At 42.9% G+C, this 55,862-nt stretch overlaps 6 protein-coding genes across 6 annotated transcripts; 1 reads left to right on the forward strand and 5 right to left on the reverse strand.

Annotated features, from left to right (window-relative positions):
* Positions 1-4,563: 4,563 nt before the first annotated feature.
* Positions 4,564-5,678, forward strand: LOC115764191. The gene is made up of 2 exons (XM_030707078.1): positions 4,564-5,460; positions 5,667-5,678. Exons 1-2 carry the CDS (start codon positions 4,564-4,566, stop codon positions 5,676-5,678), a joined length of 909 nt encoding a protein of 302 aa, XP_030562938.1.
* Positions 5,679-5,680: 2 nt separating this feature from the next.
* LOC115764192 lies at positions 5,681-9,549 on the reverse strand. The gene is made up of 5 exons (XM_030707079.1): positions 9,069-9,549; positions 8,436-9,001; positions 7,273-7,546; positions 6,294-6,445; positions 5,681-5,944 (listed from the first exon to the last, which is right to left on the reverse strand). The coding sequence occupies exons 1-5, from the start codon at positions 9,547-9,549 to the stop codon at positions 5,681-5,683; spliced, it is 1,737 nt and encodes a 578-aa protein (XP_030562939.1).
* A 3,844-nt stretch (positions 9,550-13,393) lies between these two features.
* LOC115764111 lies at positions 13,394-14,807 on the reverse strand. Its single transcript, XM_030706971.1, has 3 exons — positions 14,673-14,807; positions 14,353-14,608; positions 13,394-13,759 (listed from the first exon to the last, which is right to left on the reverse strand). The coding sequence occupies exons 1-3, from the start codon at positions 14,805-14,807 to the stop codon at positions 13,455-13,457; spliced, it is 696 nt and encodes a 231-aa protein (XP_030562831.1). The 3' UTR covers positions 13,394-13,454.
* A 4,225-nt stretch (positions 14,808-19,032) lies between these two features.
* On the reverse strand, positions 19,033-20,058 carry LOC115764137. Its single transcript, XM_030707011.1, has 2 exons — positions 19,469-20,058; positions 19,033-19,398 (listed from the first exon to the last, which is right to left on the reverse strand). The coding sequence occupies exons 1-2, from the start codon at positions 19,967-19,969 to the stop codon at positions 19,033-19,035; spliced, it is 867 nt and encodes a 288-aa protein (XP_030562871.1). The 5' UTR covers positions 19,970-20,058.
* A 7,084-nt stretch (positions 20,059-27,142) lies between these two features.
* LOC115764112 lies at positions 27,143-28,009 on the reverse strand. The gene has a single exon (XM_030706974.1). The coding sequence runs from the start codon at positions 28,007-28,009 to the stop codon at positions 27,143-27,145; it is 867 nt and encodes a 288-aa protein (XP_030562834.1).
* A 15,617-nt stretch (positions 28,010-43,626) lies between these two features.
* On the reverse strand, positions 43,627-44,890 carry LOC115764154 (keratin, type II cytoskeletal I). Its single transcript, XM_030707030.1, has 2 exons — positions 44,669-44,890; positions 43,627-44,343 (listed from the first exon to the last, which is right to left on the reverse strand). Exons 1-2 carry the CDS (start codon positions 44,888-44,890, stop codon positions 43,627-43,629), a joined length of 939 nt encoding a protein of 312 aa, XP_030562890.1.
* Positions 44,891-55,862: the final 10,972 nt, after the last annotated feature.

Consider the following 55,862-nt stretch of genomic DNA (forward strand, 5'->3'; position numbering starts at 1 on the left):
ATTAAAATCCCTGCACAAATTGCGCCGCTAACATTTGACCTCAGAATGAGAAAGGGAGAGAGTGTGGAGAGACAGAGAGAGAGAGAGAGAGAGAGAGAGAGAGAGAGAGAGAAGGAGGGCAACAGAGTGAAGCTGGGAATCGCTGCGAATCGACTTTGGCAAATGTTTGCATTCAGCAGCTGGAAAAGTCATTATAGAAAAGCGTATCCAAGGCAAAGCACTCGCTGTGAAGTACTTGCACACACATACACACGCACACACACATGCACACAGAGTATTTGGCTTGGCACACAGACAAGTTCGCAGCGTCTTTGGCCCTTGCAACTGTTTAGCGCAAAGCCGATCAGCCATGCCCCTTCTGCCATATTGACATGCAACAAACTGTTGCAGCTCAACTCTGGACAAGACTTGCCAGATCTGCCAGAGGCAACGAACAGCGCAGCCTGCAACATCATGTGGCAGCAATGTTGGGGCCAAGGCAACGTCTGCGCCTCGCCAAAAGGTTGCAGCAGCTCTTCCTTTTGGCGGCCAGTTTCACTTTGCCGCAGATGCTTTCACTTTTTTGGTAGTTTTTCTGTTTTTTTTTTTTAAATTTTTCTTTTTTTTTTTTGGGTCCGTGTCACGTTCGCCTGCGCTTCCATTTATCATCTACGGGTGGCTGTGCGCCGGTCCGGTCCATTGAACCCAAGGCAAATATAGCATGAAACAGCCTTAGGGGTATTCTGTTTTTTCTTATATATTTTTTTTTTATTTTTGAGTGGCCAGCAACGGGTTAAGGCTCTTGTCATTTGTCAAGGTGACCAAATGGCGACCGCTGCGCGGCGAGGTCATTTTGCAGCTGGCCCAAAATCATATTTAAATGCCAACTTATTTGCGCAAATTCTTTGGGATTTGTGCAAACAATTGCGACAATGTGCCAGGACCTTTTGTCTGTCTCTCTCCCAGGCGCTGCAGAATGTAAATGAAAAATTGTTTGCATCGCTTGTTGCTGTAGCTGTTGTATGTTGTTGTCTGTTGTCTGTTGTCTGTTGCAGTGTCATGACCAGAGCCTGCGGGCCCAGATAGAAAGAGGGACAGAGAGAAAGCGAGAGTGAGTCTGAGTCTGAGTTGAAGAGCCTCGAATGTCAAGGCTTCAAATTCCAAATGCATTGTGTTTTTTTTATAAGCTAGTAGTGGGGATTATAAAATTGTCTTGAAATGTGTTATGTATAGTATATATATATATATATTCCTGATCCATATAAGCTACCGAGTCTATTAAGCCTATATCCTCTCAGTTTCAAAGCCATCCTCATCCCTTTGTTGCAGGAATCGACCGGATCGGAGCACTATATCATATAGCTGCCTTATATTCAACATATTTCAACTAAACTTATGGACATTAATTATAACTAGATTTGTTTATTACAACATCATGTGGAAAATATGGGAGAATCAAACTCGGTAAGTACTTTACTTGTCTTTTATCTAAACATATCTGCCAAGCCGTAAGCCTGCAAGGGTATTAAGTCTTTGGCGAACAAAGCTGTCCTTCTTTGTTTTCCTTTTGTTTGGCTTAAACAAAATTCAGTTTCCATAGCCGGCAGTCGGCTGGCAACGCTGATTGATGAGCGCAGCTTAGAGCCTGGTCAGCTTTTCACATTTGGCAGCATGTGGTTACAGACGTGGTCATATTGATTGGCATTTAACATTGAACTTTGCATGTCGTTACGGAGCGTTCGACGATGGCTGAGTGTGAGGGGAATAGGGGGGTCAAAACGGAAAGCAAATGATGTGCCATCGAAATTTCACCGCAAATACTTTTGGGGAAATTGGAAACGTGCACATCAGGTAATCAAGCGCAAGCTTTGTTTATAAATTACTCAAATGTGGCATAACGCGAAAAACAGGACTTATTCTGTTGTGCCTGCCACGGAAATAGCAGCAGCAGCAATGGCCGTGGCAATGGCAATGGCAATGGCAGTAAAGCCCCCCAGCTGCGCCTCGCAATTTATTTTCAAGAAGCTTAAACGCAAAGCCCGCGCTGAGGGTGCAAAACTAAGGTAGTTCCTATGAAAATTTAAATTTGTTGCGAGAATTTACAAGAAAAATAACACAAGGAAAATGATTTGTTATGTGCTGGCGACATGCAAATCTACACAAAATATTTACATTAAATTGACTTGAATTGAAATAAAATTGCGCTGGGATAATAAACAAAGCAACAACAAACAACGGCCACAAATGTGGTTGACAGCATGGCAAAAGCATATAATAAATTCAACAGCGTGGCAAGTTCGTCAGTCGACAGTCAGAGTCAGTCACGGAGTCCGGCTTTCCACGGCGCGGGGTTAAAGTGAAACGTAATTGGCCAGCAGCGCTTAATTTTTGATTAACCATCGCAGACGAGCTGCAAGCAGCGGGCCAGCACCTGACAACAGCAATTGCCAATGCCAACCTGTGCGCCCGCTTCGAGCAGCATTTGCCAGCGGGGGCGCCTCCGATGTCAACACAAAGTGAAAGTGAAAAGCATATATATGTATATGTGGAAGCAAAAAAAAACAACGAAGGCTTTTCCTTTTATGCAATTGTTTTTGGCGGTTCCCAGACTGCCAGGCCGCATAATGTACGACTCGTTCTAGTTTGGTTCGGCTTCAGAAAACAAAGGCCATATAAATCGATGCAGCCTCTGGTAAAAGTTTCGCGCCGATCTTGGCAAGTTCGTTGCTTGGCTCTTTTGTTTCTAAGCGCCACAATTGCCATTGATCGTGGGGCAGGCTAAGCGTTTTGTTTGCTTTGCTGTTAACACAAATGGCAATTACAGCAAATTGGCAATTGGTGCTGCGGTTGCTGCTGCCGCATTTATTTAGCTCTGCTTTTTGGTCTATTAGCAGTGGATGAGCTGCGGCTGCCACTGCGAAAGTTGCATTGCGATTGCGTGTGAGCTCTACGTGAATTATCATAAATTATCGCCAGCGGATTATGCGGCTTGGCTTCCCATAAACACACACACACACACACATGCTCACATCTGTGTGCTTATCTGTGCATGTCCAAAATGTAGAACAAGACAATGCACCTTGTCTCGTTGCCTAGCATCAACATTTTCTACTTTCACGCTACTCACCTGTAGCTTGCATCTGTGCAGCATATATGTTCATATATGTTTATCTATTCGAGATAATATACAGCTGACATCTCATTGTCAGACATTCTTCCTCTTGAAATAATAATTAATTTAATGAAAAGCACAAATTATACAGGAGTCAACCAGTTGCTTTTGTTACGCAGCTGCAAAATAACAGCTGACAAAAGCTGATTGTTATGGCATTTGCATTGGTAGCCTGAAAGTATGCTTTATATGTTTGTTATACTGAACAATGTGTTTAATTAAGAAAACTATTTTACAAATGGATTGAAATGCAGCACATGGAAGAAAATATGTAGGGAGAAAACTCTTTGTATTCATCGTGTCTGTATGAAGGCAATTGAAGCTAAGAGCTTGAGGCATATCCTGTTATATATGTGTACTCTTGTATAAATCCGAATCGCTTGAAGAGTTCAGATTTGCCTCTTTCCTGCCGCTTATATACACAAGCACGCAAAGAAATGGAAAGAGTATGAAAAGGGGGGACACATATTCTGTATGATATATATTCTTGGGCTAAGTATCTACACACTAAGCATGAAGTTTATGAATCAAAATTACGCTGGGTTTTGTTTCTATAATTAAAACAAATGTTTCCATCGAGTAATTTCTTTTATTATGACAAAAATTTGTATATACATTTGTTCAAAGGGAAATACTACTAAGGAAACCCGCGTAAATTAGAAATTCTCTCCTGTGCTTCCGCCAAAGTTGATCATAGAATAATTGCATTATGAATACCAACAAGTAATAATAATGCCAATTCGTTGCGAGTTCTATAGCTGCACTTTCATTAACTTTCTTATTGCCAGCGACAATTTTCCAGCAATTCTGGCTGGAAAATCAAAAATTTACACACAAATTGCGTTCATTTCGTTTTCTATGCACAGCATAGCTAATATCTGTGCCAAAATCTTTGCGTGTCCAAGCGAAAGACAAGAGCAGCCAAAAGCTGAGCATAAATGTAGAGGCAGGTGTCTGTGTATATTTGGCCAAGTCTTTAACAGACTGCAGCCGATGAAAGTGGGCGTCAGAGCGAATATATCATTAAGCGCAGCAGCAAAAAAATAAAACAGTTCGAAATAATTACAAAGACTTGCTAATTACGACAATGAGCAATGAAATTGGCTGGCTGCCTGGCCTGGCCTGGCAATTGCACTAAATCTGCAGCGAAGCTTTGCCGGAGCTTAGCTTAGGAACAGCATCCAACATGCATATTACGCTCTGAATAGCCAACAATTGGCGGCGAGGCGCCAACAAAAGCAAAACTGGATGCAACGGCTGCCTGGCTAATTGTGGCAACTTGAAGTGTATAAATTTGTGGAGCAGCCGGCCGCACAAGATCAGTTGGCCAAGTGAGTTGGCCAGAACCACAGCACACAGACAGTCACAAGAGGGCCCCCAAAAAGGATATACGACAACAAACAGCACACACAATGGATACGCGCTTGGGTCTACTCGCCGCCCTGCTGCTCACAGTGCTCTATGCGGAGCGGCCCACCTCGGCGCTGGAGCTGGCCCACAACAATGCCACGGGCGGTGGTGAGAATGGGCTGCTGCGCACAGTGCGCCACGTGTGGGCACAATGTGCCGAGAGCGAGGATATTTTTTGGTGCTGCAAGCTGCACGGCGCTCGGCTGCTGGGGCGGGCACTCAAGGTGCAGCAGCTCAGCATTGTGGATGGCGTTAATCTGGTGAGGCGTGCCGGCGGTGGCGAGGAGACGCGCACAGGACGTGCCAGCATTGCCGAGCATCAGCTAAACAATCGCGATCTGGACCACATGTCCAGCAAGAGCCTGGATGCTCTGCTGCTGGAGCGCTTTCTTAGCTTTCTGCACAGCCATCAGCTGCAGGTGAATTTGCCCCGGCTGCTGAGATATGGCGAACGCAACAGCCAGGACTGGCTGCAGTCGCTGCTGGGCTACTTTATGAATGGCAGTGACAGTGAAAGCGACAGCGAGGGTCGCAAGAAGAAGGACGACAAGAAGTATCTGGGACCCTTCATAGCCGCCGTGCTGCTGAAGACGGCCATACTAAAGATGGCCTACCATTCGATAGCCATTGTGGCTGGCAAGGCGCTGATTGTGGGCAAAATAGCGCTGATCATCAGCGCCATCATTGGGCTAAAGAAGCTGGTCGGCCACGATGGCGGCGAGAAGACCACATACGAGATTGTCAAGCATCCGCAGGTGCAGCAGAGCCACACCTACTCGTCGAGCCATCAGGGCGAGTACGACAGCGGCGGCCATGACGGCGGCTCCTATCATCGCAGCATCGATGACGAGATGATGATGCAGGACAAGGCGTATCACGGCTGGCTGCCCCAGCCTGGCGTCGCTGCAGCCGCAGGAGCTGGAGCAGGGGGAGGAGTTGGCGCCGGCGCCGCCGCCAAGCTGTCCCGATAAATCTCGCGTAGCATCTAACGCAAAACCAAAGACCGAAAATTGTTTCGCATAGCTTCAATTTTGTCTGCAATTGTATTTACACTTGTTGACTTTCAACCTAGTTTTAGTTTAGTTTACGATTATTTTTACCACAGAAATACACATAAACCTAGAGAAAACCAGGCCGTCTGTTGGGCTCTGGCTCCTTATTGACTGCCAAATGCCGGCGACTGGGATGCTCCATCTCGTAGGCATAGTAGGCCTGCTCGTGACCGGGATGCGACTCCTCTTTGATCGTCTCCAGATGCACGCCGCTGTAATCATGCGTCGGCATGCTCCGATGCCAGCCGCTCTCATGGCTGTGCCCCCCGCTGGCGACGATCACGTGCTCCGGACTACCACTGTGGCCACTGGAGCCCTTTTTTAGACTGCCCTGAAAAAGAGAGCGTAGCGCCAATGACTCGATCGGGCAGAGCTGCTTGTTTCACACTCAGAGATAATAATTGCCTACTAAAAATCAATACCAAGCCGGCCAGGGCCCATTTCTTAGATTAAGAACTATTTTTGTAGTGCCGAAATACAATATTCAAATACTGTACTTAATCTAAGAAATATTTTACTTCAACTGCGAAGGTCTTAAAAAAAAAAAAATTCAAGAACGAAATATTCTTGAAAATTTGAAAAGAGAAAGCTTCAATTCTATTCCGCTCACAATAGAATTTAACCGCAGTTTTTCTCTGAGTGTGGAAACTTGGTTCATATGTGTGTTTACATTGACTCACCAGCAGCGATATAGCCAGCGCTATTTTGGCCATTATGAAGGCTCCGCCTGCGATGAGTATGACCTTGCCGAGGAACATTTGTGCGAAGGTCGCGAGCATTATCATGCCGCCCATCATGGCCATGTTCTTATCTTTGTCCTTCTTCTTGCGACCTGTTTCGTTGATACAGTTTTTATATTTATTTTTTTTTTTTTCTATGTTATACCCTGAACTCATTGAAAATGGGTGGAGAGGATATATTGGTATTGTGCAAATGTTTGTAACAGAACGACTTAGTATGTTTATTTTTGATCAAGACTACAAGCTGAGTCGGTCTGGCTATGAATGACAGTCTGTCCGACTGTTTGTCTAACTATACGAATTGTTCCGGAAACTACAAAAGCTATATCCTAGAATTTCGAATAACAAATTCATGTAAAGCACATGTAGAATGAGATTATTATTTCTTCTCGATATCTTGTCCTGCTTGACTCTCCAAACGTGGTATGTTCGTGGTAGGTTCTCGCATAATAAACACAGATTGGGAATATTTCTTCTTTCCTTTTTTAAAATGCATATTTTGCGATAAAGCCTTGGGCTTCGGTATTTACACACATTTTTATGCCATATTCAAGTCCAGCTAATTTAATATAGATCGGACAATAGACACCGAAGTTAATGAAGAACACATTTCCCATACATTGTATGGAGCTAAGCAAGAAGCAGAACGCCGGCCGCGGCGTGCGTGTGTGTGCGTGTATTTTTGTGTGTGTATGCATAGAAGAAAGCTAGAGTGCTTGCAACGACAGCTCGAGGCTGGGTTCAGGGTATCTTCTAGTCGGGCGCTACCGACCACAGCACTCTTGCGTATTATCATTACCTTTCATTCTCTTTTTTTTCTTTCTCTTTTTTCGCCTATCTTTATCTTTGTTTTTATCTGTATCTTTGTCTAAGCCCGCAAATATCTTATCGATTTTATCATCTATGCGCGCAATCGTACCTTGATCCAAGCCCAGCTCGTTGCCGAACTCATCGATGGCATTCGATATGGTCAGCTGTCGCGGCAGCCGGACACGCAGCGCTCGTCCTGCGGCCAACTGAAGCAGCTTGCCAGCTAATCCTGGTGCTTCTGCTCTGCCTGTCTGCAGTTCCTGCTGAGGCTGGCTCTGCTGCTGTGGCTCTATGCTGAGGTATTCGCTCAGCTGCCAGCTGCTGTTGTCCTGGCAAGCTGCATCCAGCAGGCGTTCGGCCTGGGCGCCCAGGCATTGCCACGCCTCTGCGCCGCTCAGACACTGCTGCAGCAGCGTGGTCAGGCTGTGCGTTGTCCACAAGGATTCTGCTGTAGTTTGGTTCAGCTGCTGTGCCTGGCCCGTGCCGAGCAGAAGCCACAGCCAGAATAAGACGAGTTGCCGCATGCTTGTCGTTTAAGCCACAAATAACCGGGTTCAGAGCTTGTGGCTTATTATTTATATGCCTGCTGCAGAGCTTGTGACGTCATTTATTTACAAAGAATATACAACAATTAAATGGCTTGTCAAAGCGCGACACGGCCAGCGGCGCTCTTGATAGGAATCTAATAAGAAAAGTTTGTTTTGGAAAAGTCTTTCACGCAAAACGCGTACCCCAACTCGAACTCGAGCTCGAGCTCGAACTCTTGACAAGCTGCTCACTGAACTGCAAAATCGTTTGCCTTAACCGACTTTCGCTTTTGGAAAGCGCTTAAAAATAAAAATAAACATAAAAAAATGTTTGCCAAAAACTTTTATGTATTATGCTTTTCATGCTGCGGAAAGGTCATTTATTCTTGCTCAACATAAATAGATCCGCCCTTTTAGACTGTCCGTATATATGAAAGCGTAGATCTGGAGAATTCAAATCTTAAACTGCGCATGGAAAATACATGCAACCTCAAATATCGATAACTTCCCCTATATCCAGAAAATCGATAAAGCTGGAATGTTTTTAACGGCAGCTATATTATAATATTTATATACATTTATTTATTTATTTATGGTCTGTATTTTATTTGCCCGTCCGGGCCTAGCTAGCACACCCGACCAAAGTACCATTGTTTTATTTTGCATAAGTTAAGCTTAACTAATTGGAACTAGATTTAAGATGGAACATTTCGATCCCATCTCACAGCGATCGGACATCCACCACCTGCCAACCGTTCATGTGGCTGTTGGAGCTGCTCTGGAGATTGCGCACCAGCGCATCCGCTGAGCCAATGCTGTCCTCCAGTGGATTACCAGGTCTGCGTTGCTTCTCGTACTCATAAAAGCGATCCTCGGGGGTTGGCTTGGTACTGGCTGCGGCTGCGGCTGCTGTCTCCCGCGGCTGCTCGAAGCGCACTTTGCGATCGCTGCGCTTGTACGGCTGCGGCTCGTGCACATTGTATTGATGATGTAGCTCGTCGCCATGGCCGAACACTGTTGTCTTGCCTGGAAAATGGGCAATGGGCCGGGCAGCTCCAAAGCCGCCGGCATAGCCAAAGTTGGGGCCGCCGCCGAGGCCGCCTCCGAAGCCGCCGCCCAAGCCGCCACCCAGCGTGCCCAGGACGCCGCCTAGGCCCAAAAAGCTGCTCACATAAATGGCCAGTTTGGCCAGGAACAGCGACTTCTTGAGCAGCAGGCAAATGCCAGCAAAGAGCAGCGGCACCAACGCCACCAAATTGAACTTGAGGCCCAGCAAAAAGGGCACCAGATACTGCTTGGCCAGAAGGCGACCTAATAAGGCATAGAAGCTGTGTCAAGACAACTGGTCATATACTCATCCATTTGCTCGCTCGCTCACCCGTGCTGGCATCCTCGAAGCCAAACTGTCGCTCATCGTGTCCAGTGTCGAGCACAAACTCCGCCACGCTGTTCGCATCGGCTGTGGGTCCAATTTTGAACATCAGCCCGGGATAAATGGCGTCCATGTGCCACTCCAGGCTGCGCTGTCCCATCACGGCGCCCGCGTTCTCCAGTATGCCACGAAAATCGACTGGATCTGTGTCGAGCACATTCACCAGCGAGCGACTCGCCGCCGTCTCCCGCTTTACGGCCACAAAGTCAGCCGCAAAAGAAACATTCTCCCGCTCTTCGAAGCGCTGTATAAAATTCAAAGCGGAACGCCCCAAGCACTCGCTTAGCTGGGCACGCTTTGAGCCCCGCACACACTGCTTGAAATGCTGCAGCTCCTCCAGACTGTCCTGCCTTAGATCGCTGCCCGCAATCGTCTCCAGCTGCAGCAGGCTGATCAACAGCAGCAGCAGTGCCTCCATTTGTGCCATGCTCTCAAGTCTACGGGTGGGTGAACGCGATGCTACTGAGCCTGCTGCCCAGTTGACCCGTTCGCTTTATACTAGCAGCCCTTTCAGCTCGTTATACAATAGGCAGCTCAGTTTTTAGCCAAATATGATCAGCTTTGGTTCAACATTTTGCACATGTAACGCCGCCGTGGCCCAATAACGGAAATTGTTGTACATCAACGACGAGCTGACGTTTGCTGCTGCTCTTGTTGTTATTGTTATACCCTGTACACGCTTAAGGTACAAAAAGAAGGGTATTCTAGACTTAATCTAACGTATGAAGAAGGCGAAAGCATCTCGAACAGTATGACAAGCTGCCTCGATTAAGCTTTCTGTCTTTCTAAGCTTATCTTTTTTTTTCGATTTCTTTCTCTTTTTCCTTTATTATCGATAAATATTCAATGATCATTTAATGTTTTATCTCCGAATGTTTGCTGGAGATCTCAATAATCTGCGAAATGTGTATACATATTTAGAAGGACGTTAGAATATTTGCATATTCGTAACATCAGCTTCTTGCTGAATTGAGAGTATCTCCTAGTCAGTCCCATCCTGCTAGAGCTCCCTTACATGTTGTTGTAGTTGGCATCATGGTCATGGTCAGTGCACACGCGCTGCCCGGCAACCCACTGTGCCGACTTGTGGCCAATTTTTGACTTTTCGCACATCTTGGCCATTATGTAATGAGCCATTGTTGTTCCAGGAAAAATTATGAAAGAAGCGCCACAGCTTAGATCCGATAAAGGGGCTGTGGGGGGAGGGGCTCCATCAAATAAGCGACTGCAATTATGGCATTACCCGAAATGGGCGCCCATTTGAATAGTCAAAACAATAAAATTTGTATTTTTAAGCCTATTTAGACGCCCAACAAACAAGCCAAACAAATCAGCCAAACGTATTAAATTTAAGATATTTTGGTAGCGATAGGAATTGGGTCTTCTTTTTGTTGCTTCTGTGACCTTTATTTAATTAACAGGTATTGTCGTTAGGTCGTCAAATGGCAGACATAATTAACGCCTTTTCAGGCCTAGGCAAATACAGGGAATTAAGGGCGAAAGGCGGCTGGTACCAAAAATATTTACCAGCCACCTGGCCCAAGGGATACTATGATAATATGCCAAATGGAATAATTGATGCAAAATAATGGTATAAAGGTTAAAATTAAAATAAGCTTGAGAGCGAGAAGACAAAGTAAAGGCAACAAACAATATGTGACAAAAGGTCCAATTCAGAAAGAAAGGAAAAATGAAAATGAATATTTAAATTCCGAATTAAATAATTCTTTTATGTTCCAAATATGTTTGATTCATATTTTAACTAGAGCAAATTTTCTTAAGCAGAAAACATATCTGATTCCGTAGAAGAATTATATATTTTCTTGGTTGGCAACAACAATTAATCCAATATATATCCATTCGACTTTTAGTCTGTTAATATCTTCATATAAATACCCATAAATATATTCATATAACGGAATCAGATTTAATATATATTTGTTGTAGTTGTCAAAGCAATCAAGGATCTAAAATTAAACTAAAAATGTACGTGAATTATAATTAAATAGTAATCCTTAAATTTTAAATTAAAGCTGCTATAATTTTTTAATTTTAAACAATTTTGATTCTTTTTTTAGAGCTTTAATTTTTTGATTAAATTTAAAATTAAAGTACAAATATGAAATTTTCTTGGTTTAAGAATTTGTGCGCTTCTTCTAAGAACTGAGCTAAAAGCAGCTACGAACTGTAGCGAATTTACCTAAAAATGATATGCAAGCGATGGCAAGCTGTCAATACACTTACTTTTGCTGCTAAGCAAACATAAATCAATTCGTATTCCCATTCCTTGGACTAATTGTCCAGACCAACTCAAGATGCTGCAACCCAATTTCCAAATAAATGTACGTTTATTCCCAAGACGTTCAACCCTGGCCTAATGATGTATTTTTTCCTCTTTTTACCCTAGAGGTCAACAAACCGGACCGCACAATTGATCATTTAGCTTGAGCAGCAAAAATATTTCCACTCGAAAAAGTGTGGCATACTTTCAGGCTGAATCTGTTTAAACTTCGCAACAAGTTTGGTGCTGCCAGCCTGTCGTTTGAGGCAGTGCAACAAAACTCTGAATAACAAGAACAACAACAGCAACAAGAAGAAAATTAATAGTAGTAAGTCGTTAGACACACCCGTCTGAGCCGCTCAAACCGCTGAGTAGCAAAACTTTTGCATATTTTGCTAATGAATTCCGACGGCCCGGGACCACATGAACTTTAGGTAGCCACATCCGAACTGCCACGCCCTCTCACTACTAGCTCAGTTGAATCGCCTTTGAAGTAGGCCAATTTGTAGACTTCAATTTAAGGCTTAATTTTCTGCAATAGCTGGCAAAAGTTTTCAGTCGCCAGATAAAGCATTAAAAACGTCAGAGGAGGGCGCAATGTCTGGGCTTGCAGCTAGCTGGCCAAATAAGTGGCATTAGTTTTGCCAATTTCCCACAGCCTGCGACACACACAAAACGATAGAAATTGTATTAATAAACACTTTCACCAGCAACATTTGAGAGATTCAATGCAGCAGCAACATTTGCAGCAGGCGAAAATTGTTGACAAACAGTTAAGAAATCGTTTCTGGCCATTTGGCATTCGGCCGTAAGGCCATAAATTGTCAGTACGCTGTGCAGGGGCGTGCCCCATCTTCATATCATTGACATTGGCAAGTCTACTGGGGAAGGGGCACCGGGAGAGGTAGGGGAGGGCGTACGTGTTGCAATTGCACATGCAAAAAACAGGTCGTGTCCAAAAGCGGCGACTTTCATTTGATTTTGGAGCGACACCGGATACCAATGAAGACATTGGCGTGGGCAGCTCCACAGCAGGGGGGGGGGGGGGGGGGGTACATAGGGGGAGTGTGTCAGAGAGGTGGCATGTATATGCCAGGCCAGGAAGTCAGTTAGCCAGCTGGGCGCCGACTCCAACTCTGACTGTGACTTCGTGCACGCCTGAGTGCTCGTCTTGCAAGTGAAATTCTGGTGCTGCTGCTGCTGCTTCTTCTTGTTGTGCAGCGTCTGTGAATTTGTGTGTCGCACATGCAATTGATATCGCTGGCCTCGTTTGCCTTAGTTGGTAATTCATTTTATTAGTGAAAGAGTGAAAGCATTTCGCTTGAAAAAAGCAAAAACAACATACTGTATGCGGCGCACGTTGCGTATGCGCAATAAATATAAATAAATATATATAGATATGTGTGTGTGTATGAATTTATATACGCCTGTCAAATGCAAAACGAATTTCAGTTACAGATAAATGCGGCTTTATTGAGTTTCATTTCTGTGCGTGTATGTGTGTGCCTGTGCGTGTGTGTGAGGGTGGTTTGTGGGGGGGCGTGGTTGTTGTTGCTGGGCAGTGTACAGCGTGCTAAAGTATTTGGTTTTGGTTTATTCAACAATAAATATGAAATTGTAAATAGTTTAGCGTAAGCAAAAAAAATAAATAGTAAAGCTCTCACATAATACAAGGCGCAGTCAGTTTACAGAGTATAGTTAAGTTGAGTTTAGTTTCAGTTTCAGTTTCAGTTTCAGTTTTGGGTCCGCCCACAAGTGCCGCCCCCTTTTGCCGGAGACGACCGCAGTCGCTGCTTCTTCTGCTTGAGCTTATTAACTAGGATTTCATTGACAATTTTCTCTTAATTTTCTTTTGTTTTTCTCCCATTGATGGCGCCTGTTTTTTGCTTCAGTTAAGCTACAAATAAATTAAATAAATAATATAAATTAGGCGAGCTGTGCGCTCTCTCTTTCTCTCTCTGTGCTTTCATATCCCTTCTCTCTCTCTCTCTCTCTCTTTTTTCCTTTTGTGTATTGCACTAATTTGTTGTTGTTTTGTTGTATTTGGCAACTTATTGCTTATACGCCGCGTAGGCCAAGTTCTGTGCCTCATCGCCTTGCAGCGATCGGCCGTAGCTGTGCTCGTGCTCGTAGTGGGGATGCGCAACGACCTCGTAGTTCTCCTTCTTGGACTCGAGCAGCTTCTTCAGGCCAATGATGCCGGAGAGCAGCAGTGCGATCTTGCCAATGACCAGGGCCTTGAACGAGATCAGCGCCAGGAAGCCAATGGCCAGCGGCAGCAGAGCGGCCATCTTCAGCTTGAAGAGCATCAGCAGCGGCATCAGGTACTTCTTTTTCTCCTTCTTCTTGCCGCGTGCTAAAGTCGTGGGGGGAGATATTTGGTTTGATTAGTGTGTGCCAAACATGCAATACTTTCGCTACTTTGTCGACGGCTCATTAGCAATTGGAGCAGTGCACATAATTAATAATAAAGACAGCAGACAGTCGAGAGCAGACAATAAACGATAAACGTTGAACAGGATTGACCGCTTTCTATGGCCGCCGCTTAGAAATCGGAAATCACACAAAAAGAAAGTGCGCCGAACTGCGCTGAACTGACTAAAATGCAATTAATTGCCAACAGCGGCAACAAGTTTGCGAGCAAGTGGCATGCGACAAGCTGTCAATGCACCGCTAGACCAGAGACCAGAGACCGGAGATCGGAGACCAGAGGCCAGAGCAAAAGCCGGCTCATCCTGACCCCAATGCAGCAGCGGCAATGCAGCTAACAGTGAAAACAGGATTTCAAGCCTTTGCCCACATTGTTGTTGCCAGACGCTGCCACTGCCACAGCGATAATTGCACCACTAACCCAATTTGGCAGCATTGCAGAGAACCAGTAAGCAGAACCGCAGCCAGTTCTGCTGCATGGCCTCTGTTTTTATCGATGCCAACTCAACTGTTACTCACATTCCTCGAGGGCGCGCTGCATGTCCTGTATGGAGTCCTTGGGCACCTTGAACTGCAGCGTATGTGTGCCAAAGAAGCGTGCCACACGCTCCACCAGCAGGGAATCGACCTCACTTTCGCGTGCCTCCGCCTCCTCCGGCAGCGTCACATCGTTCAAGGCGCGACCCACCGGAATCTCATCGGTTTTGACCAGGGAAATGCCCTCGGTTAGACGCACATCGCCATTCTCCGTGTCGAAGTAGTGCAGGGCGCGTTCCTATACGAAATGGGATTTGTGTTAGCCAATCGCGCTGCGTACTCTATTTTTCTATTTGGTTTACCTTCATGCACAACAACATGGAACGCTCGCCGCAATCCTTGACCATCTTGAGGGCGCTCGTCAGCAAGCTGTCAGCCTCGGAGGCTGCCGCCGCCGTGGAGGCGAGCAGCGCGAACAGGCACACGAATTTCAACATATTTCTTTATTTTAAATTTATTTTTCTTGATTTCTCGAGTGGTTTGGGGGCGGGTCACCGACACGACAACACTTGACACTAGGCTTTAATTATTGCTGTATCCTTTGGGCCACCGACTGGGCGTGCCTTGTAGGGTAGCTTGAGCTGCTCGTGGCTGTGTAGAGTTTGATTGAGTGCACTGCGCTCGATTGGCTGGTTCGATCTGTCGGTCAGAAGGCAATCCGTAAACTGTGGCTAGAAGACGCACGCGGATCGAGTTTTATTCCCGACCAGCAGCGCAGTCGCCGACGACGACAACGACAACGACGGCGACAACACACGACGCGAATGGCCCGCTGGCCGCATCCCCAACACACACACAGACACACACACACACTCACACACACGCACACACTCAGCCGACCTGCTCCATCGACTCAAACAGTAGCCGAGCTTAGAATTTAAATAAACAACCTGGCGAAGACGAAGCCAGCGTCGACGCCGACGACCACAACGAAGCGCATCGGTTGCGGCTCTTGATGCAACCTGGCATTAACTTGGCCTGGCCCACAGTTCAGTGTGTGTGTGCGTGTGTGTGTGTGACGCTGACGCAGCTGTCGCGGTCGACGTCGCAGCTGGCAGCGCTGCGGCATTCGCTTTGGCTTGTTAGCGGCTGCTGCTGCTGCTGTTGTTGTTATTGTTGCTTGTCAACAGGTAAACACTTAAGCAGCACTTAACTATTTGCACACACACACGCGCGCACACACATACGTACATTTATTCAGTCCGTTTAGCGGGCAATAATTTGACAGCTCAAAATGTATATTGAGCCATTTGAAGGCGCCTGCCTGCCTGCATTCGGCACACTTTCGGGTGGGCTGAGAACCAACGCAACCTCAACCGCAACAGCAAGAGTAACAAGGCAGAAAGTGCGGTTGGCTGTGCCGCTCGACTGATCGAACCATTAGAAATTGCAGACACGTGACTTTGTGTGGCATTTAAAGCTGGCCGGCTACCTGGCTGGCTAATCAAACACCACAGCAGCACGGCGGCGGCGCCTACTTATGATCGTTGCGTTGAAAGCAGCCACAAGCAACACGAGCTTCACTCAAATTGGAGTAAAATAGAAAATTAACTAGTTTGCAGGCGGCATGGATAACAACAAAATTTCACTTTAATTTTGCTTTTTATTTATGTATTTGTTTTTCTCCATCTCACTTATGGCCTCATCATGTATCTCTGACCAGACACACACACACACAAACACACATATGTATCTATATATATCTGCAGTTTTGTATGCCAATCGCCGACATTTGCACAGCGTCTCAAGACTACAGTTTCCATATCAAACAAATATCTTTCGCATTATGTCGCTTTAATTTTATACTCTTCAATTTTAATACTCATTTTGCACATTTTGGCACGTCTTCACACATACCCAGTGTATTAAAGAGTTATGCAAATGCTTTAAACGGACAGAAGCTTACAAGTCCGATATTTTAAACATATTAAATGACATAGAGCGCATCAAAATATGCCAATTTTCTGCATTAAACAAATGATCCTTAATAATACTATAAAGCTATGATGTTATTAACATTAAATTAGGCATATAGGTTTTTATATGCCAATCCTAGCGAGACATTTCTTCCAACTTATAGAAAATGAAATGAACAAAACTAATAATTATTTGCGATAACATTAAACAAATTTAGCTTTATTTGAGATTTCTGGATTATGATCTTAAAGTTGTATACAATTTAGAAAGAAGAAGGTATGACCATGTTAAGAGTGTGTACCAAAAAATCATTAAAATATTTTTGTACATTTAATTTAATATTATAATTGTTTTGAAAATAAATAAAAATAATAGAAGTACAGGGTATGCCGCACTCGATTTAAGCGCTCAATGATAAATATTTCGTGCTGCTTTTTTAGCAGAAATTATTTTATTAAATTCGGCATACGAAACCAATATATCGGACTACAATTTGCAATACATAATACTTGCCAAATTAATTTGTGATCACTTAGATTATATATAGACCCTAAAGATAACATAAAAGTCTGAGAGTCAAGTGAAAAATGTTCCTTTAACTAGTTCACATTAATGGAAGTCAAGTTCGCTTGAAGAGCATTAAAATAGGTAAATATGGAAAAGTGCAACTACAGGGTATACGCCCACCGATCAGTCTATATACAAGCGCTTTCTCACTCGTTTATTTTCTTCTGTATTTATGTGTAATTTACGCATTAGTCAAGTACCTGAAAGAAAGCGATGAATGTTGAGATTTGCACGCTGCTTAAGCTCGATTCAAGATGCAAAGCAAGCCAAAAAATTGTTCGTAGCTGATTATCTGCTTAGCCTAAACACGATATAGTTGATGAGCCGAAAGGTGTTTACGCCGTAGTTGTAGCTGTTGCCGTCGTGCCAGATGCTGATGGGATATGCAAATGCCTAGCACGTATATATATATACTATATATACATATAGATGTGCCGGTGTGACGTGACTTGAATGCTCAACGGCTTTCGTGTGGGTGTCAGCTGAGAAGGTGTTGCCTTCACTCGAGTGTAGGGCATGTGTCAGTCGACTTGCAATGGGAAATTATTTTGGGCAATTATTTTGGCTGCATGCCAACGCAAAGAAAGTGAAACAGTTTTTATTACTTTTAATAGTTGCTCACGAGCATTGAACACAGATTTGGGCTTATGTAATGGGCCATTTGCTCTAAAGTTTCAGAGAAAAGCCATTTAAGAGTGCTTTTGTCTTAAGTGCGGCTTACCAAATGTCTTTGGCCAACTTGTTAAAATGCTTGAGATATTTGTCAATGTTTACACACAAATTGACTTGAAGAGGAAATAAGCTGCGCAGCTTCCTGTGCGTTTGGTTCCTGCCCTGCCCCTGTGCCTTCATTAGTCCAGAGTTTATAATTCTATTTACTTGTATACCCTGTAAGTGGCTTAAGGCGGGTATATTGCTTGCGTAAAAATGTATGTAACATCTCCGTACCGCCATTAAATATATATATTCTTGCTCAGCATCGTCCGTCTGCCACTCGGAAACTACAAAATCTTGAGTCTGATAATTGAATAAATATATTTTTGTACTGTCATTTTCTATCTATATGCAGAAATATATTTTCCATAGACAAAGACAAGCGAAAGAGCACAAAAAGTATGCTTTTTTGAATATGTTTAATACATTTATGTAAAAGGAACCTGGAAAGTTTGCAAAGGTAGCTGGCTGCAGGGTATCTGCTAGTCGGCCACACTTACATTATCTTCTCACAGCGTCCAAGTTGAAAACGACAGCTCCCTGAGACGCTTTCATTGGGCGCTTGGGTCCTCAGCTCAGCTCAGCTCGAGCCCAACCCTAATTCAGTGGCATCTACAAAATTGACACCTTTTTGAAAGTTTCACTTTCATTCCGAGCGTGGACGCCCGCCCACGCCCTCGGCCCGCATCTGACTGTCGCCGGCGAATTCCGGGTAGCTCTCGTTGCGTTGTGCTTGAGTAATTTTCAATTAATGAAAGTGTTGCCGGGCTTCAAACGATGACGTCAACAATTAAAGTAAAGGGCCGCCCGCGTAACTAACCCGCCGATTAGGCGTGGGAAATACATTTAAATAAAGTCAGCCCAGTCAGGTTCAATGTTCTACCTGGCATTTGCTGCTCATTAATATTTTGTGCAGTGGGCAAAAGTGAAAATGTCGCATACCACTGAAAAAGACAACAATTGAAACAAGTGAGCGACACTCGAGCATATTTGATCTATGAATATTGCATTCGACTTGGCCAGACTCTGCGCAGGGCTATATACAAAAATGTGCTCGTCGTTTTATTTTTCAGTAGAAAGCGAAGACGTATTTTTTGTGCTTTTGTTTTTTTTAGCACGCACGTAAGCACTTTTTGAAATTTTTTAAAATTGCTATCATAAATTCAGCAGACGTCGTTGTCGGGGCGTGGCAGCTGTCAGAGTTTGAAGAGGGGCGTGATTTAAGCAAAAATTGTGTACTACATTTAATTAACGCTTACTTAGGCCTAACACACACATTTAGTTCGTTAAATATAAATAGATATATAAATATATAGATAATCGAATTAAGCTAAACATTATTGATTATTCAGACAATTCATGCGGCAATCGTTTCTTTGGTTTGCTCCATCCCTCTCCCTCTCTCTCTCTCTCCCTCTCGCTCTGTCTCTCGTGCTCCCTCAAATGCAAATGCTGGCGACTGCTTTACAGGCTCTTGGCGCTGCCCGCTGACTCCTTGGCCGGCTTCCAGCCGCTGTACGCCATGTCAAAGTCCCGTCCCCAGCCGGAGTGGCCGCCGGAGGAGACGACCACCTCGTGCGAGGACTCCTTGCCGCCGCCGCCGCCGCTGAGCAGCTTCTTGATGCCAATTATGGAGGCCAGCACCAGCGCAAGCTTGGACACAATCAACGCCTTGCCCGCCAGCATGGCCAGTGCGCCGTATGCGATGGGCACAAAGGTGCCGCCCAGCAGCAGGGGTATCATTATGTAGGCGCCGTTGCCCTTCTTATCCTTCTTCTTGCGACCCTCCACGGAGTTGCTGTCCGCAGCGTGCATGTCGGGAAATTTTATCTGTTTAGGGAACAGTTTTCCAATTAATAGCATTTCCCTTTGGGCCAGTTACCTATTGAGTCACGCTCACCTGTAACGTGTGATCCTGCAGGAAGTTGCTCAAGCGCTTCATGATCATGCTGTTCAGGATCTGCTCTTTGGCATCAAGGCCACGCGGCAGCACCGCCTCAATGTCCTGCTCAGTGATGGGCGGCAGCTGTGCCCGTTTCTGGGCCGCATCCGTGCTGCCCACAAACTGAATGCCCTCGAAGAGCGGCAACGTTTTGGCCGTGCGGAATGCCTTCTCCAGACCGGTCAGCAGCTTGACCTTAAGGCACACGGACAGATTCTCGCCCGTACACTGTTGATAGATGCGATAGACCAGCGAAAGATCCTTCCACAGGCCCGTCGAGCTGCCTGACTGCGCCGGCGGCGACTGCTGCTGCGGCTGCTGCTGCTGCTGTGGCTGCTGCTGCTGCTGCTCCACGCCGAGGCCATTGATGTGATGATAGCTGGCGGTGCGCGCCCTGCTCGCCGGCAGCCAGCAGAAGATGATTAACAGCGCCGCCACGTGCCACACGTACTTGATCATGTCTGTGTTTAGCTGTGGGTGTGTCTGTGGGCTGTGTGTGTGCGTGGGCTGTGTGTAGGTTAAGTTCCTTGTTGGCTATCCTGGCTGCTGAGTGGCAGGAAAAACAGCTGCTGGGCGCTGCACTTAAGATGAACAACTGAATGCTGGAAAGCGCATTGTATGCATTTTATACCGCCTGCCCGTTTGCTTGACGGCCAATTGCGCTTGGGTGCATGTCAAGAGGCAGCTGAAATTGAAAAAGAAAAAAAGAAAAAATAGTTTAAAACAAGCAAACAGATTTTGTTTTAGTCTAAATATCACGCCAATTAGTCGGGCTGGCTGTGGCTGTGGCCAGAGGCTGTTGGCCATTGAAGCTGCGCTTTCGTGATTTCGCCGCGAAAGCAACCGAATAGCTGCAGCAACAACATCTGCACTGTTTGTGCAAGTGCTGCAATTTTCATTTGTAATTATAACACAACTTGCAGTTCGTTCTAAGCTATTGAGTTTTTGTGCGCATGTAAAACGGAGCGAGCTGGGGCGTGCGTGACTGCCACATGCCACATGCCGCAAGCCGCATGCCACAAGTCTTCAGCCAGCCACACTCCACTGGCATTGGCATTGGGCGCAGCTGCTCATCCCGCACTATTTTCGCAAGTTCTCTCTTGGCATTGCTTACTAGACCGAAACTGTGCAGTTTTTTTATATAAACATTTATTTATTAGTTTTTATCACAGATTCACTGTCGCCCCACAAATCTTAACTTTTCTTTTTATAAACACATGTGTGGCAGCAGAATTCGGCTTTGCAGTACAGCAGACACTCGCAAACAAGCTCCATGTGCTTTGGATAGAATTGAATATTAACCATTTATTCAAAGAAATATCAATAATTCTTATAACTCTTGGCAAAGGCACAGCTTACAAAACTAAGAAATTGCTTTAATAGCTTTTGCAAAAAAACGAATCTTTTAAAATTTTGATTAAACATGATAAATGTTAAGTTTGAAATTCAGTTAAAAATATAATACATAAAAGGCATACTTTAATTTGTCAATATTCAACTTTGTAAAAAAAGTGTTGCCTACTTTGGGGCGGGCTGAAAATGGCATGCGCCTGAAAAGTGCAATTGCTAAACGAAAGAGTTAAGACACAAACTTGCTTTAGCTCAACGAAAAAGTGCAAGTGAGAGCTTTTCTCTTTGTAAGTTGATGTTTGTATATCTGTGTTTATATTTTAAACAATTTTCAAATGTGTTGTAAAATATATGAGTATATATTTACGCAAATAACTTCGATATTAATTTATTTTCAATCTAGGCTATTGATCTTCTTTAAAACTTTAAAATTCTTAATTATATTTCCAATCGACGCATTTATATTATATTGCATGCTTGTTGCCTAATCTGATTCGCATTAATATGCGGAATCATTTTTTTAATGAAACCATGACTGACGTGGGTGGCATCTATCGTGAAAACATCAACTCCTATCTCCCTCATTAAAGGTATAAAAGCGTAATTAAAAAAAGGTTTCCCTAAAATTCATAAACATTGTTAAGATATAGATAATGATGTATATATAGTGTGGATGAAAATATCGTATATAACAAGCTTAAGGACAAAATATGGCCAAAATTACAACACATATGCAAATCGGTTTACTTTTGGCTATGTTATTGGACTTTTAAGGTGAAGAGTGGCATTTGGCAAGGCTTGAGCTTTAACAAAACAAAATGCCATGAATTTATATTGATGCAAAAGTCAAACTTTCAGTCGAACCATGTTAATCTCTCACCACGTTAATCGGTAAAGTTTTCATAAAGTTTAGTGAGCTTTAAGCAGCACATTTAATTATGTCCGTTTGTTGGAAGGAAATGAAGCGGCTGAGAAACGCGAGCGTATAAATGTCTATTGAAGCGGCACAACCGCTGGACAAGCGAATCCGTTTGTGGGAATTACGGCTCATCAATTATGCGCAATTGTTATTAACTAACTAAGAAGTGAGCTGTACGGCTTTAAGTAAGCAATAAATTAAATGGGCTCGCGTAGTTAGAGCCATAAATCAGCCGTTAAATCGTCTGGGCTGTGTTATTAAACTGTTTCAGTGTTTCAGCGTTTTGTGCATGCGACTCGCGTGCCCAATTAACTTTCAATTAATCATAACCAATAATCGTAACTGCTCACGGAGGCGCTTAACAAAACTTAACGCTTCCATGCACAGGCGCTCACAACAATGGCAACAACAGCAAAAGCAACAAAGGCAACAATAATAATACAAAAAATGACTGTAATCATAATGTGCTGCGTGTTTTTCGAGTGTGGGAAAACTTGTTGGAGTGGAAATTTCGACGACAAGAAGAAAATGCTTAATATTTTCATAATGCTAACAGGTGATTTTTGTATAATGGAAAGCGCCGAGCAAGGCCGGCCGATCAGGTTGTCTTTTGGCCTATGCAAGCGTTGCAGTTTGTTGTTATTGTTGTCGTTGTCGTTGTTGTTGTTGCTGGCCGTGTTCTGGTGACCCGCTTTCCGAGCTTCAGAGCCAAACTCGTTTTCATTTCGTTCAGCATTCTGCGCATGCAACATTTGCCGACGCCCTTGCAGGCATCCACTTCGGCTCGAGGTCCGTTGACAGTGAAATTGGCTCCAAATTGGGCAGACATTGCACGAGGCTTCCCAAACTGCAGACCTGAATTATCTCTCTCATTGGAGCGTGTGTGCGCAATTCGCTGCCGGCTTATGAATTATTGCGAATTTTGTGGCTTTTTATCTGGTTTTCAGAATGTGAAATTGGTAGCCGACCGATGTTTGGTATCAAAATGCCTGCACCAGTTTTTCTTTCAGCCGCACAGCCACAGCTGCAGCCAATCCACATTTCTCTAGCGGCACTCACTCGGGCCGCAACGGTAATTCGCTCCAAATCACATCAGTAGGCTTTCATTTTTTTGGGGCGCTTCGATTTGCATAAGACAACAAAATTCAATTCCAAATATATCAAATAGCCGACTGACCGAAGAGTGTGGAAATTGCTATTTAACACCCCATGCTGATCCAATATATGAAAGTAACCATAGCCGTTGGCTTAATACACAACAATTCAAGGACTCAAAGGCTCAACAAGTAAACAGGACGGTAAAAGGAATAAAATTGAAGTGAAGAATATGTATGAGTTGGGTGGAAAAGCGTGAATATTCAAAGGCAAGACAAGTTCAAGGTCAAAAGGAAAACTAAGCCAGGACAAGCTAGGCTGAATGCGATGGACAAGATAGTAAAAAAGGGAAAATTAATGAAAGGGAAGTGAGAAACGAAAGAGCGAGCAAAAGAGCGCAAGGGTGACTTAAAGACACCCTGAACATTAACATGGGACAAAGTGCAGACATAGCTATTTAGATAGCAGGATTTCATTTATATAATTGAACGTTTGACTGTCTCAAGATATCCTTTTTTGATAAATAACTCAAATTGTTATACGGAAAGCTGACCTTTCCAAACACACAACCAAATATATATACTCATAATATGTATGCCTAAATAAATAAATATTTACCCGAAAGTTAATATATTCACAACACATTGAAATTCCGGCGCAAATGGTAATTATAACAACCTTAAATAAGTGCATTTAAGCTCTTAACACTTAGTTGTATTTGTGAGAATTGCATAGAAGGGCACATGTAAAATTATAGCTTTGAGCTTGCAGTATAGTGGGAAAAGGAAACATATTCTTCCACTAATTCCCTAAGCCCTAATTTTAACGCAGCGAAGGGGAAGTTAATATTCTCTTTTGCCTGTAACACAAATTACAGCGAACTCAAATACCCTACTTAAAGCTTGTTCTGGCTAAAGGGTATCAAAGGCAGCCATTGGCCAAGCTTAAATGAAGAAGCAAGTAAAACGCTTAAAGGTGAACTTCACGTTAACTTTTAAGTTCCTATGAATTTCCCACACAAATGTTGGTTGAGCGCCCTTTCAGGCCTAAAACTGGCATTTCGTCAGCTGCGCTCGCACATTCTAATGACGATGCCCACGTGACACAATTTACTCATGTTTTTTATTCTTTTCTGACTCTTGTTGTGGGCATTGCTGCCGTCGTTTTTGCCTGGGTATTTGGTGTCACATAGTTTCCCACTTTTAATAGACTTTTTGCGCTGAATTTGTTTTTCTATGCGCTGAACCCATTGAAAATGGATAGAAGGGGTATAATCGTTTGGTGGCAATGCATGTGACCGGCAGAAGGAACCATCTCCAACTCCATAAGGTATATGCATATATATATGAGTATATAAATATATAATCTTGATAATGACGACAAGCTGAGTCCTTGAAATTGGGAATGGGAACAAGCTTATCAGTTTTTTCGATATCTTCTCCAATTTTGATTAAGGACAACCCGAAGACTATAAGACTATATATAAATTTTTGTATAAAGCTTTTCGCATAGCATATGTAGATTTAAAATATTTTACTTTTTGAATAGCTTCTTTTAGTGCCCAGGAAATTGAAAGAATCTTAATTTTAAAGCTAAAGCCCTGGAGAAGGGAGAAGCAGCACAACTGCGGTATGACATGCTCAAATGCTTGTGACGGCAAACTGGCAGTGTGTTTAGGGTATATCCTAGTCGAACAGACTAACCAGTTTTTTGTTTATCTGAGTGTTCCTCAGCAACGGGCGCTGTTTGTCTAAGAGTTGTTAAAAGTAGTCAACTCTGCCTCGTTGCCGCACAGGGGGCGCCCCTCTCTTGCCTTTATGCCGATCATACGTTTACCCAAAAACGTTTTGACCATGGCCATAAGCTGGCATTTCTACAGCTTTTCACTACACGTTTTCAATGCATTTACTGTTTGCCGTTGTCGTTGTTTTTGTTGATGTCGTTGTTGTTGTTTCCAAACTGTTTACTTTCACTGTCTGTTGGCATCAGTTTTGGCCGCAACGGTAGCCGGCGGGGCACACTTTCGGCCACATTTTTGTTGCTGTTGTTTGGCCATGTCTTGTCGTGGCATGCGTTGTCTTGACTTGGCCAGAGTCATAATTATTTACACCACTTAACGGCAGAGTGTTTAAAATTCGCTTAGCCAACTGGGTCGCAAATCAATTTCACTTGAAATGAAAGCACACTCCTCTCTTTCGACATTCTTGCCAAAGATGGGCCTGTCAACGGGCCGCCAAGAGCTGATCTCCTCTGTCGGGGCATTATGCATAACCATAACTCGCGGGCATCAGGCAAAATTTTATTCAGTTTTTTACTCGAACGTTTCGCTTTCACCGCCTGGCCATAAAGAATACCTGTGTGTGTGTGTATGTAAACTAATAGTTGGACTTTTCATTGATTTTTTATTTATTCCTTGCTTGTTTTATTTTCATGTTGTTTACTATTTCTTTCTTTTTTTTGTGTATTTTTTTTGTACTTATTGTTTTTCTTCATATATTAATGACATGCATTTATGACAGAGAAAAGATGCTGTTTTTTAAGAGATTTTTACATTCTTTGTGTGTGATGTTTGTGATATGTGATTTATGTTTCTTCTGCTTCTTCCTACTGTGAATTGCCCAATTCTGCAGTTTCTATGCCTCTCGCCGTGGTTCTTAATGTGAAAGTGCCGCACGATTCTGCTTACAAATATATATTTATATGTGTGTATTTTTTATGCATTTAAATTAAAAGTTGACAATCAGCTGGCGACTTGGCGTTTGCGGCCAGCGCGCTTTCAAAATGATTTAAACAAATATTTTTAAATAAACCGATTAAAAATAAGTTTAAAGCACAATGCAAAAAGCGGACACTGGCAGCTGGGCAAACCGGGCCCAAGTCGCCCGATAAACATAGAGTACAATATGGAAGTTGTGTAACAAAACAAAAACGAAATAATATAATGCCTACAGTGAACTATGGTTACAGAGAACGTACGTGCGTGTGCTGGGAAATTAGAGCGTTAGAAATTGACAGAAGCTGACCAAGGCAGAGGGCAGCAGAGAAATTATGATGAGAGCGTGACAGATAGAAAGAGATGTAGAGTAAGACAGAGATAGTAAGAAAGAGCGAGAGAAAGAGATATAAAAAGAGCGAGAGAGGGAGAGAAATGCAGCTGAAGGTGCAAAAGAAATGAGAAAGTCATAAGAATTTCGAGTGGAAATTGGAAAAGTTTTCAAGAATGAGTTCAGTTTTGTGCGCAGGAAAAACTATGGCAAGTTATGGCGTATATAATGACCAAAACTATGACTCGAAAGAGATAGATAGCATAGATGTGATAGAAACTAGATAAAGATACTGATAGTATTGATAAGAGCTAGTTTGTTGAGTTAAAGCTAGTTGCTGTAATTTTCTTTTTCTGTTGTAATGTAAGACTAGAATTGCATGTAAAGAGTACAGAATAGTTGAGTAGAGTACAGTAGAGTAGAGTATAAAGAGTAGAGTATTGATGTAGAGTAGTGTGTACAGTAGGTAAGACAGTTGCATGGCAACCAGCAAAGTTTTGGTATAGTCTCTAGATGGATAGTGTAAATAGCGATAGCGATGGACAGGGAGATAATGTGAACGAGCTATGACTCAGAGACTGTGCGACAGCAAGTGACAGATGCAGATAGAGAGAAAGTGAGAGAGAGTGAGATAGTTAGATAGATGTGTGTGCAAGTGCTTGTGCGTGTGTGTGTGAGTGAGTTCCTGGTGCGAGCTTAGACCTAAGGCTGAACGCTACACAGAGTCGCCGCCTGGGCTTATGAGTATTTTGAAACGTTTTGCATAAGGTACCGACTTTAACTCTCGCTTTGTGCTTTTTTTTACAAACTTAACTTTAGGCTTTATAAGATACAAATGTGTATCTGTGTATGGTATGTATGTATGTCAAGCAGCTAAATGCACGCACACTCAGCCAGCCTGAACGTAGCTCTGGGCTCTTCTTCAGCTTCTTCTCTTTTCGCTACAATGTCCTTTAACAATTTTTTAAATGATCTGTTTTTTGTTTGTTGTTGTTTTTTTTTAGTTTCCGTTTTTTGTGTGCGTTGCTTTGCGCTTTTTCGTGTGGAAAAATAAATAAAATAAATTATATTAATAAATTAATTAAAACGAACAATAAATAATATGTGTTCCTCATCAAGAGTCTGTCGTGTGCGAGCGTTGCGGCTCGAGTCACTGATTGTGGTTGTGGTTCGTGTGGTTCATGTGGTTCATGTGGTTCTTGTGGTTGCTGACTGTGGCTTCACTTAGGCCTGGGGCTTCTGGGCACCATAGGCCAGATCCTGGGCATCGATGGAGCGTCCCCAGCCGCCGTGTCCGCTGCTGCCGTACGAGGCCGAGGAGGCGCCCGCATCGGCGCTGTAGCCGCTGCCATATGAGTCGCCATGGCTGACCGAGTGGCTGCTGCTGTGATGGGGATGGGCGACCACTTCGTAGGTGACATGCTTCTCCTGTGACAGCAGCTTCTTCAGGCCAATCACGGCCGACAGCACCAGGGCGATCTTACCAATGAGCAGAGCCTTGCCGGCAATCAGAGCGATGGCGCCCAGCAGCAGGGGCAGCAGAGCGGCGGCCTTTAGTGCGACCAAAGCCAGAATGGGGCCCAAGATTTTGGCGGCCTTCTTCTTCTTGCCACGGCTCTCCTCGGGCGCATTGGGATCATTGCTGCCGAACAGCGACTCCGAGGCATCCTCCAAGGCGCGTCCAGTGGAGCTCACCGCCTGCACAATATCGGCACCCTTCAGTTCGACCTTGATGTTGTGCGAGTTGAGGAAGCTGCTGATGCGATTCAGTGCCAGCGACTCGAACGACTCATCACCAGAAATGGAGCGGGCTGCCTCCTGAACGGGTGCATCCGGCGAGCGGACAACAGTGACGCCCTCGGTGAGAGCATACTGATCGCGGGCGCCGAGCACCTTGTCGACAAAGTTGAACAGCTTGTATTTGACGCACGAGACGGAATCCTTGCGCAGGCAATCGCTATAGATGCTATCCATAATGTCATTGTCGCCGCCGATGGCGTTGCGGGCATGGCCGCGCGTTTCCTCAGCCGGGAGCGCAGCGGACAGCGTCACCAAACACAAGACACCGAAAATAACTTTATTGCTTGCCATATTTCTTATTGTTATTGATTGTTTTCTTATGTTTTTGTTTTTCACTTCTTTGTTTTGTTGTTGTTGTTCTTGTTGTATAGTCCTTTTGAGGGCTGTGCACACTTTCGGCTTTTGTACCGCACACAAATCGACAAAACGCACTTTCTCTTTTCAACTTTGAGTCTTGCACTCTGCCACACAACGCTGCTGGCTGCTGTGTTGCTGCTTTGACGGGTGAGGATGAAATGATACAATTTCCCAATGGCCAGCACAATTTATATAGGCGGCGTGTGCTCACATCTCTGTCTCTCTCTCTGCCGCGGCCGACGAACGAAAGCATTTCAGCTCGGCCAAGAACTGGTCGCGCAAGTTTCTCGCTTAAGTCTTTCGTTTTGCCAGCCAACGGTAACGTCGTCGTCGTCGACGTCGGCTCGATGTTGGCTGGTTGGAAAAGCATTGTTACTGTAATTTGTAAGCCTGCTCGAACTGCGCTGCTTTCGCTTGAAGTTCATGTAACATTGTCAAAATCAGCTGCGGCTGCGACTGCGGCCTGGGGCGGCATCTAGAGTCTGGAGAGTCTGTTGCACTGTGGGAAACAGCATTGGGGCCGTTTGCTGCTGACTTTTACCCAAAAAATATCAAAAAGAAGCCCGAAAATCGTAATCTTAATTGTTTTTAAATTGAAATTGAAATCCCCCCCCACCCCCTCAGGGTAAGAGGCATTTCCCTTTCGCGTTTCGCAATGCGCCTTCTAAAATATCAATCAGAGCCGCGTGACAGCACCACGGCAGGTGCAACAGCAGGCAGGTGCTGCTAGCGGTTAATGTTCACCGTTGACCGGTCACAGGTTCACTCTTCCCCGTTCACTGTGCCCCATTCAATGGATCACTTGCCACGGCACGTCTGTGCGCGTCATGTTCGTGTGTGCCCATTAGAATTTGTGTTACATAAAAGACAGCTAACGAGCTGAAGATGTGGGCCAGGCCAATAAACAATCGGCCATAAAGAATAAGCCATATGCTATACGAATAATCATAACCTCGATCGCCAGCCATTCAAAAGGGAAAGTTGCGACACTTCTCTGTGGCATGCAGCTAACCGTTGTCCGCCCTTTTTTCTTGACCCCCCCCCCCCCTACCCCCCTCGACGCCATGCTGCATTAATTTATGTGCATATTTTATGCATTGTCAAATACCAAGAGTGGCCAAAATAAACAGCTGGCGGTTGCTGGCCGCCGAGTTATTGACTCGCAGCCAAAGTGTGCCGAAAGACCGCTGGGCAAACATGTTGACCAGTAGCCGGCGGCCAATAACCAAATGCCAATGGCAAGCGACAAGTAAAAGTGCGCAAATAGTCAAATTGAAAGAGGGGAGGGGCGAGGGGTGGCGGTATGAGGGGTGAGTTGGTAGCAGGAGCAAGCGAGCGAGCTGCATAAATGAAAGTCATCAAGGAAAAAGAGAGTTGATAAGCGGCATCGGGCCGGGCCCAGGATGCGAAAGTGTTGATTATATATATGCTTAATTAAAGTATTATGAATGTGTGAAAATGCCATGAAAACGCAATGAAAATGCAATGAAAATGCGCCTATGAATTGGGCGCCGACAAACAAAAGCCCGCCAAATGGTGTGAAAAGCGCTTTTCCAGATCAGCCAGCGGAGCAGCATCAGTGAAAGCGAATTTCATATGCAGCGACTGCCTGGACAGGGACAGGGGCAGGGTTAGGGGCATGGGGAGGGGCTTTGGCGGCGGGCAGGGGCCGGGCAGGGGCCGGGCAATCGGCACGCATTGCGTGAGCGCAGCTGCAGTAGGGATGCAAATCTGTGGCGGGGCCATCGGACGCTGTTGAATGCTGAATTATTTGACATTTAATTAACTTTTGGTATTTTTCCCCTTTTTATCATTTCTGTTCACATTTGATTGTGCAGAAAAGATGAGAAACGAGACTTTCACTGCATTGGGCCGCGGCTCCAGTGCGACATGTTGTTGAGTGCAGCGAATCGGCGGGTTTTCGAGCTGGCTTCTTGTTCTATTGTTGCAGCAACAGGTTTATTTGGTTTTGCTTTTGAAAACCAAAAGTAAAATTCATAACAGTTCAACGAGTTTTAACTGTGCGACCATAAAAGCCAAATGTGAATATACTTATATATACATATATATATATATGTATAAAAAAGCCGCAGCAACAACAAGCCGAGTACATATTTTATTTATATTATTGTTGTTGTTGTTGTTGTTGTTGTTGCTGCTGCTGCAGCAAAAAAGAAAGTTCAACGTTAATTTTCCTTTTTCGTAGACAACATTCACCGCCTTGTGACCGAAACGACGACGCGCAGCGCGTGCAACTTTGCAACTTGAAAATGTAAGCTAACAAAACTGCATGAATGAATAAATGAATGAATGATTGACTGACTGACTGACTGAGTGAGTGAGTGAGTGAGTGAGTGACTGATTGAGCGGGTGCATGTGTGTATGAGTGTGCATGAGTTGGCCCAAGCACTCGCAGTGGGTGTTCAGGCAAACAACAACAACAACAACAGCTCTTGCTGCCGCCGCAGTTTGCCGGCCATGTCAATGCTGCAGTTGATGCCACTGCAGTTCACAGTGTCCACAGTGAAAACGCTAAACAAACTGCAATTGCCAACTGCCACTTAATTGCTTAATTTTGAACCTGCGACCGTCTACTTAAGTGGGCGGCATTTCCCTAGGGGTCTACAGCGGCAAGCGGCAACGAACTCTTAAGGCCCTGCAAACAAGCGTCAAATAAATTCGAAATAAATAATAATAAATAAATAAACAAAATTAAGAATTTTTTATATATTTTCTGCATTTTTTTTGTTGCTTTATTTTGAATATAAACATAAAGTTTTATGGAACAACAGTTAACATTTTTAAAATATTTAAAACAATATGAACCTATAACTAGCTCCAAAATTAATTTAATAAATAAAAAAATGATTATGTTTATTACAAAAATAAATAATAATTACTAATAAAACAATATTAATAGGCATGCTTGGCATTTAATTAAAATAAAACCGTAACTTATTTTAATAAATTGAAAGATGGATCGCAAAACGTGATAAAACTGCACAATAGACAGTTTGTCTGGACATTGTTTAAAAATCTCTGATCAATTTGTCAGCAGAGTTCGCTTGAGTTCGAAATATATTGAATAAATATAAAATGAATGAATTATTTATTTATTTTATTTATATAAAACATTTAAATTGTCATCGACACGCTAGATAAGGGAAAAATAAAATGTAAAAAGTCAACCAATCTAAACACGATTTAATCACAATTTAAAGATTTCTCCCACCTCAGCATAAGTCTCTTAACTAGCCAGAGCTGCAGATTGGGCATTTGATAATGTTCTATTTTTGCAACATGGTGTGAACTCTGAAAGTTGCCGCAGTCGATGCCAAGATCTGAGCGCTGATTTAAATGGGCCAAGATAAATATCTAAGGTAAACAAATGCTGAGTTTAGCTGAATTAATGATGCCAAATAGTTCTGTACCCAATAAATACGCACACAAATGTATCTCTTTAAGTAGAGCGAAGATGTGAAGATGAGGCATTTGGTAGTGCAAATCAAAGTGCAAGCTCACTCTTACTTGCACTTTTGATCATTTGATTTGCTCAAAGCCTTGCCTGCGCTTTCAGCCCGGGCAAATGCCAGGCCAAATGACAGGCAGCAGAGAGGTCAGGCCCACAGAGAGACAATGTGTGGGGGCATTCCACGCAAGAAATTAGCAGTTGCTTTTGTAATCGTTTGGTCACCGGAGCTGCCACAGCTATTAGCATAAATATTTCAACATTTGAGCAACGCCTGGCAACGCGACACGGCGACTTAAAGATACAAATTAAAAATGCACGAATACAAATCTGGGCAACACTTTCACTTTCCATAAATGAGTTGATGCGGCAGCCGTGTGGCCTAACCAATATGCAGCCAGAAGAGTCACAGCTACAGATACAGATACGGCAGATACGAGCACAGTTATAGATAGAGATACGCATTTGAGTATTATCTAATACAACGGACATAATCAACATTTACGGCTAACAACTGTGGCTGAAGACAAAAGCGTTAAGCGGCAACTCACGGCGACAATTTTGATTGCAGCATTTATTCAATAATTTATTAGTTAAGTGTTTTTGTTTCTATTTTTTTCTATTTATGTAAGTCAGAGTGGGTTTAGTCAGTGCGCATAAGATTGAATAATTGATGGCCAAGTGTAAACAAATGATGGCGCAACAATGCCGAGGAAAGCAAAACTCTCCAGAGTCGGGTTATATAATTTGTGAAAAACTGTTTCGTTTTTTTTTTGTCGGCAAACACGACTGCACTTACCCGCTGAATTTACTTCTTTCTTACTTGTAAAGCTCTTTTTGGCAATTCACACGGGCCGCAGCCGGGTGTACACCCGACCAAAAAAAAGCGCTTTCTTCGAAAGAGAAAGGGTTTCTGCGAGGCTTGAGAAACTTGCCAAAATTGCAGTTTTATGGCCCGATCTTAGCTGTGGCGCACGTGTGCCCAGCCCTTTCGCTTTTTCTGTACCTTTTTTCGTTTTTTTGTTATTCTGTTTTGCGCCAATTTTTCTTAACTGGAGGATAACGTCGAAACTTGTGGCTTTGACAGCTTCCGCGACTTTCACGCAATTGCTGCAGCAACGCCCTTGATGCTGCGCCCCACTTTGCATCATAAATAATGCAGCATATGCGGCCCCCAGGGGGCCGGCTTTGGGCGAGGGGGCAGGTTGGTTGGGGGCAGGTTTCAACCTTTTGCAGACCGCTTAAAATTGCCCTGGACCGGACCCTGGCCGGATGCTGAGCGCTTGCTTCAGTGCATTCTTTAAAGTGAAATTTTTTTAAAGCGCTCTCCACGTGGTTGTGCCTTTTTTATTGAAACTTTAAACGACGCTGTTAATGAAATTAAGCGAAATAAAAGGCCAGCTCTAACTAAATTAAGTTAATAATCATGAAGAGCGGGCAAATTTTAAACGGCATGCCACAGTGCCACAAAGCCATTGTTCAACTTTCTTCTTTTGCTTTCAATGGTATTTCGGTCAGAAGCTTCAAAACGTATAAAACTCAAGCGCTGATCATGATCATGATCATGATCAAGTGATCAAGTGAGCGCCATATACTTACATATACAATAAGATACTAGATACCTATTTTATGAGGGGGGCCTTCGACAGCGATTGATCAAACGGTATTTCCGGTTGGGCTGCCGAAACTCTTGGACGGCTCGCCAATTGGAGCTTGAGCTTCTGCTCGAACAGGGCCAATTAAAATTATAATTAAGCCTTTAGCTGCTTCGTTGACTTAGGCCAAGTTAATGAACCGCGCTGCTGTGCACGTCAAGCGGGCCCATTGTCTGCCTTTGGCTTTTCCACACATTTTCCAGGAACATCTCTCAACACATACACAAAACGCAAATACACGTTTGCCAAATGAAAGTACAAAGTTAACAGAGATTTTCGAATACCCTGTAACCATGGAAGGTGGGCACAGTGGGGGCATAACGGTTTGTTGCGCACATATGTAACAATCAGATGAAATCATCTATTTGTATTATCTCTTTATTTATTTTCGAATATCATATGAACAAATTTATTACATATTTATTTAGATTTCCATTTCCAGAGCTTCGATAAATATCGATTTTGATTTAAGATTCATATAATAAGGATTGATAGGATAGGATAAGATACCAAATCCCTACTATATATGCTCTCATAAAACATACTCAGATCAAGACCACATTACATTTTAAGTACCTACCCCTCTGCAGTCCTTTACAGAACTTCGATAAATATCGATTTTAATCTCGAGGTCTATATAAGCTAAGGGCAACAAATGTGGAATGTAGGTTCTCGCAAACAGAGATCAAGAACCCTTGGAATACCTACCCTTCTACCTGTCAAAATTGAAAAAAGAAAACTCAAGCTCGTATGCACCTCGAGATCTCGATATACTTGGTATCTCCTAGTCGGGCACTGCCGACGAGGGCACTCTTACTTGTTTTCGTATGCAAAAAGGGGTCGTGGGCGGGGGGATCGGCAAGTGGGAGGGGCAACGGCAGCGGCTGCCGGTGACCATGTCCGGTCCGGCATGGCTGCTAAACAAGTGTCAATGTCCAGCAGGCACTTGATGGCTTTTCGTCACGATTGCGCGGCTTATGGCTTATGGCTTATGTCTGATGGCTTATGGCTCCGGCCTGGGCTCTCGCTCCGACTCTGACTTCGACTCTGGCTCTGGCTCTGGATGTCGGCCAAGCCAGCATCATATTTGCTGCTGATGCTGTTAGACGCTCATCATGAAGTGCACGGGCCTTTTGACAGGAGCAGCAGCAGTGGCAGCGGCGGCGGCAGCGGCAGCGACGACGTCCGCTTCAAATCAGCTTCAGTGAAAGTTTTTTTTTCGCGCTGCAAAATTTACACACGCTGAAAAGGGGCTCCGGACTGTATCTATATCTTAAGTTGGGCACATACACATGTCCGAATCCGAGCTGAGCTGGCGGCACTTTGAGTCGCCCAATGCTGCTCAATTTGTCGTTGGTTGTTGTTGTTGCGATTGTTGTAGTAGTTGTTGTTGTTGTTGTTGTTGTTGTTGCTATTGTCGCGCGTAATTGGTATGCTGAAAGGTATTTGGCTAAGAGCTCATGTTCGACAACACGCTCACAGGCATGTCCATGCCGTCGCGCGCTGCTGGGCTATTAATGGATTACACACATATATACGCATACATATGGTTATATATAACTTAGTCGTGTGTCCGTAAATTACGCACCTGACCCCTGCTTCGACTGGCCATAAATCAAATTTTGACCACGATGGCCTTTTGGCCGCCTCGCCCACGGCCAAACTAAAAGCCAGCTGTATTATATCTAATATAGTCGCAAGATGGATGCAATTGGCCCAATCATCGCTCAATGTCAGCTGAAGGGGGTGGCTCATAGATAGACACGGAGGGTATTTAGGCGTAATGCATCAATGCAACAATTGCAATTGAGCCAACTAGGCGTATGCGCAATGCCCCATTTGATCAATTAGCAGCTGAATATAAATGACAAATGAATATTTATTACCAGCGCGTGTTAAGCGACAAATTATTTGCTTTGCTATTTAGAAATGGCTTTTCTAGAATTTGGAATGATACAAAATATATAATATTAATAAGTTCCAGCTGCTGAGCCTCATTTTCAGCACAGGAGCGTCAAGTTAGCTAAAAGTATGTGTATTTCCGTAAAGAGCTTGAGAATACGCTTGAGGTCCATTGGTTGGTAAACAAAAAGAATATTTTATTTAACTTTCATTTTCCACAGCTGTGCTTGGAATTCTCCGAAGCCCTTACATAAGATTATTACCCGCAAAGAAATCTAAAGCTTCGTTTTTTAAATATTTCCTTCCAAAAAAAATGCAAGAATATTTCGGACGAACTGTTGTATAGATGTGCCAGACAGTGTCTCGTGCTATAAATAACTCTTATCTATTCAAATAATTCATATTCAATACAAAAAAAAAAAAAAAAAAACTGTTCACCTGGCAGAAGACCACAATTTGGCATTTTACCTGGAACACGCAACATTTCAGTCGATTGCCTTCGGCTTAGGTCATTTCAATGGCCACAGCGTATATGTGTGTGAGTGTGTGTGTGTGTGTGTTGCTGTATTATTCATCCTTAGGGCGTGGCCAGTGGCCAAAATGAAAAGAGCAGCAAAAAGATGCCATATTTATAAATAACTAAAGCATTGAGAAAGTGAAATTTTTCTTATAATCTTACCGATTTATTTTATGCCTCACCTACGGCCAGTCGCAAACACACATTCGCATAGAAAAATATATACATATATATATTGATATGTATATATGCATGTGTGTGCGTCTATATGTATTTTGGGCCTGGCACTGAATTTGTCCATCTTGCATGTAACTGAATGAACTCCATAGTTGGAAGCCTTCGTGTGTGTGTGCGTGTGTGTGTGAGTGTGATTTGATTGTGTGCTGTTGTTTGACTTATCAAATGGCATAAATCGAACCAAAAACGGATATAAACAGCTAACAGCCAGAGCAGTCCAAAGTCGAGCAGCGGTCCCAGCACTTTCTTTGCTGCGGCAACAACTCGTTTGGCCGGCCGCATAGCCAAAGATATGGTAGAAATTCAAAAATTAACTGACTCAAAACGACAGACACACGGACAGGCGAATGCAGCAGCAACAGCAGCAACAACTGACAACAACAACTGAAAACAAGTAAGAGTGCTCTAGTCGGGTGTAACCGACTGGCAGATGCCCTAAGCACATTCTAGCTTCGTTCCTTTTCAATGAATTTCGATATCGATTCTTATCGATTTCACGAAAACAAACTATATATGCCATTGCAATGAAATGATCCATCTACATTGAATATCTCAAGTCTTTAGCTTTTATAGTCTTTGAGATTTACTTGTCTGTACGAGAAACGGAAGGATATGGCTAGATGGACTCGGCTCATGGGATAGACTCTATGGGATCAGAGAATCCTGTCCTTGTGCGTTACATGCGTTTGCAGCAAACCATAATACCCTTTTACCCATTCGCAGTGGGTTCAAAGCAACTCTGGCTTGTTAGCCATTGTTATAGAGCCAAATCTAAAGCCACAGTCAGCGTCGCAGTCAACTGAACTGAATTCTTCGATTCCTAAACTGATTGCCAGTCGCAGGCAGACCTCAAATCAGACGCCGATTGCGACGTGGAGCGCGTGCTGGCAGACACGAAGGCAAAAGCTAAAAGCTGTAACCGAAACCACGACAACAACAATTTGAATTTAATTAATTGTCAGTTGGGTTGGGCACGTTGTTTTCTTGAATGAATGAACGAATGCCAGGTAACGTCCCCCTGCACACGCCCCAATGCTGTGCATCTTTTGCTGGGAAATGAATGCGATTAATGCGATTCTCGATTGCAGTGAAAGGCGTGACCCACATTAGATGATTTCTGGCCCTTTCTGCATTACGGCTTCTAATTGAGATATTTAGTGTTGCTCCAAATCACACATCAATCGAGAGCTGAGGCGAACCGCTTTCATGAGGGGCCGATCGGGCCAATCAGCAACAAAAACTGAGCATAAAATTGACTTTTATGCCTTATTTTCTAGACGCGACTGCGACTGTGACTCCGGCTGCGAAAGTCTAATATCATTATGGGACACAAGATATAATAACAAAAGAAAACACAACAACAACAACAACAACAACAATAACAACAACAATAATACTGACGATGACGACCGAAAGCTATGTAGAAGGAAAATAATCGTAAAAGTGAGAGTTTCCACTTCATAATCAGTTTTTTCGAGCTTCAGATTTAACTTTTTAAATACCCTATTGTCAGAAAAAAACTGAAAAAGGGCATCGTTTTTTTTTTTGAAAGGTTAAAAATCAGGTTAACTTAAGAGCATGAAGCTGTCAAGCTGTGAGAATTATAAATATTTAATATTTGTATTAATGCTTTTAGGCCAACCCATAAATTAGCATTAAGTGCCTAATATTAAACAATCGATTATTTATATGCTTGTATTAGGCATATAGAGTATCGCTTAGTCGTCCATCTAACATTTATTTAGTTTTTATTACAGCGTATCTACAAGTCGTTAATTTCATTGAATTTGTGCACATTTCGAAATTTCATGAAAATAAGCGAGCCCTGCGCATAAATGCAAATGCTTGACGCCCTATTGTGCAGCCACGCCCACATTGTGTAACTTTAGCGAAAGCCGAAAAAAATACAGAAGAAGAAGAAGAAGGCAAGCGGGTGGGCGTGGCTGTGGGCCGCTCTGCTTTTAATTGCACAGGTTTCACTTTCAAGGTATTTCATTAAAAAAATTGTCATTATCTTTATGATCAACAGACACACTCAGACGCGCACACATACACACACACACACACACACACACACACACAATTGGACACTCGCACACACACCAAAAATGGCATTTCACTTTCGGTTTTCGAGCTTGTTCTTTTGTTGGCCAAATGAGCCGCGGGCTCTTTCATGGCACGCTTTGGCTTTTGGAGGCATCGAACCAGCTTGACGGTTCGCTCATTGTTCGGGCATGTCACTGTCAACGTCATGATCATGATGATGCCCATAATGATCATCGCTCGCTGATGCGTTTATGTGTTTTGTACATTCGTTAATTTGTTGACAATAAAAGTGGCAAGCTGACAACTTTCACACATCTGTCGACGCACAACAAGCCGTGTGTGTGCGTGTTTTTGTCCATGTGTGTGTGTGTGTCGCCCAAAACATATGCTCCTTACACTGCACTACGCAAGTTTGTATTTGCATTTGGGCCCAAGTGCACCCGCGTTTTCGCTGTTTACACACACACACACACACATGTTGATTATTGCCGATCGTATTATTCAATGTCAGCTCAACCATATTCAATTATTGCTGGCCGGCTAATAGCCCGCCGCATATTGCAACACTTTCACACACGAGGCTGCAGCTGGCTACCTGTGCGGTGAAATGGCCACCATTTCAAAGCCAAATCCGTAAAGTGTGCATTGACCCATGCCCAACCGCCAGCCGTCCGCCGCCAGCCGCAAACCGGAAAAGCGCACGGGGCAGCGAGCAGAAACAAAATCCAACAACACCCAACAACAACCCAACTGAGAGCGGGAGTCGAGAGTGCCCCACAAGAAGATACCCTGTAGTCGAAGCCGAGCTGTCGTTATTTACCATAAGCCCAACTCTACGCATGGGAAATGCATTCTTGAGTTAATTAGGAGCTTAAAGCCAAATCTTTATCATATAAGGGGCATATTTATATGGCATACGAAAATGTGTGTATATGGTGGAATGTACCCAAATCGGAATGTGAGGAGATACGTTAGAAGGGAATCTATATAGATATTATATATCTAGCTTATGTGGTTTTCGACCCCGTCGTCCTCATTAATAATATGTAGCAGATGCCTTCTGCTGCCTGTTACATATTTACAAAACCAACCAATATACCCTCTTCACACATTTTCCATGGGTACATAAAACCACAACAGTAACTAAATCACTCTGTGGCAGTGGTTGCGCCCGTGTTGTGGCTGTGGTTATGGCTCTGGCTTGTCGGCTATTAATGCCTTTTTGAAGTTGTTTAGACCATAAAAGGCCATAACAAAGTCGGACGTGCAGTGCATTTGAAATCCATTTTTGGTCGAAATCTTTTCAGCCAGCAACAGCAGCAGCAGCCGCGACTTGAACCACGTCTTAACTCAGACTGAAAGCCACCACACTTTAACTCTTTAGCTGTTGTTGCAGTGTAAAGTCGAAAGTCGTTACCAACTTTTGTACGCGGCGAAAGCTGTGTGAAAGTCGCGATCAGCTGAGCTTTAAGCTTTGTCTGCGAGCTTTAAGCTGCGCCGCTGTAAATTCTCGTATTGTGGTGCCTGCTTCAAGGCGTAGCTCACAAATTGTCAGCTGCAACTTATGCTTTAATCTTAAAACAGCTGCTTTCAGATCTTGCGTAATGCGAGAGGCTGATGCAAGAGTATACAAAATAAATCAAGTAACGAACCAAGTGTTTGAATCAAGTGCTGGAATATTGCGGTGAGAATCTTGAGTCTGAAGAAGATGCTTAGCAAAGACTTTCATACAACCGTTTTTCGCTAATTAACCTCTGTTGTTGGTGGAATTTCCCAAATCGATGAAACACGTATTCATTAAGCTCTTGTGTAAAGCTCTAAACTAAGCCCAAAAAATCGTAGAATCGCATTTTCCACCTGGGAAGCTTTGTGAAAAGCCCGTCTCAAATTATTTTTCATATGCTTGGATATGCTTGGATATAAATTTGAGCGCGAAACATCGTCGAACAAATCTTAGATCCCCATTTCCAACGAGGAGTGACGGATTTTTCAAAAAGTGAGAAACACCACTCAAATGAATTTGAACAAAGATCTTTGAAAATGAATTTGAGGCCAATCAGATAGTTCAACAAAAAAGTTTCTTACAAACGTTTTGCGGGATTTTTCCACACTTCCGGGTGGAATCTCCCGAAACCCCATCTTAACGTGCACCTTCATCACATGAGTGGAAATTTCATTTTGTGCGTTGATCAACAATCAGTTTGTCCGTCAGTCAGTCAGTCAGTCAGTCAGTCAGTCAGTCAGTCAGTCCGTCAGTCATTCAGTCAGTCAGGCAAACTGTTTTATGTATAGAGATAGTTAATAATACATTTTGAAATAACCAAAATAGACTACCAAAATTATTTATTTACCTATCTTTAATTTCGATTTGTTCTATCTGTTCCCATCTATATGTATGTGATTTAAAACTTCCTTAAGTCAAGCATTTTCCATTGGGGCACTTTACTTGAAAATATTACTGAAGCCGTTTACAAATGTCGCAATGTCGCTTAATGGACTGCATTTGTCACATTTGTTACATTGTATGAAATATAATTGAAATACCTTCTCCGGCTACACACTTTCACTTTCTGTTGGCCAAACGACTGCACCAGACGGCAGACACTCCAGAATCGCTGTTCAGTGGTCGGATGACGCCCACAGCTGGGAACGACGCTGTTAACTTGGCCCGCAATGTTTGGTCTCGGCGACGCCTTCAATCGATTTGGGGCGTGACAGCACAAATTTCACTGAAAAAACAACAAAGTGCTGGGCGAAGAAGTCACGAAGTTATCTAGAAGAAATAGCGCGACAAACTGCGGCAAAAAGTGTTTAAAAAAATATGGTAAACAAATAGGTAAAATTTCCAAAAAGCTAGCCGAAGATCAAATACCCTTGACCGCCTCACTCTATATATCATATATGATTAGATGGCGCCTGTATGATATAGATATCCGATTCGGCCGATATGTAAGTCATATATAATAGACATTTTTCCATCCATATATAATAGAGCAGAAAGTAGAGTGATAGAACCTTCATGAATACAAAATATTTGTTCTATTTTGAATTAAAAAGTATGTTTGTCTTTAATTGGAATATCTCTTTTATTAGGCAGGGCGAATTCATAGATACTTGCTGGAAAATCTGTCTACATTGTATCTGCCTGAAGTTTGCTTGCTTCAAAATGAATAATTCCAACTGATCAACGCCTGGTAATTTAATATAGTTAATAAGAAAACTAGCACTAATATAACTAGTCAATGGGATCGGAGACGTCTTCTCCCAGACGTTACCCACTTCATGACAAAATTAATATACCCTCCCCAAGTGTATAGAAATTGCTAAAAAAAAATGTTAAATGCTAAACAAATCTAACAGCTTGCGATAAGATGCCCCAAATGAGCGAAGAGAGAAGCAACAAAAAAAAGAAATAAAATAAAAATAAAAAAAGAAGAGCTACTAAATGCTCGAAAGGCAGCCGAAGAGTCAGTCGGCGACACATTAATTGCCGGCATTTGTCGGAAGAGTCGGAAGAAAGCCAAGTTAAGAGGCGGCAGTCGGTAAACGGCACGTTTGAGCAGCCGCCAGCCGTTGAGGGCAACAGCAAGCGCACAGCATCAATCGTCAGCCGTTGGACAGGGCCAAGTGCGCAGCCTCTTAACTGGGTCATATTCATAAGTAATGCGCCCAGCAGTAGCAGCGGCAGCAGCAGCAGCAGCAGTTGGCCCTAACTGTTGCCGTTGCCAACTGCAGTTAGCTAAAGTTGCGTGGACCGCTGAGTTTTCTATACTCTGTATTTATAGTGAATGGGTGAAAGGGTAAATTGGTCTTATGTAAACTTAACAGGTAGTAGGAGACAACCTCGGATCTATTATCTTGATCAGCATGAACAGCTGAGTCAATCAAGTCGTCCATCCTTGTATTAGCGAGCATCCCGCTCTCTCTCTCTCTCTCTCTCTCTCTCTCTCTCTCTCTCTCTCTCTCTCTCTCTCTCTCTCTCTCTCTCTCCCTTTCTATCTCTCTCTCTCTGAAGCTAAATATGCTGAGCCCTTGAGATTTGAAATATCTAATATCTCCTAAATTGTATGCATACCAAATTTCCAATTTTGTTTTTAATTTCTTCTGCTATTTCCCAATATAAGCATATAAGCATAACTCGAGTATTATCTAAAGCTATATATGCAAGACTTGATACGTGGCGCAAATTTAATTATTTCCCTTTTCAAAAACCTGCCCACTTTTGTTGGAAAACACTAATTAATAAAAGCCTTAGCGCTTATTGCTCTGGTATGTATACACATTAGGTCCCCATAGATAATTTCTGAGATTTTCAAAATGATCAGACAATAGAGACCGAAGTTAACCAAGGTGCATTGCCCATGGATAGGGTCTAAGGTGCATGTAAATATTTTTGGAAGATAATTTGGGTTGGCTGCAGAGTATCTGCTAGTTGGGTACTGCCCACTCGTGGTTGGTTTCTTTTTGGATGCGTCTCAAACTTTCTTCGAATTTTTGTTTAGCACCTCATAACAAAGGCCGAGGGCGCGAATATAATAGCTGGCAGGTGCAAAATACGCGTCCATTGTGGCTGCCATTATTGTTGTTGCATTGAGCGACAGCCTTTGAATGAGCCCAAAATGCGCGTAACGAAATATTTGTTTTATTTTTAAGCAAATTGCTTTGTTGTATTCTTGGCAGAGAGAGCGAGAGCGAGAGACGGCCGAGGAAAGTGCAGTGAAAATGAAGATTTGGCCAGAAGAAGAAAAAGCACCAAAAATAAATATAAGTGGGTGAAATTTGTAGAAAACATTTTCGATTTTTGGGCTGATAACAAAGAACGAAATGAAAGTTGAAGACGGGCCCAAAAGAAATGCAAATCGCCTGCCTTGAGCCAGACAAAGGTGCGTATGAGTGATGTCTGCATGCAAATGGCAAATGGAAAAGCGAAATGTGAAATGTGAAATGCGAAATGAGAGAAATGAAAGAGCATTTAAATTGTAGATATTTTTCGGAATTATTATTTGATTCTTTGATGTAGCAGCATTTGTTAGAGTTTTCTTTTCGGTAAAAGTAGGAAAACACAGTTCGAGTTCGAGATACAGATACAGATGCAGATAGATAGATAGACAGATAGATAGATAGATAGACAGATAGACAGATAGTTAGACAGATTGATGATAGATAGCTGAGGTCTTTGATTTATGGGCGCGACTAGTTTCAAGCATTTTGTGCACATAAATCAAAGCGCAGCAGCCATGAAAATACAGTTAAGATACAGATACAGATACAGATGCAGATACAGATACAGAGTATAGAGTGTAGAGATATTTAGTACAGTACAGAGTGAAATTAGGTTTTGGGGTAGATGTTGGCTCTTGTTGTTGTTTTTGGTGTGCGTAGATGAAAAGTGAAGTTGTTGTTTTTGTTGTTTGTGGTGGTGGTGTGTGTGTGTGTGTGTGAGCGTGTAAATGTTTTCTCGGCCGTCTCGCGACGCTGAGAGTTTAGTTGTGGAAGGCACTTAATTGGTGTTGGGGGCCATTGGCCCGCTCTCTCGTTCACGTTTAGGTAAATAAATTAAAAAATAAATAATTTATAAATAAATATAAATATAGACATTAATGAAATGGTCATCATTTTCTTCTTCTTCTTCTTCGTCGTCGTCGTCTTCTTGTTCTTCTTCTTTTGTTTAGCAGCGAATGTTCTCTCTCCTTGTCAGGCATCGATTTGTATGCGGGCCGTCGCCTTACCGCCTGGTCTGCTTGTAGCCCTGGTAGGCAATGGTCTGGGCCACGGGCGAGCTGTAGGCGCCGTGCGTGTCCCAGCCGGAGTTGCCGCCCGAGGACCAGCCGCCGCTGGCGGCACCGCCACCCGACGACCAACCACCGGAGCTGACCGCAGCCGTGCCGGAGCTCTTGCCGCCGAACAGGCCGCCGAGACCGCCGAGCAGACCGCCGCCGCCGCCGGAGCCGCCGAGGCGGCTGAGACCGCTGGATGCGCCGGCAGCCAGGGCGAGGAAGAAGGCGATCACGGAGACAACCAGGGCCTTCTTGGCCATGAAGAGCAGACCGAAGATGGCGCCAACGGCGAGCACGGCAACCTTAGCGCCGACGCCCAACAGGATGGGCAGGAACTTCTTCAGCAGCTTCTTCTTGCGGGTGCGGGACTCCACGACCAGCTCACGCAGATCGGCCTTGATGTCATCGGGAATGGCGCGGGCGACGCTGCGGGCGGCATTGGCAAAGTTGAAGTTCAGCGAGCGTTCGGCAAAGAAGCTCTTCGCGTTGTCCATGAAATAGTTGCCCATCTCGGCGGTGCGTGCCTCCACGCTGGGCGCGGCCTCCACGGCGATGGAGTTGTCCAGCGATTTGCCCTGGCGTCCTTCATTGGCCTTGACCAATGAGACGCCGCCGAAGAGTTCGATTTGGGGATTGTCGAAGATGGACTTGGCCTTGCGGAAGAGCTGCAGGGAGAGAGACACGTGAGAGAAAAGGGAAGCACACATTAGCTAGTTCACAATAGTACAACTAATTTTACAATTATTAGCAACAATTATTGTTCATATTCTCAAGGTATGTTTGGCACATAATTTCACTTCGCATCCTTTTGCGTGTTTTGAAAGTTTTCTTTTTTATTTCTTCTGCATGTCTTTAGAAGACTTTCACTTGCAGGTTCATTGGTTGGTTCATCATCGATTTGTTGATGATATCATTTTCACTTTCACTTGATTATTGTTATTTGTTGTGTAATATTTAATCCTTTATGCTTGATTGTTAGTTAATCCGTACCGTGAGCTGGAGACACGAGATGGAGTCGGCTTCCAGGCATTTGGCAAATGCGCCGCTCTGCTCGTCGCTGGACGCCGCCGAAGCCGCCGCCACAGGATCGGCCGAGATGCCGGATGCTAAGAGCAGGACGCAAGCGCTGGCAATGAAGAACTTCATGGCTGTAATTCGGCTTTGAAATAAACTGATTTTCTTAGGCACCACCGAATTCACAGGTGTGTTCATTCGAATGGAACAAGCTGCGGTTTGATAATTTTTCGACGCTGTCAGGCTGTTTTTAAAGAGTTTCCAACCTAACGGACGCCTCGTCGCGGCATAGCGTAAAATTATGTAAAAACTCCACACACACACACACGCATAGGTAAAGAGCAAGAGCGAGAGAGAGCGTCCCAGCACTTGGGCCCAGGCAGCGACGCCGGCAGAGAGGGCTTGAGCCGCTGCACACGTGCGGTCGCGCGAGAGCGTAGCAACAGCAGCAGCAGCATCTCAGCTCAGCTCTGCTCTTAGAAGACGCGTTAGGTGAGCAGCGACGCCAACGCCAACGCTAAATGCTCACGCGCTTTTGTCTGCCGTGGCTGCTGCTGCCGCTGCTTCCGCATTAAAGAAAGTCAACGGCGCAAGGGCTCGACGCGCTGCGTCGGCGCAGCGTGAGAGCATACGAGAAAGTTGCGCTTGTGGGCAAGAGAGCGAAAGAGCTTATGAGCCAGCGCCAAGGTTGTCTGTCGTTGGCTTGCGCTCGCTCACGCAGCTCACACACACACACAAAGGCAGCTGCATATGATTTGCTGCTGCTCATCTGCCTTCTGTCAGCAGCCTCCCCTCTCTCGCATGCACACACACGCACGCAGAGAGCGACAGATTTGTGTGTGTGTGCGTGTGCCTGCTGTAGCATTCTTCGTTGAGTTATTGTTATTGTTATTGCTCTTCGCGTGCGTTGTTGTTGTTGTAGTTGAAGCTACACAGATTACAACACATGAGGTGATAAACAGGTGCTGCGCAGCGCTTATGCCCCCCACCAACCCGCCTGACCGCCGTCACCTCTACAGTCGCAACTAGTGTGTGCCATATTCTTCTTCTGCCTTTGTTAATTTTGAACGCTTTTTGTTGCTGTTGTTGCTTTTTTTGGCCGCAAGAAATGAAAGTTGTGTGTATTATAATGTATTTTCATACTACTGTTACTCAGCTGCCCCTTGCCCCCGTCGAGCTGGACCTGTCTCCCGCTCTTGGCAGAGGAGCAGGGCAGGTGGGCGGTTCTTTTTTTCTGGTTTATCGCATGTGCGCGCCTTGAAATTACTTTTTCATATTCGTGACTTCATAGTTGTCTGGTGAAAGAGGAGTCTGGGGTGGTGGGATGGGTGTTATTATGCAACATTAACTGAGATTCATATCACAAATGGCAGATAATAAAATTCAGAAGGGAATGGAGGCAAATACCAAATGTTCCTATGCAAAGGGTCAGCTCGCAAAGAGTGAAACTGAATGATAAGCACGTTCTGCAGGTGAAAATAGCACCCCCCCCCCCCCCCCATTCCTCTCCCTGGCAACAGTTACGGGTACAATCAGATAAAAAGCTGACTGACTTTGCAATTGTGACACATTAGTCAACAATTTGAGCTCAGCAAAAGTGCAAATAAGCGCGCGCTTCAATTGCTCAAGTGAAATGAAAGAGAAATTACACGAAAAACAAACAAAATCGGATATGAGCTCTGTCCGTCCCGCGATGATGTGCGATAGATGATGGAAGGTTTCCACCTCTGCAGATGGATAGATGGATGGATGGATGGAAGGTTGGAGCATGGGCTGGTTGGTTGGCATGGCGTCAAAACCAAATGCACGCTTTGCGCGCCGCCGTTTAGCAGCAAAAGTCAACAATTGTTGCCTTTTTTTTTCCTCTTCGATTTTTTCTTTGGGCTCTTCCATTTCAAGGTGAATGCGAGATGGGGACATACGAGACCCTGAGACACTATCAACTGTCAGGCGGATCTGCAGACTTGCGAAACAGACTGAATCATTGTCATTATGCGCACACATTCCCTGGGCGGCATTCGGGGCGTATGTGTAATTTGCAGGCGCACACAGCTTAATCAGCTTTCGTCGCAGCAACAGGTGTGTGACGTCAACGGTGTAACGGTAAAAGTGTAAAGCATTCGGACAGATTTCGTAACCGAAACCAAATCGAAAATCGGGGCGCAGCAGCCCGGCCGAGAGAAAAGCAAACCAACACAAATCGGTTCATCTGCCAATGTTGAAATTTTCGATTTTCACCGTACGGCGATCGGCGTACATTCAAATGCAAATGCGTGCAGCCACACACACACACACACACACACACACGTGCACATCCGTTTTACAAAAATGTATGTTGGCTCACGCACAATCTGGCTAGTGCGAATGGCCAAGAGCTAACAGCCAATGGCCAAAATGCCAGAAGCCACAAGCCACAAGCCTTAAGCCGTGGCTATTCATGCGAAAGGCAGCCGGCCAAGTGTCGAGCTTTGGGTTTTTATGAATGAATTACGCTGTAGTTGCACGTTGGGCGTGGCCGCCCGCTCAACAGCTGCCACACGAGCTGCCACTACTGCGGCAACTGCCGCCCCATGGCCAAGGCCCAATGCAGTCCAAAACAAACAAATTGCCGAATACAAGAAATAACCATAAATTTTCTGTCTGGCCGGCAAACATTACATCAGCCATAACACACTCGCACACACTCGCACACACACACACACGCACACACTCGCACACGCAGGCGTCAAATTAAGCCCAGGCTCAGCAATTTTTCAGTTAAGCTCCTCAGACATTTATCAGTTAAGCGCATTTAAAAGGATATTTAAATAAATGTAATTTGGCAACTGAAACTTTTACGTGTGTCGCTCGCAGATAATTCTTTCAGGCTACGATTCAAGTTCTGTGCACATTTAATTTTATGCGCATGATATCTGGCATTAAAAATGACATCTGATTGGCCTACTCTTGGAAAAGCTTTAAAATAAGTTTATATTTTCTAGGTTTTTCACATAATTGACATCTAAAAACTGAGTTGAAAATTGGCCTACAACGTTTCTCTTCAACAGAGAGTATATAGTATATAGTACAGTATAAGAAAAGTTGGCATGACAAATCATGTAAAATAAAAAATTCTTAACTTTCCCTTTCAATTTATATAGAATTTTAAGCATACAGCGAGCCTAAGACCTAATTGCCATAGCCCAAATGAAAAATCAGCGTAGTTAATAATAATTAATAATAAAAATATTAATAATTAAAAGTAAATAATTAATAACACAAGTATTTAATAATAACGTTTTATAAGCCTTAACAAATTAATTGATAAACATACAAAATCTACAAAAACTTTCTACAAAAAGTTTGCGACGCTTCTAAGACGAGCTCTTACATTGAAGTACACTGCAGTGCATTGAAAATGGATTTATTTGCCCATTTTTTTTTTAAATTTGAGAATAGAAATACAGGAACGAGAAGCAAGTCTTCTGAGTAAGTGCCTGGACACTAGAGAAATAAGAGCCTTAAAGCCTAAGCAAATAATTTCGGACGGAATAAAGAGACTGGATATTCACCTACCAGTCGGATACTCTATTAATTCACAAATATATTTTAGTATTGTATTTTGTAACAAATATTTATTCATAAGTAAATGACGAGTGAAATCGACTTCCTTCTAGGTTGGCCAGACAACTAAATCTGTCCCATTAGACACCTTTATCAAATTTCTTCAACTAACTTCATGCCAGGCAGAACCGTTGCGAGTCATCTGTGATGTTTACAACAGACATTACAGGGTATTCTGCTGGTAGTTTTCTTTTCCTCGTATAAAGTCATCTATTTTAAACTTGGTTAATAATCGATAAAGACGGACAGACAGACAGACTCGGCTATTAATGCTGATCAAGAATATACATATATACTTTGTGGGGTCGGAGATGCTTCTCTCCTCCTGTTACATACATTTGCACAAATACATTATACCCTTTTTACCCATTTTCAATGGGTTCAGGGTATAAAAATGAATATATTCATCGTTCGACTTAACATAGGAAACAGCTGTCAGCTGTGTCAGATCTTTAGATTTGTTTTGAGTTTGTTAAAGATACAATTAATCAGATCGAAATATTGGACACTTTCAATTTTTCGCTGCCACGCAGATGTTATCTGAATAGTTTGGATAGTTTTTACACCAAAAATAGACAAACTTTTGAGATGTTCTCACTTTCATTTCGCTTGGCTCGCATTATGTCTGAAAAGCCATTTGTCAGGCGGTTCGCTGGATTTTTACAGTTTTTGGCCCTGTTGCTGTTTCAACAAAGTATTTGAATTAAATTAAAGTTAAAATAAGCTTTTGGACGAGAAAGTTTTTTTTTTCATTTTTTTTTTTTTTTGTTGTGCTTGTTGTTTGGTTAATTTGCATATACAACAAAAGCAACTGTTAGAAACGAGGGGAAAATCTGTGCATCACAAAACTCTGGCGACTAATTAGAAAAGATTTTCGTTTCAGTTGGCGTCGATGTTTATCGGGGCCGCGCAAAGCCGGGCCAAGAGGCTCCAAAGTTAACGGTGCCGTTAATGTACCGTGCGGCAATGACAACGGCAACAGGTAAATAGTTTCAGGTGCGATCAAATTGGTAGCACAATTTCTCATTGTTTGCTGACATCTTTCTTCAGCTGCCGCGTATTTTGTCAATCAATTGCCACAAAAACTGTGTGTGTGTGTGTGTGTGTGTGTGTGAGTGTGTGTGTGTCCAGATAGCAGAAAATATTTCATACATTTTGTTGATTTTGCATTAAACTTTTGTGCCGTTTGTTATTGAGGCCTCATGCAAAAAATATTTCTGGTACGCTATGTAGGTGTGTTTATATAAAATATAAAAAAATGAAAACAACAACAACAAGAACAACAACCACAAGCAAAACCAAAGCAACAAGAGCGCTCCAGCCAAGGAGGAGCAACAATAGCAGAAGCAAAAATTTAATGAATAAATAACAACAATTTCTCGGAGAAAGTCGTGGTCAGAAGCAAGCCATAGCCACGGATACACAATACCAAACAACAGATACAGATACAGATACAGATACAGATGCAGATACAGATACAAAGATACAATTTGCATTCAGCTGCTTCGAAAAAATGTTTGAACCGAAATCGGCGATGCTTCCATTGCGGAACCGCGCTCAATAAAGGAAAGTGAAACGAGATGATGCAATGAGGGACTCCATGGAATTCTGCGAATGCGCATCACCTAAACTGTGAATTAATAAATACATATATCTAAATGAAGATATATATGAAAGAAACACAATTCAAGTGGCATTTTTTCGTTTATAAAAAGCAATTTATAAACTGAAGAATAATATAATATTTATCAGTCGATCTATATGCATATATAATATTATGGCTGCAAGCAGAAAAAAAAAATAATAAATATTTATATAGATTCTTTTGGCATCCGGCTTGAAACAATAGCCCATGTGCACGGCCCAGGTTTGGGCTTGACCCAAACGTAGCCCACGTCTTTTGTCAAACTTTTTAATAACAAATTTAATTTGATAAATTTACATATTTTCATAGCCTGAATTTAATAAGGGCATAATGTGTTTGTGCTAATGCACGTAACAGGCAGAAGGCGGCATCTCCAAGCCCTTAGAGTATATATATATATTCCTGATCGGGGGGAAGAATTGAATTGATTTAGCTATGCCAACTACAAAGGCTAGACTTGCAATTCAAAAAGTTGTCCCCTGAAAAATCCTATATAGACATGCCTCAAAACTTCCCAATCACATAACTCGGTCAAAACTCAACCGCTATTCACGAAGTTGGGCTTTTTATTAATGGTTTCGCCCCTTTATTAATTTGGCACTCAAATCTGACTACCTAATTTTGGGTCCAAATTCATGTATATATTGTACCCTCAAAAATCCGATATAGACATGGGTCAAAACTTCCCAATCCCATAACTCGGTCAAACCTCAACCGATTTTCACGAGGTTGGGCTTTTTATTCATGGTTTGGCCCCTTTATTAATTTGGCATTCAAATCCGACAACCTTATTTTGGGTCCAAATTCATGTATATATTGTACCCTCAAAAATCCGATATAGACATGGGTCAAAACTTCCCAATCCCATAACTCGGTCAAAACTCAACCGATTTTCACGAGGTTGGGCTTTTTATTCATGGTTTGGCCTTTTTATTAATTTGGCATTTAAATCTGACTACCTAATTTAGGGTCCAAATTCATGTAAATATTGTCCCCTGAAAAATCCTATATAGACATGGCTCAAAACTTCCCAATCCCATAACTCGGTCAAAACTCAACCGATTTTCACGAGGTTGGGCTTTTTATTCATGGTTTGGCCCCTTGTTTAATTTGGCATTCAAATCTGACAACCTAATTTTGGGTCCAAATTCATGTATATATTGTACCCTCAAAAATCCGATATAGACATGGGTCAAAACCTCCCAATCCCATAACTCGGTCAAAACTCAACCGATTTTCACGAGGTTGGGCTTTTTATTCATGGTTTGGCCCCTTTATTAATTTGGCATTCAAATCTGACTACCTAATTTTGGGTCCAAATTCATGTATATATTGTACCCTCAAAAATCCGATATAGACATGGGTCAAAACTTCCCAATCCCATAACTCGGTCAAAACTCAACCGATTTTCACGAGGTTGGGCTTTTTATTCATGGTTTGGCCCCTTTATTAATTTGGCATTTAAATCTGACTACCTAATTTTGGATCCAAATTCATGTAAATATTGTCCCCTGAAAAATCCTATATAGACATGGCTCAAAACTTCCCAATCCCATAACTCGGTCAAAACTCAACCGATTTTCACGAGGTTGGGCTTTTTATTCATGGTTTGGCCCCTTTATTAATTTGGCATTCAAATCTGACAACCTAATTTTGGGTCCAAATTCATGTATATATTGTACCCTCAAAAATCCGATATAGACATGGGTCAAAACTTCCCAATCCCATAACTCGGTCAAAACTCAACCGATTTTCACGAGGTTGGGCTTTTTATTCATGGTTTGGCCCCTTTATTAATTTGGCATTTAAATCTGACTACCTAATTTTGGATCCAAATTCATGTAAATATTGTCCCCTGAAAAATCCTATATAGACATGGCTCAAAACTTCCCAATCCCATAACTCGGTCAAAACTCAACCGATTTTCACGAGGTTGGGCTTTTTATTCATGGTTTGGCCCCTTTATGAATTTGGCATTCAAATCTGACAACCTAATTTTGGGTCCAAATTCATGTATATATTGTACCCTGAAAAATCCTATATAGACATGGCTCAAAACTTCCCAATCACATAACTCGGTCAAAACTCAACCGATTTTCACGAGCTTGGGCTTTTTATTCATGGTTTGGCCCCTTTATTAATTTGGCATTTAAATCTGACTACCTAATTTTGGATCCAAATTCATGTAAATATTGTCCCCTGAAAAATCCTATATAGACATGGCTCAAAACTTCCCAATCCCATAACTCGGTCAAAACTCAACCGATTTTCACGAGCTTGGGCTTTTTATTCATGGTTTGGCCCCTTTATGAATTTGGCATTCAAATCTGACAACCTAATTTTGGGTCCAAATTCATGTATATATTGTACCCTCAAAAATCCGATATAGACATGGGTCAAAACATCCCAATCCCATAACTCGGTCAAAACTCAACCGATTTTCACGAGGTTGGGCTTTTTATTCATGGTTTGGCCCCTTTATTAATTTGGCATTCAAATCCGACAACCTTATTTTGGGTCCAAATTCATGTATATATTGTACCCTCAAAAATCCGATATAGACATGGGTCAAAACTTCCCAATCCCATAACTCGGTCAAAACTCAACCGATTTTCACGAGGTTGGGCTTTTTATTCATGGTTTGGCCCCTTTATTAATTTGGCATTCAAATCTGACAACCTAATTTTGGGTCCAAATTCATGTATATATTGTACCCTCAAAAATCCGATATAGACATGGGTCAAAACTTCCCAATCCCATAACTCGGTCAAAACTCAACCGATTTTCACGAGGTTGGGCTTTTTATTTATGGTTTGGCCCCTTTATTAATTTGGCATTCAAATCTGACAACCTAATTTTGGGTCCAAATTCATGTATATATTGTACCCTCAAAAATCCGATATAGACATGGGTCAAAACTTCCCAATCCCATAACTCGGTCAAAACTCAACCGATTTTCACGAGGTTGGGCTTTTTATTCATGGTTTGGCCCCTTTATTAATTTGGCATTTAAATCTGACTACCTAATTTTGGATCCAAATTCATGTAAATATTGTCCCCTGAAAAATCCTATATAGACATGGCTCAAAACTTCCCAATCCCATAACTCGGTCAAAACTCAACCGATTTTCACGAGCTTGGGCTTTTTATTCATGGTTTGGCCCCTTTATTAATTTGGCATTTAAATCTGACTACCTAATTTTGGATCCAAATTCATGTAAATATTGTCCCCTGAAAAATCCTATATGGACATGGCTCAAAACTTCCCAATCCCATAACTCGGTCAAAACTCAACCGATTTTCACGAGCTTGGGCTTTTTATTCATGGTTTGGCCCCTTTATGAATTTGGCATTCAAATCTGACTACCTAATTTTGGGTCCAAATTCAAAACTTCCCAATCCCATAACTCGGTCAAAACTCAACCGATTTTCACGAGCTTGGGCTTTTTATTCATGGTTTGGCCCCTTTATGAATTTGGCATTCAAATCTGACAACCTAATTTTGGGTCCAAATTCATGTATATATTGTACCCTCAAAAATCCGATATAGACATGGGTCAAAACTTCCCAATCCCATAACTCGGTCAAAACTCAACCGATTTTCACGAGGTTGGGCTTTTTATTCATGGTTTGGCCCCTTTATTAATTTTGCATTCAAATCTGACAACCTAATTTTGGGTCCAAATTCATGTATATATTGTACCCTCAAAAATCCGATATAGACATGGGTCAAAACTTCCCAATCCCATAACTCGGTCAAAACTCAACCGATTTTCACGAGCTTGGGCTTTTTATTCATGGTTTGGCCCCTTTATTAATTTGGCATTCAAATCTGACAACCTAATTTTGGGTCCAAATTCATGTATATATTGTACCCTCAAAAATCCGATATAGACATGGGTCAAAACTTCCCAATCCCATAACTCGGTCAAAACTCAACCGATTTTCACGAGGTTGGGCTTTTTATTCATGGTTTGGCCCCTTTATTAATTTGGCATTTAAATCTGACTACCTAATTTTGGGTCCAAATTCATGTAAATATTGTCCCCTGAAAAATCCGATATAGACATGGCTCAAAACTTCCCAATCCCATAACTCGGTCAAAACTCAACCGATTTTCACGAGGTTGGGCTTTTTATTCATGGTTTGGCCCCTTTATTAATTTGGCATTCAAATCTGACAACCTAATTTTGGGTCCAAATTCATGTATATATTGTACCCTCAAAAATCCGATATAGACATGGGTCAAAACTTCCCAATCCCATAACTCGGTCAAAACTCAACCGATTTTCACGAGGTTGGGCTTTTTATTCATGGTTTGGCCCCTTTATTAATTTGGCATTTAAATCTGACTACCTAATTTTGGATCCAAATTTATGTAAATATTGTCCCCTGAAAAATCCAATATAGACATGGCTCAAAACTTCCCAATCCCATAACTCGGTCAAAACTCAACCGATTTTCACGAGCTTGGGCTTTTTATTCATGGTTTGGCCCCTTTATGAATTTGGCATTCAAATCTGACAACCTAATTTTGGGTCCAAATTCATGTATATATTGTACCCTGAAAAATCCTATATAGACATGGCTCAAAACTTCCCAATCCCATAACTCGGTCAAAACTCAACCGATTTTCACGAGGTTGGGCTTTTTATTCATGGTTTGGCCCCTTTATTAATTTGGCATTTAAATCTGACTACCTAATTTTGGGTCCAAATTCATGTAAATATTGTCCCCTGAAAAATCCTATATAGACATGGCTCAAAACTTCCCAATCCCATAACTCGGTCAAAACTCAACCGATTTTCACGAGCTTGGGCTTTTTATTCATGGTTTGGCCCCTTTATGAATTTGGCATTCAAATCTGACAACCTAATTTTGGGTCCAAATTCATGTATATATTGTACCCTCAAAAATCCGATATAGACATGGGTCAAAACTTCCCAATCCCATAACTCGGTCAAAACTCAACCGATTTTCACGAGGTTGGGCTTTTTATTCATGGTTTGGCCCCTTTATTAATTTGGCATTCAAATCCGACAACCTTATTTTGGGTCCAAATTCATGTATATATTGTACCCTCAAAAATCCGATATAGACATGGGTCAAAACTTCCCAATCCCATAACTCGGTCAAAACTCAACCGATTTTCACGAGGTTGGGCTTTTTATTCATGGTTTGGCCCCTTTATTAATTTGGCATTCAAATCTGACAACCTAATTTTGGGTCCAAATTCATGTATATATTGTACCCTCAAAAATCCGATATAGACATGGGTCAAAACTTCCCAATCCCATAACTCGGTCAAAACTCAACCGATTTTCACGAGGTTGGGCTTTTTATTCATGGTTTGGCCCCTTTATTAATTTGGCATTTAAATCTGACTACCTAATTTTGGATCCAAATTCATGTAAATATTGTCCCCTGAAAAATCCTATATAGACATGGCTCAAAACTTCCCAATCCCATAACTCGGTCAAAACTCAACAGATTTTCACGAGCTTGGGCTTTTTATTCATGGTTTGGCCCCTTTATGAATTTGGCATTCAAATCTGACAACCTAATTTTGGGTCCAAATTCATGTATATATTGTACCCTGAAAAATCCTATATAGACATGGCTCAAAACTTCCCAATCCCATAACTAGGTCAAAACTCAACCGATTTTCACGAGGTTGGGCTTTTTATTCATGGTTTGGCCCCTTTATTAATTTGGCATTTAAATCTGACTACCTAATTTTGGATCCAAATTCATGTAAATAGTGTCCCCTGAAAAATCCTATATAGACATGGCTCAAAACTTCCCAATCCCATAACTCGGTCAAAACTCAACCGATTTTCACGAGCTTGGGCTTTTTATTCATGGGTTGGCCCCTTTATGAATTTGGCATTCAAATCTGACTACCTAATTTTGGGTCCAAAT

Source organism: Drosophila novamexicana, unplaced genomic scaffold (genome assembly GCF_003285875.2).
Source record: "Drosophila novamexicana strain 15010-1031.04,08,12 unplaced genomic scaffold, DnovRS2.1 tig00000817-arrow-arrow-pilon, whole genome shotgun sequence".
Lineage (NCBI taxonomy): Eukaryota > Metazoa > Arthropoda > Insecta > Diptera > Drosophilidae > Drosophila > Drosophila novamexicana.

Coding starts and splice junctions, on each gene's coding strand:
- LOC115764191 (XM_030707078.1), top strand. CDS start 4,564: ATGGATACGCGCTTGGGTCTACTCGCCGCCCTGCTGCTCACAGTGCTC.
- LOC115764192 (XM_030707079.1), bottom strand. CDS start 9,549: ATGGCACAAATGGAGGCACTGCTGCTGCTGTTGATCAGCCTGCTGCAG. Junction 7,547..8,435: donor GCCACATGAACGGTTGGCAG/GTGGTGGATGTC, acceptor AGCGGCGCAGAG/GCGTGGCAATGCCTGGGCGC. Junction 6,446..7,272: donor CGAGCTGGGCTTGGATCAAG/GTACGATTGCGC, acceptor TCAACGAAACAG/GTCGCAAGAAGAAGGACAAA.
- LOC115764111 (XM_030706971.1), bottom strand. CDS start 14,807: ATGTTGAAATTCGTGTGCCTGTTCGCGCTGCTCGCCTCCACGGCGGCG. Junction 14,609..14,672: donor CCATGTTGTTGTGCATGAAG/GTAAACCAAATA, acceptor CATTTCGTATAG/GAACGCGCCCTGCACTACTT. Junction 13,760..14,352: donor GCAGCGCGCCCTCGAGGAAT/GTGAGTAACAGT, acceptor CCACGACTTTAG/CACGCGGCAAGAAGAAGGAG.
- LOC115764137 (XM_030707011.1), bottom strand. CDS start 19,969: ATGATCAAGTACGTGTGGCACGTGGCGGCGCTGTTAATCATCTTCTGC. Junction 19,399..19,468: donor TGCAGGATCACACGTTACAG/GTGAGCGTGACT, acceptor TTCCCTAAACAG/ATAAAATTTCCCGACATGCA.
- LOC115764112 (XM_030706974.1), bottom strand. CDS start 28,009: ATGGCAAGCAATAAAGTTATTTTCGGTGTCTTGTGTTTGGTGACGCTG.
- LOC115764154 (XM_030707030.1), bottom strand. CDS start 44,890: ATGAACACACCTGTGAATTCGGTGGTGCCTAAGAAAATCAGTTTATTT. Junction 44,344..44,668: donor TCTCGTGTCTCCAGCTCACG/GTACGGATTAAC, acceptor CTCTCCCTGCAG/CTCTTCCGCAAGGCCAAGTC.